Source organism: Cyprinodon variegatus, unplaced genomic scaffold (genome assembly GCF_000732505.1).
Source record: "Cyprinodon variegatus isolate N-32 unplaced genomic scaffold, C_variegatus-1.0 Scaffold1062, whole genome shotgun sequence".
Classification (NCBI taxonomy): Eukaryota; Metazoa; Chordata; class Actinopteri; order Cyprinodontiformes; family Cyprinodontidae; genus Cyprinodon; species Cyprinodon variegatus.
In genome coordinates, this window is record NW_015151515.1 from 1 (window position 1) to 63,415 (window position 63,415).

General features: G+C 36.1%; 2 protein-coding genes across 6 annotated transcripts; one reads left to right on the top strand and one right to left on the bottom strand.

The window, feature by feature from the left end:
• Positions 1–7,614: 7,614 nt before the first annotated feature.
• Positions 7,615–28,243, top strand: LOC107101169 (proline-rich transmembrane protein 4-like). The gene is made up of 3 exons (XM_015399964.1): positions 7,615–9,270; positions 15,343–15,480; positions 23,432–28,243. The coding sequence occupies exons 1-3, from the start codon at positions 7,698–7,700 to the stop codon at positions 25,456–25,458; spliced, it is 3,738 nt and encodes a 1,245-aa protein (XP_015255450.1). The 5' UTR covers positions 7,615–7,697; the 3' UTR covers positions 25,459–28,243.
• A 4,036-nt stretch (positions 28,244–32,279) lies between these two features.
• LOC107101173 (inosine-5'-monophosphate dehydrogenase 1b) lies at positions 32,280–51,017 on the bottom strand. Of its 5 annotated transcripts, none has more exons than XM_015399969.1 (16): positions 50,550–51,017; positions 45,254–45,352; positions 45,005–45,082; positions 41,736–41,784; positions 37,557–37,658; positions 37,378–37,452; positions 36,441–36,647; positions 36,273–36,360; positions 35,998–36,197; positions 35,076–35,166; positions 34,872–34,967; positions 34,624–34,767; positions 34,363–34,507; positions 34,141–34,284; positions 33,981–34,064; positions 32,280–33,898 (listed from the first exon to the last, which is right to left on the bottom strand). In XM_015399969.1, exons 1-16 carry the CDS (start codon positions 50,762–50,764, stop codon positions 33,877–33,879), a joined length of 1,839 nt encoding a protein of 612 aa, XP_015255455.1. In that variant the 5' UTR covers positions 50,765–51,017; the 3' UTR covers positions 32,280–33,876. The 5 variants fall into 5 exon arrangements, with proteins under 5 accessions (XP_015255455.1, XP_015255454.1, XP_015255458.1 ...); XM_015399968.1 differs by having other exon boundaries at positions 45,005–45,085; XM_015399972.1 differs by lacking the exon at positions 50,550–51,017 and adding an exon at positions 47,165–47,337.
• Positions 51,018–63,415: the final 12,398 nt, after the last annotated feature.

Below are 63,415 nucleotides of genomic sequence, written 5' to 3' on the forward strand. Positions count from 1 at the left end.
GGTCCAGTTCAGTTGGGTTCCATTTTCCCTATCTCAGTTACTGTCCTGGGACTGTTCTTGGCATGGTCTGAAAAGGCTAGTTAAAAAGGGGTATTAGCCTGCCAATCTTCATTTAGCCTGAATCCAGTTTAGCAGGTGCTAAAGCTTCTCTTTCTGCCTCTTCCTGTGGTAATAAGAGTCAGATTCTGTTTGAATAGCTGACCAGTGCATTTGTTGTAGGTCAATGTGTGGTCAAATTCTGTTTCAAGAAACCATGAAGGCATTTGTTTTAATCAAGTTGTTTTAACATGGATTTCACTTTTGGTTTAAGACCCTAGCTTCAGCCTCATGACCAGATTATCTGTATTTGTACTGAATATAATCTCAAAGTGAGTTATCTACTATGTTAAGACATTATGAGCTTTTGTGGTTGTGCTTAAAATATAAAAACTGACAATTATCATTTGATAGGTTTTAACCAACAGTTATAGTGTGCATTAAGTGTGTTATTTTGTATCCAGTTATACAACTAAAGGCTAAAAGCAATCTAATCAATGTCTACTGAAAGAAAATGTAGGTATTCTGCCAGCCAACATGTGCAGGGCCCCTTAAGGATTTTGCTTGTGCTATAGATTAGGTAGGTTACAATTTGCCTACAGCCAACATCCTATATAAGAAGCTTTTTAACCAGGCTACAGGAGATATTTGCTAGAATAGTGTAGTTTCATTGTAGAGCTTATCCGGGTCATAAATGGGTGTTAACAAAATCAGTTGATATTAAGGAACATGTCTTAATTGGGCCATCCTTTGTCACTCAAAGTTGCCCTATACATGAAATAAACATACAGCCCCTTCAAGATAGTTTTTCTGGAAATTCTACCTCAGCATTGTTCCCATATGTTGACATTCGCAGGAATGAAACCTTAATAAACAATATCTACCAGGTTGCTCAACATAATGTTTTGTTTGATCTAGGCCCAAAAAACATAAATTAATTAATTACAGATACAATTTAATCTGTAGAACATACTGAACTAAGACTAATAAAAGAACAATGGAGTAATGCACAAGGGTCTACATACTTGGGTACAATACGCTGGTAGGAAGGGACATAATGGCAATACTTTGGAATAAAATGGGATTACAAATCATTATGAAATAAGAGATTTTTATATTTTTAAGCAGGACTGCTTAAAATGAATCAAGAATGAGGATTCAGATTTTATTGGAATGATTGAAATCATATGATATAGGAAAGTTTGACACAGCTGAAATTATATTTTCCTCCATATAAAGGGGTTGTGGCCAGAAGTTTGCAGCAAAGTCTTGTCTAACTGGCTTGTCAATAAAACCCCTGCCATGATTGTCTATGCTGCCATGCCAACAAAAGTAGAAAATTATTAAGCTTTTTTTGTGTGATGTAGAAAGCTGGTGTGTGAATGTCTATTCGTACGAGCTGGAAATTTCTCATACAAGAACTTTGCTGGTCACTTGGCTGGAAAGAGAAGCAAATTTTACCACTTTGCAGGATAAAAACTAACCTTTTGTAAATGGTGGCTAAGTACATCTAAATGTTCTTCTAAACGAATGCTTTACTCAGTGGGAAGCAAAATGGTTCATTCTAAACTACACAGCTTATATGTGGTGTCACATCTAATCAATGCTTATGGAAATGTCTGAGTAATGAATAGGGCATTGTGTTGTTCTGTTTACAGTAACCTTAACCAACAAGTTTACAATCAAGTAGTGCAAGGTCATATATGTATTTTTCAAGATAAGTTGGGTAAAGTAATTCAGAAAATGTTCGGGTTGTATATTTTACTTAAAGGCTTTTTAAACCATTTATGTCACAAACAATTATTTAACACTCAAATAAAACTCTTCCGTTATACCACTGAACCTAAAATACCTCCCTGTTGGTTAAAGAGGCATCGACATCAAACAATTGCAAAGGTGGCGTCTGGAAAAGGCCAACATATGAAAGACGAAGTTAAAGAGCTTTCCTTAAGAATATAGAAGACCATGAGAGAAAAAACACATGTGGTCACATGCAAGAGCACTTACATATAGCAGTGGAAATAATACTAGAGGGAAAAGTCCTGCTTGTAAATATGCACACCCACACAAGCAGGGAAAAAAGGACAACTATCACCCACAGCATGTAGCCATTTGCAGGAAGGTGAAAAACTCCATTATGACAAACTGAACTGAAACTGAGACCAGACTATGCTTATTGCAGGTTATTAAAAAGTAATGACATTGGCAACTGTCGGTTTATCTCAATTTGTGGCTCTCCTCAATGTTGACTGTATCCTTTTAGCAAATCAGCAAAGAAAAACAGCTCTAATTTAAACAACGTTTCTCCATTTCTCCTCATGTTCTAAAACATTTTTAACCAAATTCTTTAATATATTTTTTTACCCTTTTAAATATGTTCAACAACAATAGTGTAATCCAAGAAAAGCTTGCAGAGGTCAAACCTAATGTCGCATCAGAACAAAAGGAAATTTCCATGGAGAGGTAGGCTACAGTTTGTTGAAGGGAGATTGAGATCAAGATGGCTGCTTGTGCCCAGAAAGTGAATCAAGTGAGGGCTTCTTGTAAACACACAAAGACATTTTGGAAATATAAGCATGACGGAGACAGCTGCAGAGTTTCTCTCCTGCACTGATAAGGCCACAGTAGAATGATAACATGGTGGATTTGGGCTTTTGCTTCTCCCCTGCTGCCCCTAATTGTTTGTTCTGTGCACCTCTGCTTCACTGGATGCTGCACAGTATGAGATCCAGCTTTCCATCTAAGGCGATATCTCAAAAATGATTACAAAATAACAGAAAGCAGCTGTTAATTTCCTGACACTTATTATATTTTTTCTTAATTAACTCTGCTGCCTGTCAGCCTGTGACTTAACAAGCCATGAGTCAGATCTGGTGAGTGATTACTGAAAAAAAAAAGAAAAAGCGGTTAGAAAGTAGCTAATATGGAAGCTAAATTGACTTGCTTTTTCACTACTCATGAAATTATCGATGAAGCATCTATGTGATCGTTTTTTGACAGCTAATACCGCAGTTTTTTATCATTAGGTTACACTGCAATTCTTCGTTTACCCAAAACCATTATCGTTGTGGCTTAATTACAGTGTAATGAATTCTTGCATGACCTTTCATTTGATTTCTTGTAAAGTTTAGGAGCAGTTTATAGGCACACTGCTATACTTTAGCACAGCATCCATGCTTCTCTGGTATATTCAGTCCTTCTATAACCAAACATAAATGTATATCATATCTAAAAGAAAATGATTGATACCAGTGTAAGCAGGACCCTGCCAGTGCTGCTTCTTGTCATTGTCATTGACAATGTCATTGTCTCAGCCTCGATTATTGCAGATGTTGTTTTCAGTATATTTAAGCCACTACTTTCCCCATGCAATGGAATGGATCGAAGCAGAGTCTGCTACAGGAAAGAGTCAGTTACTCAAAGTGTGAATCTTGTTTTCAACCAGAAAAAGGTAGATTGCACCTTACAGATTGGGAGTCAGTCTCTGGTTAAATAGGAGTAAACAGCTGAGTGTAAAGCATTTCAGGTGTCATGGTGTCTTGTTCATGGGGGATGGTGGGTCGGAAAGGAATATATGTAGAAAGATGCTTCAGTCAGCTGTGGGAAAGAAACAGCAAAGCCATGAGTAAAGCTTTGGTTTCACCAGTCCGTCTAATTTTAGACTGACACCTGGTAATGAGATACAGATCATGACTAAAAGAAGGAGATCCTGGATATAAGTGACTGAAAGTAGCTTATCTCCATAGGAAGGCAGAGCTTAGTCTAAGAGAAGGCGAGAAGCTCAATAATCTGAATGAAACTTGTAAATGAGCCAGAGAAAGCAGTTAACCACCAAGAAGCTCCAAGGGTATCTTCCATTGGAGGTGTTATTGGCCTGTCTTTGTTGTTATTGGAAGGAGAACCTAGAGCAGACCAAGGAGGAGTTTGAGGACAAATTAATCCCATCTTGTCTATGAAGGCTTTGGAAACGATCAGAATGATGGTTTTCTTGTTGAGGGATTTCACGTAACCAATCCTTCAACAAGAAAGAGATCAGAAAAATGTATTTTTTGTCTTTTTAAGCAGAGCTTTTATTTCATATTCTTGCACTCTCTTATATTTTTTTATAAAAAAAACTTAAATATAGGACAATTCACCCAGGTAAACAGCCTATCAGCCACAAAGGAACTGTGACTGATAGGCTGTTGATGTACAACATTTATTATATCAAAATAAAGTGTTAAAATACCTTTCACCTTCAAACAAGTGTGTGCATGAATAATTACTTTCTTTACTAAATTATTTGACTCCACAAAACTTTTTAAAGGCTTTGTGTTTAAGTAAAAATTAAGCCACTATACACTCCTCTACAATATATGTGGACATCTTTGGAATCTGGCATATATTTAATAATTGTGTACTTTTATTTACCATAAATGCAACAACTACAAATAAATTCAATGTGGATATGACAAAACATAAACCTGGATTGTCAAAACTAAGGAATACACAAGGCCCAAAGTAAACAATTGGCAAAATGCTCCTAAAATTAAAGCTATGAGGAAATGCGCTATGTAGAGTAATTCAGAAGAATGATACATCAACAGCAAAAGATCAGGTACATGTATGCAGGAAGATGAACATCTCACTATGGTAAAAGGGTTGGTGCTAAGGATATCAGCTTAGGTAAACTAACAAAGTAAAATATATGTATGTTAATTGAATAAGTGCTTCTGCTCCTTTTTCTGAGACAACTTTAAGCTTTAGTATCAAATACTCATCCAGAGTTACTATGAGTTATGAATGTGAAAAAAAAAAAAAAACTTTACAAGACAATAAGAACAAAAACACTAATAATCACACCTAAGCGGATGGGATGGTGATGAAATTGGTCTTTTGCATCTTGTATTTCTAAAACAAATGATTAGGACCTGTTTAATCTGTTGAAATAGCGCTGTACAGTTTATAAAAGAAAACAGTAACAGTTTATTGCTTCAAAAAATAAACTAGTTTTGCTTTTTGTTGTCTCAATTTTCACGAGGATGTTGAAATATAAAGTAATCTCAAAGCTAAACTGGAAACACCACTTACCCAACACACTGTAATTAAATAAAACTTAATCTCAGTTGTGAAGCAATTATATTTTTCTACTGTCCATTCTTTCTTTGCCTTTAGATGATGAAGGAAAGTGATACTGCAGTGAAATGTGAGTACGTTAGTCTAGCTAAATTATACATAGCCTCTGCTGTTTTAATAATGAATATTATTAGGGTCAAAACAAAACAGAGAACCTACGGATAAAACAGAATTTATTTTAATACTCTATTACTTTTTGTTGTCATGCATATTTCCAATAGAAACTGTTTGCAAAATCTCTCCAAGACACCAGAAGGAAGAGCATGTGTGGGTGTTTGCAACTTCTACATAACACTACATGTGGGCAAAGAAGTACATGGTGTGTTAACATTGAGAAAAAAAAGTCAGAGTTCAGACATGCAGAGATATGACTACAGATATATTCTATGCAGGTTCTTCACTGCAAGCTTGAATGGAGTGCTACCAAAAATAAGCATTGCCCCTATGGAAACTGGTTTTAATGCTGCACAATCAATGTGACAAAAATAGTGTGTGTAGGAGGCTCTATGTTTAACCCTTTGTTAGCCAAACCTTAGACTTTTAAGAGTGTGTGTGCTTCATATCAGGGTCTATATACAGAAGAGGGAATGACTGGTTAAACATGGACACTTCTGACCACTTAGACTTTTATAAGTTGTGGCTGAAATAATAAATATACAATTAAGACAGTTGGAAAACAAGAAATAAATGAGGAAAAAAATTGCTGTAAACCAAAAAGTGTCAAGGTTGCTGGAACCTAAAGGATTTAGAAAATGGAGTGGGAGAATTAAAGAAAAAAAAAGGGAGAGCTTCAGTATACTAGCAAGTTTCTGTGAATATTGATGTTTTTTTTACTCCCACATATCTTTGTCTGCTTGAAAGTACAAATAAATCTGAGATTTAAAGACAACAAGGCCAAAGCCTGGGGATGTTCATCAGAGGAAGTTAAGTACTGCTGAAGCACACAGGTTGTTGTTTTCAAAGGGGAAATTCCTTTGGTGCTCCAATCTTTTCACTGAGGCAACAGGCTGGTGACTTTGAACCATCTAACACTTTACAAAAGAATAGGAGGTCCCCCGATTCCTAAACTGAAAGCCGGACTCCAATTATTCACTGCCCTCCTCCCAGCCAAACTCACAGAAAAAAATCTAGATGACTGCTTCTTGGAAACATATGAAGATATAAAGTTCAATCCTTGTATAAAACTGAATGAAATTGCTAATCACAACATATAATTGGACAGATTACAGAAAACTGGTTGTGATTTTTCTGGGACTGTGCTAAATTACTTGAACTCTTACTACTTACTGTTACTTGTTTAATATAAGTCTTGGCCTAAGAAGACCACATGTGAGGTTCCTCCAGGCTACATTCTATGTACCTTTTTTTTTTCTCCAGTAAATATATATATTGCCTGTGGCTGAGATTATGGAATATTATAACATCTTTTTTTAAAACACAACTTTATATAGCTATCAGTAAGTAGCCACTTTAACTTACAGTTACCTTAATATGAAGGAGTGTATGGTTCTAAACTTTCACCAGCTTTACAATGCAAAGACTGCTTGTATTATACACTACTTATACTGAAATCCTTGTATTTAATTTTAAAATGTTGCTTTATTTTTCCCACCCTTAGTTAATCCCATAGAGACTAAAAAAAGGAATGAAAATCAAGCATCTTTAAAAAGCCAGACCTTGAATTTTGAATAAAAACCATCTAAAGCCTATTAAAGTCTGCTCACAACTGTCCTAACATTGTTGAATAGAGTGTTTCCTGGTAAACCAAGACATAAAACCACTGCATTATTTGAATTTCAACAAGTAACATTATTGTAAAATGGCTATATCTAAGATATCAGAGAAAATAAATCTAAGAAAATCAATTTGGGTATAAGCAATCCACAATGCCACTGCCAGAGTCCTGATCAACACCGGAAAATTCAGTAATTTCATGTCAGTCCTTAGATCTCAGGCAGTGATTGACTTTACAATACCATGGTCGCTGAAGAACTGACGGGTCTTGATTTGTAATTTGTTCCTTTCAATTCACAACATTATTTCCTCCAACAATTCTTTAAGCTTGAAGGATTGTTTAATTGGTTTATATTAATCACTACTTACTTTAAAATTAGCCATGCTTAGAATATGCCTTTACTTTTGTTATTTTATTTGCAAAGAACTTTGAATAATCTTATGAATAAAATATATGCTTATAGGCCAAAATAAAAACAAACTTGCAACATCAGTGAATCTTTTTGTTAAAAAATTATCTAACTACCCTCTTCATCTTGTGGTTGTAATAAATTGTATTATTTCTACACTTGTTTTTTTTCTTAAGTAGGTTACTAAGTAAAGCTCCTTTGTAAGTATGTTCATTGAAAAGATAGATGAACAGTTGCCTCTTTCAGCTCAAGCCAACCCAAATGCAGCAGAAGAAAAGTGTGTCACCAAGTGTCCTGTGTGTTCTTGTCTTCTAGGCCATTGGTAGAAGCCAGCCCTATCTGCCTCAGGGGTCAGAAGAATAGAGAACAACATGTGACAATCAGTGCTCCACAGTCGACAGGATGCTTCGATTTCCTCAGACCTTGGCTCTCTTCTTTTGGTATTATTTGTTACTTCACAATCGAGCTCTGGCTGATGAAGAGGCCACTGGAGAGGAGAAATCTGGCATTTACTCGTGGTTTCCATCCATACCCAAGCTCCCATCCATACCCAAGCTCCCATCCCTACCCAAGCTCCCATCCCTACCCTCATTTGGCCTTTTCGGAAGCTCAAATGGCATAAATGAAGATGCTGTCTCAACAACAACTGCCAAAGGGATGAGGGAACTAACAAGTCCTTTTCAAGACCAAGCTGCATCGGGAGAAGAGAGCAATTTTGAGCAATCCCAAGAAATCACAACATTGACTCAAAGCCTCTTTATGAGTGTGACAGAGATAAGAACTGAACCACTTCCCACTAGGACATCAGATTTGCCACACAGAGGCACAGCTCAGAGAATAAGTGAAGCTATTGTTTCTCCCACCAGCAGTTTTATCATAAACACATTGTTCACCAAGAGTCCACACAGAACTAACCCTTCAGTACAGAACAAAACACATAATCTAACATCATGGAGATCTACCACAATTGGAAATCCTAGTAAAGATGACCCCGAAAATCCACTTTCAGATGACGTAAAAGTAGATCAGGAAGTTTACTTTACAAAAAGCATTCCTTCAACAGTCCCTCCAGAAACTACAGTTCCTACAGCCCTGACGTGGAACACAGTCCAAACAACAACACCCAACCCCGGACTAGTGGAGACTGCTCAGACCAGCACACACCCTCAGGGGCATATTACACTTCCCACCATTTCAAGAATGAATGTTGTTGCAAAAAAAGAAGATTTAGCTGTTAGTGTCGCCGTATACTCATTAGAAGGAACATCTGAAATTTACCCCACAAAGGGTCACTCAAACATAGGCATTTCTGAGAGGAGTCTGGTCAATACTGAGCAGCAGCCAGTGGTCTTTTCTTCCATGCCAAGGATGGATCCGGCTGTGGCAGAAGTCACAACAGAAATTCACCCCACTCAAAACTCTTTAGAAATGGATTTCTCAGGCACCAGTATGGTGACTGCTGGACAAATGTCAGAAGTATTCCCTGCTGCTCTCAGGACTGATCATAACTTAGTAGTTCAGGACACAACATCAGAAATGTATCCAACAAAAGGCCTTTTAGAATTGGAATTTTCTGATAACATTATCCAGAGTTCCCAACAACAGCCAAGAGTATTGCCTACCATATCAAGGATTGATCATAACTTGGAAAAGGATGAGAAAACACCAGGCATATACTACACACAACGCCATTTAGACTTGGACTTCTCCGAGACCAGTACAGTAAATGCTAAACAAGGTCCAGGACTCTTTTCTTCCACCGTTAGGAGGAATCCTAATTTAGACGTGGAGAGCACAACACAGGAAATCCAGACTACCCAGAGCCATTTCGACTTGGGCTCTTCTGAGAGGACAACAATGAATGCTGTACAACCTGGAATATTCTCTACTACCCTCTTGATTGATCAGAATTTTGCTGTGGAGTCGATACCAAGCACAACTCAAAGCCATGGGACTAACATTCCAATTCCAGAGGGTAAGCAGACTTCAGCAAATCTATGGAGGAAATTGAGTAAATGAATGTAATCAATCATGTGCATGCAGATCTTTAGGGTTCAATTTGGTCAATATCATCTCTGTCATTAGTCCTGAGAGTTACAAAAAAACTAAATTCTTTGAAATTGCTGCTGGTAAAAGCATAGCTTAAAAGAAATGTAAAGAACAAATAGAAAAACAGTAAGTAAAACCTAGCCAACACAAGCAAATCTGCTTCTTGATCAGGCTTGGCAATGTAAGGGTCAATATTTTAAGTGCTGCTGAGGGTTTCTCACTCACTTCATCCCTCTCTGACTCTTAAGCATTAGCTTTTAATGGTTGCTATATCACAGTTTGCTACAATCTGCTTGTCTTAATATTAAATCAAGGTTAAGTAAAATTATACAAAAATAGCCTGTTTACCTTTTTATAGATATACTTTTCCAAAACACTAGATATAAACTGATAAAGTATATCCAAATCTAATTTGTGAAGATAACATTGCATTATTAAGGGAGTTATACCCATTAGTACCCGTAAGAAAATGCTGGATATAATATACATATATACACACAAAAATACATACAAATATACATACATACACACACAAGTAAAATTAGAAATAGCATTTCTGATAAATTAGCATTTTAAATTTAAATAGTAATATTTAATAAAAGTACAGGTACAAAAGAAACACACATTTTGTGATAAAGCATAATTTTAGTTGAATTATTATTTTTTTTTTTATTTAATTACATTTTTATTTTTATTCATTAAACTAAATATGTAGCAACAAAAATTAAGACTTGAGCCTGGGTTTACTTTCTAGTTTGATCTTTGATCACCCAGTGTACTAAATAAACATTATTCAAGTGTCAATAAAATAATAAATGTGAAATTCAAATTATAATGTCCATTAAATGTGTTATTTGTCATTTGGGTCATTTGAATAAGTTCTCACCTTGGAAACGGAGATTATTCCGGTCAAGAATTATTTTATGTTACGAAAAACACTGAAAAAAGCTTTTAGATAATGACCTATCATATACACTGCATGTTTTAAACAAAAAAAAATAATATATCTATCTTTATCTCACTCTATCATATGTGTATATATATATATATATATATATATATATATATATATATATATATATATATATAAATGGCTCAATTTAAAGTCATGAAGACACTCTCCAAGTGTCTTTTAATCTCATAATGAAATATCTGCAAAGATCAAATTTCTAAATTATGATGTCACTGCAAAAGTAAAAGTCTGGAATCAATTTTTAAATGATACACAGAGGAGTGTCTTAAAAGGACATTTAGTAGTTTTTAACATGAAATGGTGTAATTCAATGGTCAAACTGCCAAATGAGTCAAGTGTTGACTTGTAAAGAGAAAACCGCCAGCAACATGAGAGCTCTTGGAAATATGAGCTGCTTTAGAAACACAAAAAAATAATACAGGGTTATTAAATTTCCAATGCATACATCAAGAACAAAGCCATGGAATCCATTGGGCAATATGTTGTGACTCAAAATACCCTTTGAATGATGTGTTGCTTACTTGTCATCTATCCAAAGCTCTGTGTTAATTTTCCTTCTCACTGTTACTTTCAAATGTAACGCTTCTCTTTTGTGTTTAAAAGTCCTCCAAATCTGATACTACAAGTTTAACCCTTTAGAAGGAGCTTTTTAAAAGCAATACCACTTCAGTTCTGTATGAATTGCAATGTAAAGAAAGAGAAGATAGTCTAAAGAGCCAACATAAAAGGAAAAAAGGTGTCTCTCAGGGATCCCTTGTTTGACATTGAAGCACTACATTTTTTCCTTCCCATCCCCCATAACTGGTGCAAGTTGGGTGTATGTATGCTTAATGTGAATTCAGAAGATCTTCCTGCAAGTGCACACACATTCATCATGTTGGGTCAAAGGTTGAACAAGAAAATGATGAGTCGATTATTCTAAGTGAGGGAGGCTTTGGTATGCGATTGATGAAATCATGATTGATGACTTTCCATCGTCTAATGTTGCATCCCAGCTCATGTCTTTTAATGTATCCTTTTGATACAGCATAACATTTTAATTAACTTCAAAGTGCAATTTATTACATTTTATTTTATGAAAAATATAAATCTTTCTATTTGATCCTCAAAGGGTTCTTAGTCTGCATAGTTTCCCCCTCAACTTCATTAGTGCATTGCTGCGGTTTAGTTTTAAGCATAGGTTTAAGTATTGGGTTATAAGGACACTTTAAAACTTATCAATGTTATAAAGATAAATGGCTTATTCTGTATGCCTTATTAAAACACAACATATGGTACAAAGTCAGACTTTCTTAAAATGTGTTGGAATGCAGCAATCACAGGTTTTGATCTTGCACCGTTTGCTGAACCTGCTGGATGTTTTGTCTGCGGCGGTTGTTGTGTCTGCAGTTGTTTTCAGTACAGTGGCAGATAGCAAAGAGAGGGGGTTTCAGCTGGGTATAGAGGGCTTCTGTGTTCACGTATCAGTATTCCGAATGCAGACTCAGCGAAACCGCCATTTCTCCTGTGGGACCGTCTGCTTGCCAGTTGCTATTAGGATGGCGAACAGGCTTCTTACCATTTAGACCCGTCCCTTTCTCCCAACCCCCCCAACAATGTAAGGAATCGTTTTATCTTTGTTCAAACACAAATCCCTCTTGCTTTCCTCCATGGACATAGGGTTTGACTTTATGGCCACTGATGCTTTGAAAGGATTAGATAAAAAGGGTGAGAGATATATAAATACGTAGACATGTACAAAAGGTACATTTAAATCAGACATCAAAATATTAATCTCCCAGATTTTGCAGAGTATTAGTAATTTAATCTCGAAAGATACTAAGCATCTTCTCCACAAAAGCGGGTAGCCTTGTATGCATCAAGAGTGCATTTGCTCTGCTCAATGGCCTTGCCCTTGAGAAGGCTGTCAGGGATGAAAAGAAACAGCAATGTTGTGCATCTGTGTCAGATAATCTATTGAGGGACCATTAAACATGAGGAAACAAGGGCAATTATGAAAGGACAGAAATAGAGGCTGGGGACTAAGTTTTCAAGAGCCAGAAGCATTAAATCATTGAATTACATACTATCCTCCTACCACCATTTCTATGCTAAATCAATAATAAGAAATCTTTGGCAAACAACATCTGTCCTTTAAGGATATTCCACCTTTATGCACCTTTAAAAAACAGGTCTTGTTTTATTGTAGTGCTTAAAATTCTACATTTTTTCTACATTTTGATGATGTTTCTACAGTCTACCAAAAAAAAAAAAAACATAATTCAGACCTTTATAAATAATTAACTTTTTCAATCTTTCTAATACAAAAAAAATCCAAACATCCTAAATTCAGTCGGACTGTTAAGAATCTCCCAAAGAATAAAATAAATCAATCTTGTATGGTGAATGGGTAAATGGAAAATTGAATTTGCCATAAAAATATTTTTTTTTGTTATATATCTATATGTATATATAAATAAATTGACAGAGTTTGTTTTATAAAACATCTAAAAAAAAATATGGTAATGAGAACTACAACAATTAAATCTTGGTTACACTTAAAAGACAAAAATCATTCGTTAAATTAAACTATACAATATATAATACAATACAATATAAACTATACAATATACAATATATATAAAATATCTATGTGGTCACTTTAACAACAGCAAATTTGATTAATCACATAAACCCATTGACAAAACAATTAAGGCTTTGGGGATTTCATGACATTTATATAAATATAAAAAAAAAATCTAACATAGTTGTGCTATCTATTGAACCTAATTTTAGTGGGATATTGCCTAAAGAACTGATCCAAGCAGATATGGTCTTTTGACCCCCTACAGAAATTAAAATAAGAAATAACACAAAAGAAACACACACAAGAGTAAAGCAGAGGAATTACGAAAAGCTAAACTTTTTACTTCTTTTTACTGCTACCCATCATCAACTACCTTATTAAGCTGCTGCATCGCCTTCATTTTTAGCTCAGATTATTTCTAAGAAACCCATAGGAGCTTTCTTTCATAGAACTTATCCAGGTTTACAATGATAATGATGAAATTGTGAGAAACATTATCTTCCTGTTGAAGCTGTAAAACATTACATGAAACATGCCTTGCCAAAAATAGTCTCAGAATTCAGTGCGTTCTACCAATTACACTAGTAGAAATTGCTGCTAGTTATGACTATTATGATAAAAAAAAATACAAAAACACAGAGATTTACTTAGATTAGCTCATTATTATAAATTTGAATTACTATAAAACGTTTTAAAACTAATTCTTGTCACTGAGATATGTATAAACAGTTAATTGTAGGAGTTTAAAATCATATGGCATAAGAACTTTAGAAAAATAGATACACTAAAAAGTTCAAATAGGTGAATAAAGCTCCAAAACGCATTATGCTAACTCACTTATATTATATATATTCTGTGATAGTAAATGATAATTTGGCACCAACATGGAATATGGATCTTTTCAGCAACTAAACCAGAAACGTAGCTTCATCAGTGTCTGTGACTGTTGACTGAGTGAGTTTGTGAACATGTTTACCTTCATTAAATCATTTGTAGCAGATTTTATAATAGATAATTCAATCTCCCGTCACATGCTCCTGTGATGCTGCCTCTAAGCATATTTAAGAATGTCCTCTGAGCTGATTGTATTGTAGACATAAAGGACAAACCAGCTTTCCAATTTCTGAAAGCTTTTCTTTATAAATTATGTTAGTAAACCTACAAGCAATCTATTTCTTTTCCATTATGTTTATCGAAAAAGTATGATCCTTTAAAATGCTCAACAGCAGCACATCTAATTAAAGTTTGTAAATTCAATAGTTTAATTTGATAAAACCCCAGTGAAATATTTGTCTTCACTAAACAAAAACATGTCTAAAGTTACAACTTGACTAGCAATAGAGCAGAAATTTGGCGAGAAATCCTGTTTTGAATTAATATTTGCAGACAAATGTGCAGTAATACATAATACTTAAAAAATGAAATATGAACTAAAAAAGCAGTTCATGGGTGTGGATTCAAATATTTCAATTAATCTACTGTGGTAATGAAGAATATTTCCATGTTTTATTTAATTTTTTTTGTACTTTAAAATGTTGTCATAAGTACTTTTTAATGTAAAACTTTCAGACCCCTCATAACTGTCTAACTCACTCACTGTTATTGGGTTAAATATCATTAAGTCTTACCAAAAAAAAAGAACAATTCTCCTGCTAAACCAGATTACCTTACTAGTATAAGATACACAAAAAGAAGGTAAAGTAATGTAACTTGTCATTTTTAGATGAAAAATATCCAGCTAAAACAATTTTGGAAGCTTTATCATGGCAACAAGTGTGTGCATCTATATATAAATATATATAAACATACCGAATATCATGGAAATTAAACATAGCACTTATGTTGATCCATTCATTCTTCTGACCGGAGCTATAGCGCTGACTGATATATTATTTAGTGACTTAATCATCCTCTATTTAATAATTTCATTTTGGGAGTGTTACTTATTTGGGGTTTCAAAATATGTTCTTGATTTGTATCTGATATGATTGTCATCCAACACTGAAAAAATAAAAAGTCCAAATATACAGTACATGATCAAAGGACATTTGATTGTGTTTGGCTGTTAAAGTCATTTAAAAACATCCACTTTCCCCTGGTTACAGTAGAAGAGTCTGAATTAGCAGTGAGCCAGGATGTACACACCCATCCACATAAGCATGTCAATGTAATTAGACCACAGAGGCCTAGTCTACAGTACTATGAATGGCTGCCTGTAACTAAGCGGTTGATAGGCCAATTCCTGACAGAACTGGGTTAAGAAAAGTAATCGTTCCATTTTCCAGAGTAAAGTGTCAGATATGCTGTGTGCAGAGCAAGGAAATGGTTAAACCGTTGTCTGGAAAGCTTTAGGTTAACTCCTCTATTTGCTTCTTCACAGGCACAGTGCTTTTTTTTTTTTTACATTAAATTAATTTTAGATCACCATCAGTGATGACTAACTACTTGTGTCTTCCTAGACCTCCCAGGCAAAGAGACTAAGCAGGAAGATGAAGGTGTGATTACTTCAGCTACGGACAGAGATACCCCCATAAATTTGACAGACCGTTCCACATCATCTGCTCAACAGCCAACAACATCCACATCACAGAACACAGGTGAGTAAACACTCCTGCAAAGGAAATCAAACTCCTTTTTAATTATGCATTTACAACAAAAACTGTTTGCTGCCTTCTTCCTAATCTAACCTGCATGCTGCGACACCTGTAAATGTTTGAATTTACTAAGATACAATTACCGTGCATCCCCCATCTTGATACTTCTAATTGCTTCCAGTGTGAGAGGAAAACTGCTCACACAAACTAGCAGCTTTGAAGAACACAAGAGAGAAAAAGGGAAAGGGATCAATGCCCACCTAGTAAACAAACATGCCCCACTACATTCTGTTAGATTTAGAGAAAGAAATAGGTTTAAAGATAAGCAACTAGCATAATCAATCATCTGAAAAAAAATGTTTTTTTATTAACCAACTGCATGACATTACAGCAGTCTTTACATGTAATTTGTTTTATTCTTTTTTCTAAAATTTGATGTGGCTCAAGTCTCACAGCTGTTAAGGATTCAGTTATCCCAGATTTTGCAGGTACTAAAATTAAAATATCCTCAAAAAGTTAGTTTATCTTTTTATTCATCTTCCTAGCTCATAACACAGATTCCAATTTAATTAAATGCAAATAATGTTAAAATTAACAGAAGAAAATGATCAAAATAGAGCAATGTTTATTATATCTACATGACTAATAAATGTTTTATTTTATCTAATTTAATGACTGAAATAGCAATGATGATAATTTTATCTAATGAGATGTGTCTGTACATAAGGAAAAAAAGAAACATTTGCTTGGGTTTCTGTGCAAGAAGACGATAAAATTTGTTTCCAGGAACTGTTGGACAAAACCTTTATGATAATCAAAATTCTTACATTTTGATTAACATAAATCTGTAACATTTTGCTGCCACTTTAACATGTGAGTCCTGCGACCCCAGCTTTCATTGTTGGATGACCTTATACCAGCATCCTGAGCAATACAAACCTGCAGTACCTAGTTCTGCTGTATTGCCAGCAAAAATTACATAAACAGATACAAAAAAAGCTCATTTTTGCTTTCGGTTCTGACCCTGCATTTTGGTTTGTCTGAAATGTAATGCTGTAATTTTAAAACTCTTTATACCATGTTTAAAGAAAAATTCAGATTTACCTATCACATTTCATGCTAACATACATCTAAAGCCAACTTGGCAGCTTCCATTTCTTTTAACAAAAATATTTCATATACTTCCGGCCCAGCTCCTCCTTTTCAACCTGCATCCATTTTTAATAAGGCTTTTTTTTTTTTTTTGGTTGTTCACATATGAAGGGTGGAGACTGGCCAAAATAAATCAAAATAGAGATTATTATATTGCAAACACAAATAGAGCAATTTCTGTAACAAACTGAATCTGACTGAGTTGTAAATAAAACTGCTAAATAACACATTCTATCCAAGTTGCATTGAAGCATGAGTTATAAAAAGAAAAAGAAGATTTTCTACCTTTTTTTACGACCCCCTTGTGGTTCAGGTAATACATCCAATATTTCAGTTTGCATCTGCAGAGGCTTCATAGTATTGCAGTGGAGAGCTCAAACAGTATATTTCCACAGTGTCTGAAAATTAAGCAGATTTTATAAAACGTTGATTACAAACTATTATTTACACAGATAAGAAAAGATTAAAACAATCTCTAAGTACTAAAATAAATGTTGTTTTTCACTCTTGCTATGATTTTCTATATTTTCATTTCCTTTAGGGGCCATAGTAGCTTCAATGGCATGCATAGTTATTGTTTTGTAAGAGAGGTCATTGTCATCCATATGATGTCTGCTAGCAGAGTATAAAAGGTGAGGTAAAAGTGCTGACATACTCTAAAAACATATATAAATATGTTAATATTCAGATAAAGCCTGTATAATTTGCAGATGAATTTGGAAATATTCATAATCATGAAGCTTATTCCCATTCTGTTATGTTTTTGAATGAATCCACATTTGGCCCAGTTCACAGCAGCAGATGTAACCTACATTACCTTACCTAAAATAGCAGATGATGTAAAGTCATTTTCAAAAATAGAACTGTCAAACTTTCAATGGGTAAATGATGGAAGGTCATGTACTATTTAATTTGCTACGGGAAAAGTGAGAGAAATAAAAAAAAAACAGTTGTTGTAATTGAGTCCATTTATTAATTTCTGGATAAACCAAAAGAGACTGATGAAACAAATTTGCAGTTCCTTTTTGCTTTATAAACAGCCCAAAAAGCTGTTTTGCAATTCCCCTCATGTAAACTTGTCCTTCTCATAAAGTTTAAAACACCTTCCCTCAGAGCTTTGTCTTAATTGCCTTTTCACAAGTGGATGTGATGAAAAAAGACAACAAGCACCTCCCGGCTTAGAGCCTTTAATTTTATGATGCATAATCAGCTTGCAGCCTATTTGAAATTGTTCTGGGTTTTGTAGTCCTTTGACAATAAAGAGCGTTAGGCCTTTATTAGTTTACAGGTTAGGTTCCTCAAGTGAGACGTTGCAGTCTTTAGAAGGGAGGAATGAAAGACATTAAAACAAACCCTGTGCACCACTGTGGATTTCTTTTGGCATATTATGCTGTTAGCCTTCATTACTTCTGCCAAGGAGGTTATGTTTTTAGGAGGGTTTGTGTTTCTCTGTCTCTCTGTCTAGCTGTGTACAGGATAACTTGAAAAGTTATGAACGGATCTTAATGAGGTTTTTACTAGCGCTGCACCTCATGCCAAGAGACAATCTATTAAAGGGGTCATAGAATGATTCTATAGGGTGTTTGCTGCTCGTTCTTAAGGTCTCTGAATAGGGTGTGTAACATTGATTAGGCTGAAAACTGGCATGTTTGCTGATCTATGAGCCCTAATGCAAGCCTGGTTAAAAGCCCTAGAATGAAACGACAGGTTATCTTGCTTTTATGGTATGCTGATGAATATTTAGATGAGCTGTGCTCTGATTGGTTGGTTTACAACGAGCGAAGCTGCTGAGCAAAGAGGGATCATAGCAACAAGCACTCACTCACTGAAAGATCAAATTGTTGATATGGTAGGGTGATCAGACGTCCTCTTTTTCCCAGACATGTCCTACTTTTCATCTGTATATCAATTTCGGGGCGTGACAAAAGTACAGGCCAGAACCAAATAAAGCAAATCCTTTGGATTCACCCGTTTTATGGTGGAAGTTTAGAATTGTGAGATTTGCAGAGAAAGGAGATGTCGATGGGGTTTGAACTTCTCTGTACGTCCATGTACCCCAATTCCAGTGGGTGACACTGAACTATTGTTATTCCTGTATGACAAAGTAAACCTGTTTTGCATTCTACGACCCCTTTAAATTTTGGTGATAATCCAGACCATAATCCAGATACAGGACTTTTTTAAGGATTCTTAAATTCCCCCTAAACCAGACGCTGGCAGCAGTGACTATTTGCTGCCTCAGCACTGGACTCCAAAAGTCATGATCCAGACATGCAAGTTTAAGCTATACTGTAGGTGTAAAGGCAAAATATGAGGCAAAATTTGCTGCTTGGCAGAGGTTTTTCTTGTTAATAATGGCTTAATTCAAAATACACCTTCTGAATCTACTGCAGAAATCAGATAAAGTGATAAAGGCCCTCATTAACACTTAACTCTCAAAATTATTTGCAGTAAATAGGGAAATACTACTATCTTTTCGCTACTTAGTTTAATATTCATCCTAAATGCATTATTATAAAATATTTTTTTCATAATATTAAAATAATATTTTAAACTTTGCATAACTCCAAATGCGAAAAGATTATGAAACATCTGTAAGCGTAGCAAGACAAGGCTGCCTGTTCACTCAAACATACAAGTAGAGCATGAAAAGCACTATCCAGGGAAGAGGTCAAGACATTAATAACTCTAGAGGGGATCCACAGTTCAAGAGGGAATATCTTTTGGTGGCATAACTAATATTCCAGTTATTGGAAAAACTTGTTAAAATGAAAAGAAAAAGGACATAGCAGACAAGTGTAATAAAATTAAACCTTTTGTTTAATATGCTGAAAATAATCTGAAAATATATATTTTTTTTTTGGTAGGTAAACTGAAGCCAGTTAAAGAAAAGATCCATGAAAGTTTAGGTCGACAGAATTTGCAGTTGTCTTGAGAATGGGGTGTATGTTCAGCTTTTAGCAGGACAGCAACCCAAATTCCACTAACACCACCCCTAAATTGGTATTAACAGAAAATCTATATCTAATCTGATTCAGCATAATAATTATTTAAATGTTAAAGGCCAGTAGAGGCAGACCCCCAAAATCTGCAGCTGTAACTAGACTTTGAACTCTGAACATACAAACATTACACAGTTTTCAGATTTCAGTCTATTTAAAAGGGTATTTTATTAATCTTTTTCCCCATTTTTAATAGTTTATGCATTGTGTTGTTTTATAACATGCATTCTAATTGGAGTTGTAGTCATTATACAACAGAATATGAAAGGTTTAAGGTGTAGTAGTTTATGGCACATGTACAATTTGTGTTGGGAAGATGCAATTCGGGGGATAAACAATAGCTCACATTTAAGCATCTTTTTAGTTTTATTCTTTTGGTATTCATTCTGGTTCTTTTTTTCTGTCTCCTTCTGATGTGCCAACTTAGCTTAACCCAAGAGACTTGTTAAGTCAGGAATGTGTCGGATAACCAAGCAGCATGAAGTGGAAAGTCATGCTCTTATCTGTCAGTGTACCATAGGCACCCTCACAGCAAGCACACAAATTACATGTGACATCAACTGACAAGAGCAAAAGAAAAACATGGGCCTAATTTCAACACCCATCACTGTTTCCAGTTGGTCTGACTCACTGGCTTCTAAGCCATTTCCCTGAAAAGTAAACAACTGGCCAGACAAATCACTGATGTCACACTGTCATGGACCCCACCTACTTTATCTGCTCTCCCTTCATTTGAAATATCTGCAGCTCCATGTTTTATTTAACACTTTGGACAAATTTCCTATACAGCTACAGCTACTGCATAGCAACATTTCCAGGACGTACGTGTTTGTACTGTTGAAGTAAAACATGTGATGTAGTGCCAAGTTATGAATGTAATTCATTCAGATACTCTGCTAAGTGCTTACAGATCTCGGTTCTCTTTGCCATTTTAAGACGATGTTTTGCAGAAAAGATGATTATGGAAACATGCACACAAAAAGTCCTTATGACAGCATTTTGTTAGAAAACTTATTAGACAGTATTAAACAACACCTAACGGTTTATGCTCCTCTTAGGGATATGATGAGGCCTAAAACATTACAGGGCACTCTGAAGTAAAGCTGCTGAATCACGCTGCCATACGCACTTGTAGCACTCCGTGGGGTCATTTTTCTTCAAGCTTGACATTCTCATCCAAGCCTGGCACCTGTATGCAACTCTAAGGTCACAAAAAAATTGTACAGACATCTGGAAAACAGAAGAAAGAGAGGAGTGCAAGTGTTTTTAAAAAGTGTTAAATCATTTTGGTGAAGATTATTTTCCCTTACTGCTGTTACATGAAGGTTGCCGAGAGGTTTTTAACCTCTCAGCAATAATAAAGGTATATTAAAAGATCCCTCTCATCTTTTCTTTCTAGCCCTGCAGCTCAAGACATGTTGACATAACAGAACAAACAAGGCAGCAAAGCAGATTTTATGAAAAACCTGAAACAACTTGGAAACTTATGGCCTATAAAATAGAATAGTTTAATTTGCTGAAAAAAGGTTTAGAAATACTAGACCCACACATGGGTGTTTCCTTTTTAATGCAGGCATTTTTAAGGGACAATAACCAACAGTAGGAAATTAGGGCAACATAAGAATATAAGAAACAAAGTATATATCTTATAAAACTAAATGCCTGAAATAATAATTAAAAACTAGAGAATTTTTTTTTCCCTTTGAGAAACATCAATTTATATAGAGACTTTCTGCATTCTCTAGGTTTTTTCAAGAGCAAATTTACAAATTGTTTCTATATTTCATATAAACTCATGTAGCTACATATACAAATAAGAAACAAAATATTGAAATGGAACAATAAATAGCAAAATGCTAATATTCTATCATTTACTCTGATTTAAGCATGTGTAAAGAACTTTCAGTTTTGGTCAATTTTGACTCCCCCAGTGGACAAAACTTGTATTGTTTTGCCTCAGGGAAGATAGCATTTCCCATGAGGTGCCGCGCAGTGCATGGTAATTCTAATCTCCTAGTCGCCTGCAGCTGGATTTAACTACGTACATTTTTGTTTCCAGTGGCTGTGTGAAAGATGAATAGTGATGAGGTAATGAATCAAAGTGTGCCGAAACAAATACATAAGACGCTGTTGAAAATACAAGACATTTAACTTTGCTTTTGTACCATAATACTGCACCAGGCTTGCCAGTGGATTCAAACAAGTCCAGCCTTCTCTGCCCTCCACCGCCCCTCACTCAGCAGTACACTGTGTTGCCTACCAAATATGACAGCTGACACACAAAAAAGGCAAAGAAAGATGCCAAACTACTACTTACTACTGTTCTGTGTGCTAATAACATTGTGGAGGAGCTTCAGCTGCAATACCGTTGTTGAAGATATCATATTTTGGCATCTGTGCTTAAATGTCAGCCAAATCCATTTGCACAGGTACAGATAAAACCTTTTAATAAACCAATCATTACCTGCCACATATGACTCACTAACCATTTAAAAACAATTATTTTCATTATTTTTTTATGGAACTATTCACATATTTGTATTACATTAAAACGCACATACATTAGTTAACATGGTTCATTGCAATTTCCTTTTTTTCCTGAGTACAGCAGCCGGCTCACAAGGCCCGTCCTTCAAAACTGGCAAAAAGAAGGCTGCATTTGTCATCCGCATAATGAGTCTTCCAATCTGAACAGGCCGAAAAGGCTATGAAGACGCCACTGCCAGATCCGAACACACCAAAAGTCACTCAGGGAAATTTAGTCGCATGATCTTCCATCTTTGTCACAAATGGGGAAAGGGGGAAAGTGACGTATGCCATAAAACAATCTGCACATTTGTAGTTGTTTTGAGTGGTAGGGTCGATACCAACCTCCTTAAAGTTGCAGTGAAAGTGATACAAATCCCCTCAGGCCATGACAGAGGTGTCATTCAACTAGTTGTACGACGACGTATAATCACAAAAGTTAAATTGAAAAGTTAGTGTCGGTTTAACTGAACTAACAGTTTAAACTGTCTATTTGTCACTGGTGTTTATAATGGTGCCATGCTGTTCATGAAGGTGTTTTTGCCTCTGATGATCCAGAAGCCTAATGACTAAAGTGTGTGTGTACACCCGAGAGGCTGGTCCTCCTTGTGTTGCACTAGCATTAAAAGCTAGCATGCACTTAACAATGATTATAATGAACAAGACAGGCACACATTGTGGAGCTCAGTATTTTTGAACTAGGAAACAGACACGCTTTCCATGTGAACTAACTGGTTTACATCCAGTAATGCAACCACATAAACAAATACAATAAAGATCCGCTATGCATGCCTCTCTGCAAATTTCATAGAAACAATTATAGACATGGTTACTCCCTAATCCTCAAAGCTAAATTACTTCCTTTGTAGTTCCAAAACATGACTAACACAATCATAAGTTACATGGAAAGTCCAGATGGCTTATGTAATGCAGGAAAAAGTAGCTCTGTGGTTGTGTGAAGGCACACACAAAAACACACACTTGTCCAGGCTTAGCTCTATTTGAAGTTGTCTACTCCCAAGCTTTTCCACAGGATCAGCACATTAAGGGCTTATTATTTTTGTATTGTGGATGTAAGCAGATTTGTTGATTATTCAAGATATATTTTCATGTTTTCATTCTCATAAGTTTCTAAATGTTGCTGAAGATAACTTCTACTGTTGTAAAGGATGCCTGTTCGTGTCTTGTCTTCTTAATTTATGACTGTCAAAGTCATGTGATTTCTATCAGATATGCAAAGTAAATTAGATTATATGATTCTTTCTTTGTTGCAGGTATTTCCTCTGAATCTCCATCTATACGTCTGTATGACGAAGAGTGGATATCTGACATACCAAGCAGTGACAGCACCTTACTTCCTGACTGCAATAAAGAAGGCTCTGGTATCTGCAACCTCTCCTACACCTGGGATGCCACTACTACCATGAGCATGAAGCCAACACAAAATATTACTGCCACAAATCACTCAACCAACCCTTTTTTAATCCCACCTGCACCAATGCTAGTGCCCTTGTACACAGACTGGAACAGTGCCATTGCGACCTGGGGCTTGGCATGGGAGGCACATGTCTACGGTGCAGGTGGAATCTTTGCAGTGTTAACGCTTGCCTCTGCACTAAATCTGCTTTGTTTGCCGCTGAGATGTCCATCAGGGTGCGGCTACTTTGCTTTGGTTAGCCTGTTCCTTCTAGCTGCTGGATGCACAAGATCATTTTCTCTGCTGTATGACGCCTATGGTCACCATGATCGCATATCCTCCACAGAGGCCTCGCTCATGCTGTACGAAGCACCTTTTCCCTGCCTTACTGCAGCTTTCGGTTTGGTTTTTCTTCTCCTCTCAATGCGTTCAAGAATGCAGCTCTCCTATTCAGCCTTCCAGAGACCCTGTTTCCTAGCCTGCCTGGTCGTCTTGCACTTTGCTGCTGCATTTGGTCCAGTGACTTTCTTAAAGTTCTACCAGCAAAAGCCTCCTTTGTGCCTCTTTCTGTCATTGATCTCTCGTGGAGCCTTTGTGGCACTCGCAACATTTCTATCTGCTGCCTATTTTGTTTTCTATGTCTATGTCCGGGCTGACTCAAAGCACATATATCATTTAAACAACACATCTCCAACACCTGCTGAACGCTACAACCGCTGCCCATTTGCAGAGAGCAAAGACTGGAATCGCGCAGCTGTAACAGTTTGCTTGTCAGCATTGTTTTCTTTGGCATGTGCAGGACTACAGTTATATGCAATGCTTAATGCTATAGGTGTTATAGGTGGAGAGGAAGTCTTTTATCCTTGGCCCTGGTGGGCTTTTCAGTTTAGCTGTAGAATATGCGAGCTTGGCGTTTGTCTCACATTAGCTTTGGTGGTTGCCCAACCAGTTTTTTGTTCCGATCAGCTTCCAGCAGCTGGAAGTTGTTGGACTGAACTACTAGCAACCAAATCCCCAATCCTGCCTGGGACCTACCAGTGGACGCTCAGCCAGCAGGAGAAGCTTGCTATCGTTGACACAGTTGGGCTTGGTGAGACAGAGAACCTTCCACTGTACACTTTGATGGATGAGAGGCTTGGTAGCAGCCTGAACGGCTTGGACCTACTCTACCATAGCAACCGGGCTTTAGCCTATCGAGACCTCGACTTGGATTTAGGGTTACTGGGTTCCAAAAAACCTGAGGATGTGGAAGGCAGAGAACCTTCAGGTGGATCGTCATTTACAAGCGACTCCACTGCAGACCTGCGGCCCCCTTCACCAATCAACTTGCGGCGTAGCATAGATGAGGCACTCTTCAGCGAGGCATTGTTTCCCATGAGCCTCTTCAGCCCTGCTAAACCCATTTGCTCCAGTGACACATCTGTAAAAGACCATTGGGCACTCTCCGGCAGTGGCCCATGTGGTTCTCTCTTTACTGAATCCAGTCTTTATCGAACCTCATCTTGCTTAGAAATGACCTCTGACCCACAGTTCCCTTCCAACCAGTGTCAAGGTGTAGCCACAGGGGGTATTCCAGTATCTCCCTCCATGGTCTCATCCTCCAGTGGTTCATCCCCTGAACATTGGAAGGGTAGTTCCTCTTTTGCTGGCTCCTCCCTGGTTCTTTGCCCAAATACTGAGAGACATACACGGCAGCTTCCGCAGGAAGGAGGCTCAGATATGGCATCCCATAACCCACAGAAAAAATACCAAGCCCTGGGAGCTGCCTCACAGGAAAGCCTAAACCTGTCAACTGAGACAGATCGATCTGTGCAGCAAGAATTCATCACAGTTTGCAGACAAATGGATTCTTTAAGCATCTGCAGTGAGACTATAGATTTATAAAAACAGACTGCTTTTTACAGCAAACCAACTGAAATTTTAAATGGTATTTAATAATGCATGTCAGCTTTACATACATTTAAAAAACTTTATATGCTAAAGTGTTTCAGGAGGCTTAATGATACTTTTTAAATATTGAGTGAATGTTCCTGATAGTCTAAGTGCCAAGACTGTCAAAAGCCAAGAGAATATTTGTACATTTTACATGTCTGATAAAAGCAGATGCTGTGTGTTATAATAAGGGTTAGTTTTACTAAGTGGAAATACAACAAGAAGTTATTTGTACAAATGTTTTTATGGCATTCCAACATTCCAGTAAGTTGTACTGTGACAGATATAGACTCTTAACTGCTACTGTTGTAATAAGCTACATAGGTCTCCAGTTATTATAGCTAATCCTTAGTCTGGATGTTTAAGTTTGTTAAGTTTTTTGTTTTTTTTCAAAACATAAGCACCTCATAACTACATATTTCTTAAAGTCATAGCAGATCGGTGCCCTCTGCTGGTAAAGTGCAGTATATCAAGCATTTGTTTCAATTCATTGCTGTGAATATTGTGTGCCTAATTACAGACCAGTTTTGTTTTTTGCTTTTTTTCCCCACACAGTTTTTTATATAAATAAACAACTTTGAATATATGAAAATATTAAAACAGATCATTGAAAAAAGGAGTTTATTAATCAAGGAATACAGACTTTTCAAAACCAAAACAGCCCTTTGTGTGATTGAAAAGAAAACCATATAACTGACCATTCCTGGGGGAAACAGCTGCAGTCAAGCTTTTTCCCCCCCTTTTTTGAGCCTCTTAGGTGTGAAATTGCTTGCTTGTTTCTGATCACTGTTCTGATATACCTAATGGATCTTGAACCTAAGGCGATAACCAAGTGGCTGGACTTTCACTTTTACAATTTTCTGTTAGAGGGCCAAATCCCCCTGTTCCACTAATTATGGCAAGCTGTAAAGTAGCAAGGCAAGCCCAGATCAGCCTACTACCACCCAAATGTTTGACTCGTGAAATTATGCACTATATAGTAGGTAAAATAAGTGCTGAACACACCATTTTTCTAAGGAAATATATTTCTAGAGGTACTATTGACATATTTTCATCAGATGTTGGTAACAATCCATGCAATGCACACATACAAAGAAATCAAACCATAGATGTCCAGAATGCAAGTTATGTGTAATAAAGGGAAATTACACAGGGGAAATGTATTGAACTCACTTACTGAAATTTATTTAATACTTTGCACAAAAGTCTTTGTTGGCAATGTTAGCTTTAAGACTCCTGCATTATGGAGAAATTTGTCGCACGCATTGCTCAGGTGTGGTTATGGCCCATTCCTCCACACAAACAGTCTTCAAATCTTGACGTTTTCATGGGTCTCCTCTATGAACTCTGATCTTTAGGTCTTTTCATAGATTTCCTATTGCCAGGTGATTGGCTGCGCTATTCTAGCAACCTTATTTTCTCTCTCTGAAACCAACAGAGTTTCCTTGGCTGTGTTTGAAGTCATCCTGTAGCTGAAATGTACACCCACGTTTCATCTTCATCATCCGGGTAGATGGCAGCAGATTTTTATTTAGAATGTCTCTGTACATTTTTCCATTCATCCCTCCTTCACTTATTTGAAGTTTGCCAGTACTACATGCTGAAAAACAGGGCCAAACCATAATGTTCCCACCTACAAAACTACACTGTTGGTATGGTGTATTGTGGCATTCAAAGAGATAAATTTAGGTCTCATCTGACCAGACTATATCCTCCCAGTATTTCACACGCTTGTCTAAATGTTGTGCAGCAAACTTTGGCTCTTGGAAAACTCTTCTGATAAAATTCTTCCACTCCTCTGTCAGAAATCTTGTGAGAAGCACCTGTTCAAGGTCGGTTTATGGTGAAATTATGTTCTTTCCACTTTTGGATTATGGTCCCAAACGTGCTCACTGAAACATTCAGAAGTTTAGAAATCCTTCTGTAACCAATGCCATCATTATGATTTGTAACAATAGGGTTGCCAAGGTCTTAGAAAAAGCTCTTCACTTTTACTCATCATGAAATGTTTCCTGTATGATATAAGAGACACATTTTTATAGGCCATCATTTGGGACTTAACAACCTAATTTTACTTTGCACTGACAAGGGACAGGATTGCTTTTTAATTACTGAGAGATTTCGGCTGGTGTCTTTGCTTTCCATGCTTTTTGCAACTCCCTTTCTTCATGTTTTCAATACTTTTCCCTGTGGCATTCCACATTAATACACACAACTAAATCACCGGACATCTATGGTTTGATTTCTTTGTATGTGTGGATTGCATGGATTGTTACCAACATCTGGTGAAAATGTCATATCAACAGCTCCTCTAGAAACATGTTTACAGAGATAAATGGTAGCATGTACATACTTATTTTACCCGTTGTATGTCAGATGCAACATGACCCACTTAAATTGATCATAGTCTATTTGGGCACTGGGCAAAATTCTGCATGTGGGTCAGTTCAAATTTAAGTGAAATAGTTGAGAACTTACATATATCCATATAATCAGTTGAAGACCTTTACTTTATTGGTGTTCTTTCTTGGTTTAGGAGGCAGGAAATACAATATCCATCGTTTTCCATTTCAACTGCCCCCTGGAGGTTGAAGTACTTTGAAACATAAAAACATGGTGTGTTAAAAAAAAAAGCTATTATAACATGTGCTGCAATCAATTAACAATGGCAATAGGGAAATTGGAGAAAGCATCCAGTCTTACAATCCTTGGGCAAGAAACTTAAATAAGAATCCTTAAAAGGTTAATAAAATATATTTTGCATACACAAATAAGACCTTTGTCTTTATGCTGTCATCTTACAATCCTTGGTAATATATCCATCAGCCTTACTGCACCAATATAACTAATAAAAATGTATGAAGATGTATAAATAGAGATTCCTTTATTATTAAGTATTATTCAACATGATTCCAGTAGGCTACAAAGGACTGCACCCAAGGACAGATTATCCAATGGACGTTATTGGCTGAGGCCCAGGGGGCCAAAGTCCACAAAGGGCCTATGCGGTCTTATACATATATAGTAGCCAATAACCAATAACACACTCGCTGTTGCTGATACTTAAATATAAAAAAAACAAAAGCTGAATAGAAGTGTATGATTCGTCAGCCACAATCATGGTAACCAGGGTAACCCGCCTGAGGGTTACCCCATCTGCTCGGACTGGGAATGATTTTTGGCCCTGGCATTTTTTCATCTACACCAGCCCATTTATGTCATAAATAGGATTTTACAGTTTGAAGAAATAGAAAATTACACCATATGCCAACCGTAACAAAGATGTGCATAGCAAGGAAGGGCTATATATACTGCATGCACCATTTAGGTAGCTAACATTGTATTCCTTCTTGAGCTTCTTGAGTTATTTACTGTCACAGGTAGGAGCTTCGGCCAGGAGAGTAAGTGTTGGGGCCGGTATGATTTAAGGAGGGCCGGCCCTCACACGCTGAAATTAGGACCAGCACACCGGGCTAATGCCCGGTATCACAGATTACCAGGCCGAGCCTGCACCTGTGAGAGTAATAGTAGGCTACCGGGAATAAATGAGAGAGAATAAAAGAAGGGGTTGTTTCAAATGGAAGTGAGAAAGATAAAGAGAGAAGGAAGTGTATTTAATAAGTAGTCTGTCATCAATTTACGCTTTCTTGGTTATTGTTTGTCATTTGGACACTTAGCCATAAAAAGTGAAAAAAAAAAAAAAAAAGCGTTAAGATATGGATTTAGATATCTGAATAAGGGATTTTCTTTCCTGTCTGCGCTGACTGGACCAAACCTGACTGATCGGAGCAAAAACAAATCTTTGCACTATGCTGTGAACAGGTGCAGCTTGAGCTGTGTGTATGTTGGATAGCAGGGCTGCTACAAACCGGTGAGTTTCATTGTTCTGGAAGCCTAGACTGATACATAATTTTTAAAGACCCATGGTTTAATTAATCCATATGCACTCTTAGATTTACAAATGTTTTTATTCTAAACTAACTTGATAGTGATTTTTTTTAATGGGTTTAGAGAGTAGCTTAGTTCTTATGTCAGAGCAGCTTATTTAGTCTATTTAATAAAGCCTGCTTGCATATGCAGCATTTAGCAGGCTGAGATGCCTTGAGAACCCAAAAAGAAATAAAAATAAAATGAATGTATTCATTTTAAAAATAATTTTTTTATATAGTCTTTTAATTTGATATTTCTATGAAATATATAAAAAAAGTTCTAAATGTAAGATAAATATACTGAAGAGAAAAACAATCACACTGATAGCAAAAACCGATGTTATTTAAGACTGAAGAAAAAATATTGAGAGAAAATGAGTTGTCATTTAATAAATGAAAGATACATTGACATTTGAAAAATTGCATTTAAGGGAAAAATTTTTCTCAAAAGTATACTTTTAACTCTCAATGTTTTTTTTTTAATTATTATTATTTTATTTTATTTTTTTGCAACCAGACTGAAAATATTTTGTCTGAAAAAAGGATTTCAAAACCAAAGTCTTTGCTCTGGATTCAGTAATTCTCTCCCAGAGTGAAAAATGTGTCATGGGCGACCCTGTATTTCTATTGGCCAGCCTTAACAGAACTGACAGCTGAGTGGTGATAACAGAATGTGGATGTATGAAAACTAGAAAAGTTTATAAACCATAAAGTCTAAAAGGAAACCTACAAGATCCAACTGGCTAGGATCCGGACTCATGTTTGTAAACACTATAGTAATAATATAGCTTCATCCGAGGAGTCTGCAAACACAGTCAATGACAGCAACATTAACTCTCATTTAGTAGATAATGACTGCAATCCTTCTCGTGATTAACTAGGATTTGATTTTATTGCTGTTTTGACTGAAATCTCAATGTACTAGGAAAAGGAATTCAGTTTGTTCTCTTTAATCCATTTATTGTACTTTCAAAATTATTTTCCACTTTTTCTATTTAATTTTTCAATTTAATACAAATCCAAAAATAACTCCAGTTTCCTCATGATTAAAGACAGAGGCAGAACAACCTTCTCACCTAATATCACCAATCAGCTGTCAATGTTCTTGAAACTGGCCAATAGGAAAACAGGCCCGCCCATGACACATTTTTCACATAGAAAATTCAGAGAAAATGTTTGCACACAAAAAAATAAATCAATATTTGAGAGTAAAATATAGAGCCATTTTACCTTAAAATATTTTCCAAATGCAACTTTCCTATGACAAAATATTTTCTCTCAAAACTTTTTCTTCACTCTAAAATAAAAAAAATTTCCATTAGTGTGAACCATTTTGTTCTTTCATATATATATATATATATATATATATATTAATTTTTTATTTAATAAAAATGCAAAAATAACTCCATAGTATCATGTGGTGAAGCCTACATCACTACAGTTTAACAAGAACTACAGAATATATGCTTAATTCTATAATGTAGAATAAAATGCAGAGCAAACTTCCACAGTAAAATTTCTTCCACATTAAAGAAGCATCGTAACGTTGAGCGTTCAAATCTAATTAGCTCACATTCTTGCTTTTCTTTTTTAAGCCCCTTTTAAGGCTACTTACCAGTGTCAAAACATCCAGATTATTTCAGCCGCTTTTCTATACTGTATTACGGTAAGGAGCCACACCTGCGTCAGTTAATTAGTGTAGGAAAGTTGTGGCCCCTTTAAGGGATTCTGCACAGGTCGACCGCTGTCGTTGAAAATTGCTCTTATTTTTGGCGATTTGTTGGCAAGGTTGGTCGACCCTCTGGAGCCCCCTTCAAGCCTGGTTACCAAGCATCAGCCTGGAAAGCAGCGCCAATTAAAGGGATATTTCCCCTTAACATCAGGATGGGTTTTTTTTTCTTCAGATTTTAGATGGGCCCCCGTGTTTTTTGCGCTTGACTTTTAAAACCAATGCATCGACGCTAATATTTACTGAGGAAGGTGCAGCTTGCAGTGCTTTAGAAAATTTTTATAAGGGTGAGGGGTGGCCAAAAGTGGATAGGCTCCAGATCCTCAAGATCAATCTACACAGTTCCAACAGGAACAAGCACAATATCCACATTTCTAAATAAAGACAAACCATATTTTCCTACAGCCCTATGCTAACAAATAGATGCATATATTTAAACATCAATATCAATATACATAAATTGATAATTTAATAGGTTTTTATTAAAATAGTTTACAGTATCTATGATTTCACTGAAGACTCTTAAGATGTCTTGCAGACACATCATTTTCTCTTTATCGCATATGACACAAAATCTATTTCTGAAAGAGCATGAATTCTGTACTAATCATCTCTAATGTTGGTACATTGAGGTGCATAATTAACCACAGTCTTTTTGTCAAGTAATTGTTAATATATAAAATAAATTCTCACATGGTTTATTATTGCTTTAGATAAATGTGGGGCCTCTTCATATTATCCAATTAACTGATTTCTTCATTTTAGAGACCCATCATAGATCTGACCTATGTATGGGTATAAAAGTGTAAATCAAGAATTGGGTTAATTTTTTAAATCATAATACATAGAGAGGTGTAGGTAGTTGTTTTTTTTTAATCAAATACACCTATAAATTGCCTGGTTGTGGTTGTCTGTCAGATATTTTTAGAAAAGCAAAAACAAATTGTTGGAAAAAAATAAGTAAATAAATCTGTACTTTTTTTCCCACCATTGCACAATACAGTCTCCTCCTTTCATTAATTTATCTTGACTTTTATGTTCCTTTCATGTTATTAAAGTTTAACATTCATCTCATACAATACAACACACACAAAAAAAACAGGAGCTCATGCACAGTATTATGTATTTATTTGACATATTAAACAGCAAAAACAACTTTCCTCTTTTGGGTGTTTTACTGTAAACATATCCTTCAAAAATCCCTGACGGATCAACTAAGTCTTTCCCCATCAGTTTAAAAGAATTTTTTTTTTTTTTTTTAGGGTATTTGGTTTTTTTGATTGCAAAAAGTACCACATTGTTGTAGCAACTGTTGACAGATTAAAACGTATACAAAGGAGAAACATTGATAAAACATTAGCTGTGCTTTCTGGATGGACTGACAAGACCCAGTACTTGATCATTAGATATTGTATAAATAACCGGTCTTAAATGTGGAAACTGAAAACAAGTTGTTGTTTTTTTTAACCTTCATCAACTGAAAAAATTTAAATATAAAAAATGTGTTAGGTTTGCTTTATGCACTGAGTCATCATGAGTCCATCTGTTTCAAGGCATACCTCTGGTGAACAAAGGGAAAAAAATGCATCATTTATGCCTGACCAGGAAGAAACAAACAAGATAAGCAAATTGCTGCACCAGTTTTGCTTTTTAAGGTTTAAAACAGAAGTGTAAATCCACTTGGCAGTATGTTTATAATCTTAGCAGAATATAATTACAGCCAAACGTGGCTAAGTGAAAAAAAAAAAACATGCATTATCAAAAAACCCCTTCAGATCAATTCAAAGTCGCCAGGACTAAGCACTTTTATTAGAAAGTTTTTCTGTGAAAAATATTCTGATTACAAACACGGAAATAATCACTTTGCCTAAAGGTTTACGGCTGACCCATTAAACATATCCTAAACCTAAACATAACTGATACTCATTAGCTTTTGGTCCCTTCCATGTAAAATATACCAACAACACTGAGATGGGGCACTGGTTATTTGGCTCAGCATCAATCTCCAAAGTGGGACAAACATTGCAGATCTGTCCACTATTCTGATTTGATTAACAATGATGACAAACGTCTCAACTGTAAGAATGCACAATACACCAAGTAAACAACATGTGCTGGAATATAAGCAGCATACATCTGTTATGACCTAAAGATAGTATTTGGAAAATAACTGCAGTTAGACTTTCACAGGGTACAAAGAGAGATGTGTTGTCTTGTATTCTGCAAACATCGGTGTCTTGTTGAAATGGGATGAGTTAACTTTCCGACTATGTTTGCTGGTGTGCATGGAAAGCCAAACGAGTGCGAAAGATGCGGCCGATCTGCACCACGGCTGGTTCTGATGGGACGAATACAACACAGTGCACCTTCACTCTGTCCCTACTACACTGTAATCACACTGCTGTCTCTTTCACAACTGTCAGCCCATGCACACTAACCTGGTTTAGGGCTGCATACTTTTGATACAAAAAAGAAAAAAAAAAATCTAACCCTGATGCGCCACTTATTAAGAGCAAAGTCCGAGGGGAATCAGTGTGGGTTTGAAGATTCTCCGTTTGCTACGATGCAGCCCTCCTCTCCAAATCAGCTGTTTGTGATCAGTGAGGAAATGTGCACAACGCAGAGGAAGCAGAGGGTGTAACACAAATTTTGGCAGAGGTCTTTCAACTTTTGGTCACTGTCATATTGGAACTAGTTCAGACTTCGGTCCATTTAGTAGAGTCGTTTCTCATATCTGTGAAAGCAAAGGAAATCAAAAGGCAGCGTTTAGTTTGCAGTTATCATAAATATTCAGTTCTAATCTTTTAGCAACTCACGAGTGTAGTCCATGAACCCCTCCCTCCACCTGTGCAGACATGGTTCGCTTCTCAAACTTCAGCTCCCCAGAATACATCATGGATCTGAGAACAAACAAAATTCTTTCATATGGTGAACAAAAATCTTACAAAAATAAACCACATAAAACAGGAAACCCACCGAAGGACAGACAGGCTCTTTGCTCCGATGTCCTGGCAGCCATGCTGGATTCCAGCTATGAGGTATGGTACAAACTTGTGGATGGATCCTTTGTCCTGGACTGAGCCTGACACGCCTTGAGCTACCTTCACCTTGTCCCCCTCACTGCAGAGACAATATCAGCTACTTAATATCCAGGTAACTTAAATGTGATGTTCGTACTCCTGACTTTTAAGCACTCACCTAAAGTACCGCTTCTGGCTGCTGGTACTTTTCTCCATGGCATCCAGAGAGCCCATACCCCGATATTTCTTCAGCCGCACACCGTCTGAGAAGAAGTACTCTCCAGGAGCCTCAGTGGTCGCAGCTAGCAGGGAGCCCATCATAACTGTTGCAGACAGTCAAAAGTTTCACACAAGCTATAAAAACAGTTATTTAAAAATGCAGCACTCCATTAACTAACATCACTGCACATAACTATCCATCTAAACTTTTTGGTCTTACCGGTTGATGCTCCTAAAGACAAAGCCTTCACCACGTGGCCCACGGTCTGAATACCACCGTCTGCAATCACTGGTACTCCAAAACGCCTTGCGTACTCAGCTACTTTGTACACAGAGGTTCCCTGAGGTCGTCCACAGGCCATCACTACAAAAAAAAAGGAGAAAATGGTTTAGGGAAGAATATAACGCCATATTGGACTGCAGTTCTATTGTTTTAGCAAACATCTCACTGCTGCACTGCCATCTTACCTTCCTGCGTGATGCAAATGGAGCCACAACCCATCCCAACCCTCAGAGCATCCACACCAGCATCAATCAGATTCTTGGCCTGGGCTGCTGTAACCACTGCAGTAAAACAGTAAACATGTCTACCTTTGCCAAGAACATCTTCATTAAAACCATCTTTTTACATGTTATGAAGGACTCGGCTCTTTTTAATAACATCAAACTCACCATTTCCTCCAACAACCTGTACTTCAGGATACTTCTGTTTAATGTAGTTAATCATGTCAATCTGATACACAGAGTTGCCTTGTGAAGAGTCCTATAAATGCACAAGAAAATGGTAGGTTAATAATCAAACAACACTTCCCAAAAGATACTTAAAACGGATTATAATATCCTGTTTTCTCTTTTATAGAATAGAATATAGAAAATAGTTCAAGCATTTTAATTTATTTACAAAACAAAAAGCACCAGTGTATCTATAATAATAATAATAATAATAATAATAAGACATGCATTTCATCATCAGAATTTGTCCCTAAAGAAGTTACATGCATGTCATCAATGCAAACAAGTGCAGCCTATTTGTCATGGTACAATCAATCTTTTTAACAATGTGATATTGATTTCTATAGAAGGCATTATTGTTTTAACCATAAGATTGTTAGTGGAGAATAAAGCACAAAGAGTCGACTTTAAAGATCCTGCAATTATTTTTAATGAGTCTCAATTCAGAGTTAAGAACATTTTCAAAGAGTTACAGGGACTGGATGTGAAAAAAGCAAAATAGGTTAGGCTTAGAAATGTTTAAGATGTTTTAATTAATTATAAACTATTGTTTTCAAAGAACCTGCTCTGCTTTCTGCAATATTTTGATGCCTTAATTCTTAAAGGTAGAAAATAAATACTGTGTAGTCACTCAATGACCAACAACGGCCACCAGGAGGTGCTGTGTGGTTTAGCTCAGTGTGGGGATGACAAAAACAAACTCTCCCTGCAGCAAGTCAAGTCCCTACTTGAACAAACTGCTGCAGGTCATGCTAATCACTCTTCCACAACAGTCCTTTTTTCTCCATCTTGGTTGTGAAATATAACATTTTTTTCATTAAAAAATAATGTCAATTATATGCAATAGAAAAATAAAACCTACCAGAACAATGACATCTACCCCAGCTTGCACCAGTAGGTCCAGTCTGTATTTATCATCGTCCCGGGTGCCGATGGCAGCACCACAGAGGAGCTGTTTGCGTGAGTCTTTTGATGCGAGGGGGTAGTCTCTGTTCTTCTTCAGATCAGTCCTGGCAATAATGGCCACCAGCTCATCATTGTCATTCACAATTGGAAGCTTGCCTGAAATATTAGATCAAAATTTAGGAAACAACAAGCAGGACTTTTAAAAAGCGTTTAAAACAAACTAGTATTCACCTTTTTTGCTTCTCTGCAAAATATCATTGGCTTCCTTCAACGTAACACCTGCTGGAGCCACCACTAAATCCTCTCTTTTTGTCATAGCCTGAAAGAAAAAAAGCATGATTATTGTATTGAATTAAAATATTATTTAGAAAAAACTCCCAGAACTTTAAGGTTACTTACCTCCTCTAGAGTTTTGCCATGGTCTTTCTCAGAGAGGAAGTCAATATCTCTAGAGGTTACTATGCCAACCAGCTTGCTGCCCATTTTACCCGTCTCTGTGATAGGAATCCCAGAGAAACCGTGCCTTACTTTAGCTTCAAACACATCTCCGACAGTTTGACGTGGGCTCATTACAACTGGGTCAGTAATAAAGCCCTGTTCAAACCTCTGGAAAACAAAAACAAGAAGTAAACAAGATCATTAATTATCCTGTAATGAGTGATATTTTCTTTGTGAGTAAAGCAGCAAAAGCAGCAGAAAAGCTTCACTTAATAAACAGAAACACTCAAAAAGGAAAAAAAACACACTGCAACAACAAACACATGCAAACACACAAGAAGAGAAATTTACCATATGCTATATAAAAAAAGATAAGACAAAAAAATAGGTTAAGGCAAAAGTGAGGCTTAAATTTTTTTCCTTTGATGAAATTAATGAAACAAAAACAGTAGAAGCTAAACAATCTCTGCAGTTACAAATATTTATATATTAGCACTGCAACTAACGATTATTTTGCAAATCGATTAATATTTTAATTATTTTTTCAATAAATCAATTAATAATCGCATAGCAAAAGGTTTCTTAAAGAAGACGTATTAAATTAAACCAGCTGCAGTAAAATCTTTTCCACTTCTGGATAGAGCACATTGACAGATGAAGATGTTTGTGGTTTTTTTTTGTTTGCCTTGTTTAATCTTAAATGCAAAATGTTTATGTGTTTTTTTACTACAATTTTGGTATAATTGTCAGCTAAAGGCTATACTCCAGTCATAGATTAATCGATTACTAAATTAGTTGCCGACCATTTCAATAATCGATTAATCACGATTAACCTGATTAGCTGTTTCAGACCTAATAAAAACAGGGACCATGACAGAAACAGAAAATATCCTTTTACCTTGACTTTCCGGACTTCATTTGCTTGGAATTCCGGTGTGCAGTTGTGATGGATAAACCCCATCCCTCCCATTAGCTACAGAGGGAAAACAAAACATTTTACTTTAAAAAAAAAAAAAAAAAAAGTTGTCATTTTAAATAAATAACAACCAAAAAAGAAACAATTTTTTTGCATCTTACGGCCATTGCAATTGCCATGGCTGACTCTGTGACGGTGTCCATAGGGGAGGAGATGAGCGGGGTTTTAAGGGTGATTTTCTTTGTTAGTGCTGATGTAAGGTCCTGAAAGAGAACATCAAGAGTTTGATCATCCATTTCACACTTCAACCAGCAGAGGGCATAATATACTAAATAGTTCAGAGTACTCCTTATTAAGAAAAGTCTTCTAGTTTGGCATTACTGTGATTTAAGAAGGCTGAAAATCAATTTAAACATCAGCATTTATCTTCACTTATCATCCACTCCCAGGAAAACCTGTTATATTTCCACATGTGAGAGAAAGAAAAAAAGTACAGCAGCAGCATTCCTCGGGTGGGAAACCAGCAAATTAGTCCGGCTCTTTATCTGACACAGACGTAAACTACAGAAGGGAGTCACTGTGTTTCTCAGGAGTTCATGGTAAAGTCAAAAAATGTTTCTGCTTTCAATCAAAGGAAAGTTCTAAGACAAATTACAGCTTGAAAACTGTTGTTAAATGTTACGAAACTTCATAAATGACAGTACAACCCAGTAGTTCCTTTGTGGTTCAAAGCTTGTAATTATCATAGCAGTGTCTCAAACACATCACGGATTTGAAAAATGTTGCACAAAAGCATGAAACTTCATGTATTGCAAGCAGAGGCTTTGCACCAGTCATGAAACATTTCCTTTTAAAACAACCACACGATATTGTTTACCCACTTGGTTCACTCCAGTCATTAAAAGGCCTCATAATCTCTCTAGCACCTTCGGGGACATTCAGGTCACTTTGATAGCATCCCAAAAATAAAGATTCACTTTATGCTAATGACTTTCCTGTCGATACACATCTAGTTTTTCCCCCACTATATTCACAAATTAAAATGAGCTAATCGTTTAAACTTATTTTTCCCTATTTATACCAGAGAAAATGCAGCTAATTAATTAGTCTATCAATAAACTTGAAATCAATTAATCAAATCAATAACTTGCATCTTTACTTCTGAATAAGAAGTTTAAAACACTCGGAACAGAAATATTTTGAAGCAGTTTCGAACCCTTAATTTCTTGTTTAGCATGATACCTGCCTGTTGCAACACTGTACCTATAAATACACAGATTACACCAAAAATCTAAAATAGAAAACTTGTACTCTTAAGCACATTCGGGGCATTTGGAGACCAGACACTAAGCATAGAATGACATTCAATGAGTGTCAATAAATAATAATAACTTAAATTTATTGATCTCACATCGGAGAAATTTACCTCAGCATTTTACCCATCTGCTTGGGGAGCAGTGGGCTTATTTTATTTTATTTTAAAGCTGGTTCTCTGCTTTCAAGGCTGTAGTTTGTTTTTAACTCTAACCCCTGGGTGAGCCAATGACAGTCTTAATGCAATGGGGTTTACTTTTTCATAAAGCTTCCCTCATGCATGTGTCCAAATAAGGAGGTGAATGTGTTTAAAAGCAGTTTTCCAAGGCTGTTACACTCACTATGCCGACAAATCCTCTCTATTATCATAAATGTTTCAGCATCTGTCCTGAAATGAGCTAGAAAGGAAACCCAAGTGATTCAAAGGGTTGCTATGCTCATAAAAAACAGAGCATATCAGCCTGGTTGAGTATAACAGTGACTAGTTTGACTGTAATGCTAAAACCTTAACACTGATTGTAGGATTACACTAAAAACAAAAAGCTAAAGCACAGTTGGCGTCAACTTCTGACAGCATGTCAGAATGACATACCTATCCTTTAACGATAGTTTTACAAAGCTATACAACATAAATGCAGAAATGACAAGCATTTTAAGTATTTTAAGAATCTTCTTTAACCCAATAGGTTCCTGCTTTGAAGTATCTTACAAGTTTAACAATGTGTAATGCATATATCTTTTTTTAAAGTCAACATTTAAAACAGTTGGCAGAATAAATTATAAAACTTTATAGATGTACCATTTTTTTAAATCAGCATATTATGTAAAAAAAGAGAAAAAAAAAAAGCTTTTTAGCTCTAATTATTATAGAAAGATCCTATTAAAGTCGTAGGGAAGCGGCTATTCCAACGGTTGCAGTCACGAATGCTCCTGAGCTAGCATTCGGAAGTGGGCAGGATTGTTCTGGCGGAAGGTTCACAAGCAAGTTTGATTGTGGCCGGTGTCTCGGAAGCATCTTGCTAACCAGTTAGCAATTTAGTGCTAGTAGGTTCCCAATGGGACATGACATTGGGACCAAGTAGCACTAAATTGATGACTTAGAAACGACACTGTCACGGAACGCCATGGACAGTGGAAACATGCAAGAGGAGAGGTTTGTGTCGGAGGTCGTGGATGAGTCTCCTCCGTCATCAATTTTTTTTTTAGAGGAGGAAAGCGGGGACAAAGTTGTTGAAGAGGACGCCAGGGCGGCAGAAGCTTAGTTTGGTGTAGAAGGCTTACAGCCGTACATGTTTGAGCCCTTGCCTCACAACGCTGCCAGTTCTGTTAGCTATATGCCTGCCGAAGACACAGACGTCCATCCCCGTGAACACTGGGATAGAAGTCAATGATAAAGTTAATTATTCTTATTTCAGCCGTTGCTTATATTAGCTGCAACATATGAATCAAGATGCTATGACCGAAAAAAGTTGATTGACAGATGACCGTTGATATATGATTGGCCAAATTCAGGTGTACAAGCTGACGTCTAACTAACTGGGCTACATAAGATTAAAAAAATTTAATACATGATTTTTTTTTATTTTTTTTTTTTATAGACATTTTCTAAATTTTGGGACAATATAGTCTGATAGAGCAAATGTGTATACATGTTTAAGCCAGAATGATTTAATATTAAATATGACTTCCCTACAACTTTAACAACAAAGAAAATTCAGAATAAAAAAAAAAAAATTGGCCGTATATAGATACGATCAAAATGGCATCCGTGGTTAGAATCCAGGATTTCTTCTTTAAGAGAACAGAGCTTAACAACCATAACTTATTGGGGTTCAAGATATTTTCATTTATTACCATAATTGGCCACTAGATGTCACTTTCCTTGAAGAAAACATAGGAACTTTAGCTGTTTAGATTTTTTCAGAAATATCAGAAAAGATAAAATTATGCGAAAGTTAGCTGGTTATTAGTGCAACTTTCCTGTTGTACCAGTCTTTTTATGAAACAGATGCTGTTTTGATCTCCCTCTTTGTAGCATGAAATCTTAAAAAAAGAACAAAGAGGTTTAAATTTTATTCTAAAGCGTAAATCCATGATTTTTGTGGGCAAAAATAGGTCTGGTTTATAATAGGCCAGAACTTTTAAAGATGCCTCAACGCTCTTTGCCAGCATATTTAAAGAAATGTTAACTTTTGATTCAACTGTCAAACCACCTCTTTAAAAAAATGCCTTTTATTAAAATAATGTCAAACTGAGCCTGTCCCACTGGTCTCCTTTTCAACACTGCTTTGACTGAAAAAATTAACGCTCTTTATCGCTGCACATGTCATAAAGAGATTATAGACCACTTTAACTGAGTCCCTCAGAGATGGATGGGACAGAAGAGGGAGATTTCATTAAATTTAAATCCAGGAGATTAACTCATCTGAGGGAAGAGACGGATGAGCCACTGACCAGACATGGATGTAAACATAAAGGGTGTTGGTGCAGCGAGTGGTTAACCACACCGGGCAAAAATAGCAAGTAAAAAAAAAAAGAAAGTCAGCAGAGATGATGTAGGTTAGAAATGGAAAGCAAAAAGCTGGAGTTAGGAAAGAAGGCTGCGGTGTGAGGTGTAAGATTTTCTGTGTAGCTTTTCTTTTTTTGCCATCTTTTTTTTCCTCAAACACTCTGTTCACTTTAGTATGAGACGAGTCAAGCAAGTTTAAGAAACGCAAAGCTTTCATAGAAGATCTTTGGACAAAAACTCTTGTTAAAGGGGTCATAGAATGCAAAACCGAGTTTACATCGTCATGGATGAATAACGATAGTTCAGTGGGTGAAATGGAAATACAGAGAGGTTCAAAGCCCATCAACACCTCCTTTCTCTCCAAACCTCATAATTCCATCTTCCACCATAAAACGGGCGAATCCAAACAAAGCCCCAAGTTGAGAGATTTAGGGACCAGCACCAAATACCCTATATAATGATTCTATACCCCCTTTAAAGGTGAATAGAACATGTAGGTCTGTGAGTGTGCACTCACCACTTCATCTGAGGTAAAGTCAATGAAGCCAGGTAAAATCAGGAAGTCACTGAAAGACAAAAAAGGAAATCAGATGGTCAAGGGAAAATATCAAGGACTTGTGCACAATGAACAACGTCTAAAAACATCATTGAGCGAAATTAGACGCTCACAGAGGAACAAATTAGCTGCGATAATAACATTAGGAGAAACTTGGAAAACAACATTTGAACATTTTAAGCTAAATTAAAAAGTTGAAGCACTGCATTTTATGTTATCGTTAGGACTCCCTTAGGGTGTCTAAATGGTTCTCAAAAAATAGCTACGCAAAGGCAACAGGCACAGTCAGGTACCTGATGAACCTGTTGAAAAAGATACCTTTGACCTTTTTGAGCTCCTGGCTAATTTAAAAACAAGAGGAACTTGAATGAGATAATTTAAGAAAAATCCACATAGGAATGATGTTTTTCTACCTTCAGGCTGTCTGTGTGTATATAGTGGTTTTTGCAGATGGGTGTGAGACGACGCAGTGGAGAAACGGAAAAGGCACAGGGCTATAGGAAACTGTATTTTTAGAAAAGGTCAGATCAGAGGTATGTAGTAGAAATGATTCAAAACCAGGAAAAGATGAGCCCTATTGGTGGCGAGAGAGTTAAAGGAAGAATGAAAGCAGACTATTTTGCTCCAGCGTGGGTGGAGACAAGGAGAGACTAAAATAGATTTGCTGAATGGGACACTAAAAGTCAGGAGTCCCACCACAAACAGTAAGCATTCACATCTGTTAACATTTAGCTGGTGCCTCAAACCTCAGCCTGAACTGACAGTCACAGCCAAACAGGCTCTGAACCCTGATGAAAACTAAAGCTCGGCTGTGGCCTTATTATGGTTTAAATTTGAATGTTAAATGTAGACAAATGCATGATGCTCAGAGGGAGTGTTTCAAGGTGCAAAACAAGGACCAATACTGCTCTACATGGTTGTTTTCAGTCTTTGGCTGACAAAGAGAAATCTGACAGCTTTGCACAAAAAAAATAATCAAAGCAGAAAATAGTAACTCAAAGTATTGTTTTGCACATTTAAAAATATATATATATACACAAAACCGGTTCATATTACTGTACTGTAATGGAATATGGGAAACTTTGATTTTGCATGGTCCTTTGTTTGCAAAACATATTCATACTCTTCCCCCTTTTCCACTCATGCTCACATAAATGCCTCTGATTTACATTTCCTTCATTGGGATTTTATATTTCAGACCAATACAATGAAGCTCAGCCTGTGAAAAGGGAGGGAGATTTTCGTCTAATGTGTTTTCTTCCATCTCTGGTTGCATGTTTAGCATCCACGTAGTAATGGAAGGTGAACGTTTTCCCTCGTTTCAAGTTTGCAAACTAACCAGTTTACAGTTAGGAAGACAATTTTTCACTAATTAAACTCTGAATAGTACTGACTTTAATTTTAGCCTGTAATATTGATGAAATGTGACTTTAAAGACTGAAGAATTTTAGTAAAAATGTAGGTGCACCAATTATTCCAAAGCATAGACTGAAAACTAAAAAGCAATCTCTACATCTGGTGTTTAGCTCTGACAAAAAACGTGTGTTTTGGTTGTCTTTCTGTTACATTTTGTCTAATAAAAAAAATAAATAAAAAATTATACATACAAGTTGAGTATCACACACACAAAAATTAAATAAACACTGAATTTTAATTACAGCTAGATAGAATCCAATCATCTTTCGTTTTTGTGGAAAAAAAAAAAAAAAGAGTGAGAACAGCAAAAGGAAGCATAAACTGAGTGAAATGATCCCCATTCAGTCAGTTTTAGTAAAACCTTTAACAAGAGTAGGAGCGCAACCTTAAGCTGAAGCAAAGGAGACGGGAAGAGGGAAGCCAGGAGTTTAGGGATTTTAGCTAAGAACTCTTTTGGGTAAAGGGATTTTCAGCATCGATCAGAGATGGTTAACAATTTAGGAAAAGAATGTGTCTATTCAATTCATTGTTAAAATAACTTCCACTAATAAATGGCTTTGCGTTATTAACTCTAAAGGTATACTTACAATGTCTAAAATTAACATTACTTTTCCTCCCTTCTAAAATTACAATATTTAATCACACCAAACTTTGTTATTTGCTAAATTCCAGGAAAAAGAATACTCCTTTTTTTTGATTCTCTAAATAACAGATCATATCTAGTCTACTTAAAAGAACTCAGAACTCCAAATAGGGTGTGAACTATTTGCAGTAACTGGTCCACATTAGGTTCCTACTGAACTTCTAGAGCAGTTTGAAAATGGTGCGAATGTAATCAGACCTCCATCTGTCACAGCTCTGTGGTTTATTCTACTATTAACAACAACAACAAAAAAAGCATAGTAGTCTTAAATCAAAGGTGCATAACTTTTGCCTTAACAATTACAGCAAATTGAAATATACTAAAGGATTATTCAGGTGAATATATAGCACACATCTCATCAATTCTCCAGATGAGTCGCCTTTCTTAAAAGCTAAACTATATAACTTTACAGAGGTGGACCAAGACTGAATGTCATGTGACCAAGAGCGCCGCTTTACGGCAGTCTGACCTTTCCTTAAGACCCAGAACTAACCAAGTTAAACATTGTTGTTAGGCAACAAAACAGATATAAAACAAGCAATTAACCTGTGGCCAAAAAAAAAAAAGAAATCCAGTGTTTTAAGTGCATGTTAAATGCACACTTTAAAGAGAGAAAAAATTTATTTTTCTTTTTTTGGTGATTCCAAAAGTCCTAAACCTTTTGATATAATGTCATATGTTAAGAATAAAAGGTTGTGTGTTTTTATACAGCATATGTAAACCTCAGGCTGCAACTTTAGATATGGTTCACAGTTGGATGGTTAGCTGACCCATTAGGCATGTGTCACCAGTATGCGAAGAGTGAAGCAAAAAAAGGTTGATGAATAAGCACTAAGGTTTCCAAAGAAATCAAAGACCGAAGCATGAGTCAGAAAGAACATTAGGTGTTAGGCATGCATCCCATGTAGATAAGAAGTCAAGTACATTGCTGATCTGTTTATGAAATCTATAATTAACAATGTTATGAACACTGGAAGCAAATTTCATCCCCATAACCAGGACAAGTTAAGCGTTCAGGCAAATTTAAGCACTTTAAACCATGACAACCATCTTAAAATTTGTGATAAAGGTGAAAGTTTTAAGGGTAATAATTTGCTTCCCCCTTAAAATGTACGATTTTGGATAGACAGAGGGTTTTCTTTAATAGTTTGAAGATGATTGGTTTACTCACTTGTAAGTCAACCCATCTCCTTTAGAGCAAAGCTCTTCAGCCGTATGGCCATCCGAGACAACACACTGTTGGTCACATCTGCTGGTTCAAAATGCGTCGACTATTACAAAGCACTGGTGTGCACACTTAACCCACCATTAAGTGAAAATAGGTCTTAAAATCTTACGGCTTTTGGAGTCGGTTTGACTATTTTACACAGATGTGTGGAAGAAAAATAAAATTAGAATTTTGTGATGCAGGGATACCTACTTGTATGTAAGGCCGTCACCAACTGAAAAGAGCTGCTGCGCTGAGAGTCCATCATCTGGGATGTAGCCTGTACCACCACTGATTAAATAATCCGCCATGCTGCAAAAAAAATACAAAGAGAGGCAACTTCAATCAGAGGCTCTGTGTGAAAAATAATACATATGCACATGTTGAAAGGCTTTTAATAGTGTGCTGGAGCAGACGTACTGTAAAATAACTCATCAAATGTTAGATAGAATGGAAAGCAAAGCAAAGTAACTGTTTTAAAATAATGCATAACAAAATGAAAACAACATAGCAGTGCGATAGACCTCACACTATTCTACGAGAAGCAAAAATCTGAATATTGACCTGAACACAAAAACAACATTTTGAGTTCAAAAACAGATACCTTAAAAATAGTTAACAATCATGCTGGATAAGACAAAACACATCTCAACTCTAGCTTTAGTGGCCTGGTGACCTAGATTAGATTATCAGCTGCTAGCAAACATTAGCTGCTAGCACTCCACACCCCTAGATAACAAAAATATGGTGCTTCAGATCATTCTTTCTTGTTTACATAGAGGTGCATATAGGGAGCGTCTCTAATAATAGCCTTTCGTATCCATTGCAGGTGCAGCTTTAAATTTTGGTAATAAAAAGTAACCCACCATATGGTAACTTCCTAATCTTGTTAATCTGTTAACAGGCTTTAACATGAACATAGTGGCAGTATCAGGAAATCTACCTAGTTTTGATTATGCAAAATGAAATATAAGGTGCACATACATTATTTACACTGCAAAGGTTTATGTCTTGAGATGATCTTGGTGGAGCCTGAAATGGATCTTGGGATTGGATTTAAAAGATTACAGCTTTATTCATCCCATTAATGCAAAAGAAACAACATAATAATCAATCCCTGCAGCTATTACAAACATTAAATGTAATCAGTGATTTATTGAGGGAGTAGTAGTACATAGATGTACAAAATAAACACGATAAAAAGTCGCATTTGTGTATTTTAATAATGCCGAATTCGAAAAGATGTGCGAATATTTTAATCATACTTAAAATACTGCTAAAAGTAGTATTGTAAATATTTAAAGGGAAGACTTATTTTAATTTGATTGATTTCTAAAGCAAGTTCAGTGTTAGATTCAGGGGTACGGATTCCTTACCACCTGCATGCAAAGAACAAAAAGCAAAACTAAACTTTACAGTACATAATCACTAATTATTTTATGGGAGAAAAAGATGCATCAACAGATGTTTACAACACAGCTCATATGTTGTATTTAGGTTAGCTAGTCAATGATTAACATCATTAGCTTTGAGCAATAATGTCAAATTATATCGGCTACTTAAAAAAAGCATAACTAGCACACCTTTCTCACCAACAGCTTGTAACTCCGACTACAACAATAAAAAAGTTAAAGTCTACCCTTGGGGCAATATTTTATAACCTAACATATCCTAAAGCTTTTGAACGCGTTTACTCCATTAAAATAAAAAATAAAAATCGCAAAAGTCTTATTAAACCCGCTATTATGATGATATGTTACTTTATTAAAAAACGGTGATGAATTGTAGATAACATGAGCAACATCCACACTTCAGTTTGCAGACATGTGGAGGAAAACGTTAGCATTTAGCATTAGCAGCTTTGTTATCCAGTCTTAACGTCCAAATAACGGCTTGCAAGACTTTTACGTCAACGACTCTTATTTACGACGTTTAACAGTGCAGGAAATGGCTCAAACTTTTAAAGTTCCTCCTAATAATAAAGTCGAGCATCTTTCTTCGGGTGGGCTAGCAGCCTCAGTCTCACAGACCAGGTTCCCACGTTGACAAAAGAAACAACTTCCCAGCTGTGAGCGTTTGCTAAACCCTAACAAGGTGACCGTGAACGCATCACTAGCTCGTTACCTTGTAGAGAAATGAACGAGACGAAAAGAAAAGTCCCCCGTGGGTCCAAGGAGTAAATGAGTAGTAGGCTGAGAAGTGGCTGCTTGCTGTCTGCAGACAGACAGTGTTGCTGTTATGTACTGAGAGCAGAGCAGCGTCACATCCCCTCTTCCCCACCTCCATCATGTGGCCACTTTAACCCACTCAATTCTGCTGCTTCAAAGGCGGAACGGACAACTTTTCTTCTCTTTTATGTTTAGTTTAAAGGAATCCTGCTAGACTTGTATTAGTTGCAGCTGCAAGTTCATAGATGGCAGTTAAGATTAAGACAGAGGTGCTGATTTTATGATAAAAAGTGCAAGTAGAGTATGTATGGCGGCCATTTAGGACCAAAATTCCAGTTACTACTGATTATTCGCCAACCACCTCATCAGGACAAGTCAGCTACAGTAGCTATGTTGCTGATGCAGTTATTAGGGATGTTTTCTAAGATATTTCACATATTCACCAGTGGTGTCAAGTAACCAAGTACAAATACTTTGTTACTGTACTTAAGTACACTTTTTAGGTATCTATACTTTACTCCATTACTTATTTTTCTTCCTACTTCTGACTTCTACTTATTCCATTTTTACACAAGTGTCTGTACTTTCTATTCCTTACATTTTTAAAACAGATGTTACTCGTTACTCTTGGCTTCGGTTTAATGTTTATAAATATTTAATTCACGTCATGTGCGCCATCCAATGCAGATCATTGCCGCCATTCACATCTAGAGTCAATTGTTATAGAACAGGACAGACCAGTTCAAATATTGTAGTGATATGTTAAACATGTAAATACATATCCCTTTATTGTCCCACAGTTGGGAAATTCACTCTCTGCATGATATATGTAGTTTCATATTTAACATCTGAAAAGCAGAATGTGTATTTTTGTATTAGACCCTTCTAAACTCAGATAAAATCATGTGAGACCAAAATAGCAGTTTTAGGAGAACATGCTAATTGCTATAGGTGGCAGAAATCATTGTGCAATGATACACAATGCTCAAATTTGTTTAATATACTATACTGTATATACCCACCATGCAACTTTTCCTCCTTTTGGCACCTTTTCCTTCTTTTTTGACTATTGAGGCATTGTAACGAGAACATTTCTGCACTGTGAGATCAATAAAGTCAATCAATCAATTACCTTGAAGTAACTATCCAGAAATAATAAACAAAAAAGGTCGCAGCATAATGATCTGGGATGTATTTTTTCTTTAGGGGAAACAGTAAAGCTTAACAGAAACAATGGGAGCATGACTGAGATTCAAGAAAAAAAAAACTAGACATGTTATGAATGTTATTCGCTTGAACCAACTTGAATGAAGTTTAATATTAGAAAGGAGCTGAAAAATTTGGTAATGAGTTGAGATATAGGCTATCAAATGATATTTGATTAGGTGAGTAGGAGCAGGGGCTTGGTGTTAGATAATTGGGTCTTTAAGGAGAGCAACTGATCAAAATAAATACAATATGCCCTATTTTGTGTTTAGATTACTAAAGTCCCCTAAATTAAAATAATTTTTGTAGTTGTAATATAAAAAAATGCAACCATTCAAAGAGAAACGTATGACTACTTTTTGAAAGCACCATAAGGTCTAATATGCTCTTTAACCGTTTGTGCCCAACTTTTGAACACAGAGAACAAGATTATGAGTTTTTGCAGGTCTGCTAAATAGGTATGCAGAAACCAATAAGTCTCATGACTGCTCTCCAAAATCAAAACCGTCATGCTTGTTTCCTTTTATTAAGTGAAACATCTTGTTGATGTTAGGAAAGGCTGTTTGAAATTTGGTCTCAATCACATGATCCCAATTGGGCTGGATGCATAAAGCAGTAGCCACCGGCCCAGTTTCATTCACATGAAAGCAGTTAGACAAATCTAGTTAAAATTAACAATAAAAGGTAATGTATTATAATTTTTGTCAGAAATGATCAAAATCTGATGTCCAATTAGTCCTTTATATTTAAGTATATTGTCTTTCTTTCTATTGACTGCTTTCTTCTCATATAACAGCTTGTACTTGGCACTTAACTGTAGAGGAAGTGAAAAGGTCATATTAAGAATGATAAAAATAAAAACTGAAACTGAACATGAGTTAGTCTTTATAGCAACAGTTTCAGGTGTAATTCTGAACTCACTGTGCATAAACCTAGCAAGATCTAACTGTTTTCCTCACACACTAATTCCTTCTAATTAACACATTGGCCTAGTCATCAAACAGGTGTGAGTTAAAATTATTAACTGTGGCTTTCTCACCACTAAATAGATCTTTCATCACCTTCCTGCATCTATGAAAGGGGAGGAGATAATGAATAATACCAATCAACGCTTTGTTTTACTTTCCATTGCAAGCAGCAGACGGGGATGCAGTCTGATGATTAATTAAAGCTCCTTTTCTTATTAATTGTTGGGAAGCATTGCTTGAAATCTGTTTAGCTGACTCAGGATGGTCTGTTGCACACTGTGTTTTTCTGCATTTTTGAATGTGGGTCATTACAGATATGGGTCAGTGGTTCTATGGACATGCAGCTATTTCGAGCACTTGATTCAACACTATTTATTCACCCTGCTGGATGCTTTTTGCTCTTTTCTTTACAGTGAGTTCCTCTGTCCATTTGCACAAGAACAGGAGGGTGTCAGGTTCAAAATAATACTTATCAACTCAGGATAAGCTGTTAGTGTTGAATAGATCAACATGAGTTGGACCAGTTAAACCAAGGAATTCTTAAAGTGCATGTATTGTGCTTGATGCAGCCCCTTTGCAGGCAAATATGCAGTGAATACTGTTTGAACAGGTACTAAGATCAGCTGAAACAATTCAGAGACAAGTTCAAGTGATCTTGCATTTCCTGATAGACAACCAAAGACTTGACAAAGCAAAATAGACCGAATCCAGATGAAACGGCTCCTCCGATCATCACTGACTGTAAACATTTCACATTGGTCTTTAACAAACTTGGACGTCTCCTCCCTCTTTTTAGGCTTCTGGATCTCCCCAATAATATATTGAGCAAAAGTGAAGTGCTTTTTTCAGCTCAATTTTCCACTAATATGTTTGGATTTGGAAAAACAGCTTATTTTTTCAGTACATTTGTGAAAAAAACCTACCTGTGAATTGTGTTATACTTTTCCATTTTATTCAGATGTGCTTAATGAAAGCCTGAACCAACACTTTAAAAAATCAGATATTGGGGGGATGCACCATATTTGAATTATGGCCTAAATCCAATACGATAATATTTCACAGCTTAAGTGGTTTTTCACCAATACCGATATTTTTATTTAAATATTCTGAGCTCTATAGGAATTTTTTTTTGTGTAAGATTTTTCCAATCTTATAATAAATACTTACTTTTCTGGAGAAAAACCTGCTTGAATCCGTGTGGCCATGTATCGCTGTGCTGCCGATTGATGTCCATGGACATTGTGGATGTGCCAGATGTAATGATCCCCTTCCCTAGATTGGCCACTCAAATACGAAGACTGTGTGTCGCCTAAACCCTTTCGATTGTCAATCTGGCTCTCTCTCACTTCATCAAAAAAGTAATTGGCTTCAAATCTTTCCATTCTCGGCCCTGAGGTCTGACCCTGAAACTTGAGGGGCCCCTCAGCCTTGTTGTGGAGCAACTTATGTCAGCAGAATTTTGAACATAAGCAAATCATCCAACAGCCACTTAAAATGCTAAATCCATAGGGAAATTATACCCAAATGAAGCAAAATAAGAAAAAAAGGTTTATAAATGCAAATACATAAATGCAAGTTTTCCAGTATAAATCCTGGATTGTGCTCAGACCCCTCTGCTGTTGGTTATCAACAAAGTCTGAGTCTGAAAAAAGAGAAGCTTTCCTCAGACTGCTCCGTCTTCTGGTGCACAGGATGCACCTGCCTGCTGCAAGATACCAGCCACCTCTAGGCGTGTCAGTGGAGGGCGTCACCTAGGAGATTATTCCATTGAGAGGGCGTCACCGTGGTAATGATGCCTGCCACAGAGCATTGTTGTTGTTGATGTTAGTACCAATGTCTCTGAAATCTTGCAGGAGGAAAGCCTTTTTTTTATCTACTGTCCTTGTGAGTATGGGAAAAAGAATCCATTCCCCCAAAGCTCTGAAATAACATGAATGGTCTGAATGGTGTCCTGATAAGTGCTCCATGAAGCTCTCTAATGTCCTGCTCTTTCTATGTATGGGTTAATCCTGCTTTCTATTGGTGGCACTGCGTCATGTTCAAAGAGGATTTCAGTATTAGAGGGAACACAGTCTAGAAAAGGAGCAACGCGTTTTCAGACCTAGTTCCACAACATTCATTTCACAAAGGTGTGTTATTTTCTCAGTGTACATTAAGCCTAAACCAACCTGTTGTGCCTAAAGGCCATTAATGACACATTCCTGAAAAATAGGTTGCACAATGTAACAAAAGCCCTCTAAATGGTTTAAAAAAAAATCCTCCTGTTCTCAAAAACAAACCATAGATTCCCACAAGGCTGCAAATTTGTATAGTTTATTATGGAGAATGACAAACTAGTTCTTAAACCTTCCCATGCTGTAAATTAAAAGTAGCTAACAATTGTTAAGTGGGACTATTGAGAAACTGATGTATCTTAAATTCTGTTGCAAATGCTAAAAAAATTCTTGTCCAAATGTCTTTTGAACTCTTTCATTTGATTCATGTCAATAATTGTGCAACCAAGCACCTTTACAAGCTACCAAGTCAGTAAATGAAGCCCATCCCCCACCATGAGGTCAACTAAACTAAGGAGGGGAACAATTATCGTGAGATATGGTCGCCTGTCCGTTTTGGAGGGGCTGCAGAGATCCTCATCTGAGTTGGGAAAACCCGCCAACAACAGAACTATCTGTCTTGCACTTCACAAATCGGACATATTTTGAATAACTGAGCTAAAGGAGATCATTGCAAAGAGGCAGCTATAAGAAGTTCTAGAAAACACTGTCTGGTGGAAAACTAACACGGTGCATTACCTTGTAAAGGTCATGCCCTCACAAAAACAATGGTGGTTCCAGCAATATGCCGTGGACAAAAACGTAATTTTCGAATTGTTCACCTAAATGAGACTTAAATGGAATAAAAAGTGCAAGAAGGATGCTTATCTGTGTATGGGCACAGCTTTTATGCCTTTACAAATGTCAAAGATTCTCCCTCCAGCTGACTAACAGACTTTAACTCACTATGTGACTTTAAGAAGAAAGGATTTCCTCGCATGTTGGGACTACCTTTATAATTCCTATACACCTCCCTATAACAGGATCAGAAAAACAACATTTTTAATTTTAAAGGGCAGATTTCATAACCTCTCTAAGCTCTTTTTGTTAGCCAGGCTGCTGTACAAACTTAATTTTTATCTAACAGTGTCACATGCAGTACAACCCTTCTCTTAATTATACATGTGCAGCTCCTCAGTGGATTACACTTATCATAATGAACATCATGTGCATAGGGTGGACAGCCACTGACCCACAGATACAAATTCAAGTCATAAGCCCAAACAGGCAAGTAGCTATTTGAGTGGAAGAATTTTACTTTTGTATTGAAGGGGGACCGTGGAGGACACAACTCAGATGATCCCAATTGATTTCACATCAGGCATCTTTCAAGGAACAGGGCCATCCTCTCTTATCATATCTCTATTCATCATTTGAAGATCCTGTTAAAATGGAGCGAGTAGAAGTATTATTTTAGTTTCTTTAATTTTTTTTCCATTCTCCTGGTTTCTGCTACTATTGTAATAAATCCGACAGGAAAAAGGGAATCTACTGTGATTCCAGGACTAATTTCTAACTTGGTTCAGAGGTATGAATTAGGAATTCCCCATCAGGTTTTATATAAAAATGTTCATGCGTGCTTAAAAGATTAAGAGCTAAGAAGCTGATCTCTAAAAGGATAAATGCAATAAACTAATCTGATTGTATAATATGAACAAAAAAGGGGGAAAAAAGACCTTCATAAGAAAAACAATAAAGCAACATTTTTTTTTTTGTTGGAAGCACTCATATTTTATATTCCCTTACAGGAGTCATTTTCGATTTGAGAAAAATTAGCTAAATGATTCTCCAAGCCTGCGCCATAAAACTTAAGCTTGACAGGGAAATAAAGCAGCCTTTCTTCTAACTTTAATGTTGCAGCCACAATAAATAGATCAAAATCTTATGGAAACATTAATTCTATTTTGCTAACTCAATTTACTAAATGAAACACATTATTCATTCATTTATTACATCTCTCGGCTCATTGCTAATGGGAATAGGACATTTGAGATGGAAATATTATTTTATGCACAAAAAAACCCCAAAGTGTTTTATTTAATGGAGAAGTAAAGTTACTTTGAGTCTGAACCAAAAAAGCATCATTGGGATGTATTTCATAATTAGATAAATGTAACTCTATTTTTGCTCTTCCATCTTTTTTTATTCTTATAGTATACACTGTTATACAGCTTTTCTAATATCAAACTAAATTATTTATATATTTCCTGGTTCAAAAATCTAAATGTAAGCTTCTTGTTGTAAAGGGAAAATGGGATTTTATGCAGGATAATTAATACAAAAAAGTTTGTGCTTATGCTGTAATTTCAAATAGTCAACTGCTGCCACCTAGTGAATACTTTATGTCATTGCATTAAACGCCATTAATTATCTGAGATTTCAACATCTGTATAGTTCTAGTTATTTTAAAAAAATGAACCCTTCATCTGATAAAAACTAACACAGGTTATTATTATCTCCAGAGTCTAGTAAATGATCATAGCCATGTCATATTTTTATTAATCTCAGTGGAATAAAGTTTGTCTAATATAGTACAAAATAATTTGTGTTGTTGTTTTGTTTTTGTTTGTTTTTTAAATAGAAATTGTAATTCATCCCTTACTTTTCTCCACCCCCTCTAAAACCCAAAGAACCAACTGAACATCACATTAATTGTGAACAGATTTCACTTGTGTGCAATTTAATCTCAGTTTATATTGTGCCTTCAGGGCCTTTGAGGTTTTCTTTAGAGAATTTGAATGAACAAACATAATCATGAAACCAAGAAACATAATAGCAAACAGCGGAAGAAAGATGATTCATCTAATTAATCAGCAGAGAAAGGAGAGTATTAAACAGAGTAGCAGCCAAGAGGTAAAGTGCCTTAAGACAGTATTTTCGCCCCCCTTGAACTTTTCAACATTTTCCCACATTTCAGGATTTAAACATAAAAAATCTAAAATTGTATTTTTTGTGAAGGATCAACACACAATCATGGAACAACATTTATTGGATATTTTAAACTTTGAATCTTTATGTTTGAATGCTAAAAAGTGACAAAAGGTTGAAAAAGTTCAAGGGGGCCAAATCCTCTCACAAGGCACTGTATTTAGTACTCCACAAGACAGCTATTTGAAATAGATTTTACACAAGTTTCCTTTATAGAAGAGGAGAAAGAAAGAAAATATCCAAAGCAAGCCGCAAAAGTCCCATTTAAAGTTCACAGTGTGGAAAGGAGCACAGCTAAGGTAAGAAGAATGGGCTGTAGTTAGTTAGAAATTAAATATTTTAGCTTCCATGTAAAAAAAAAACTAAACTAAAAGTGTACACCCCCCTGAAGACATTCCACAGAAGTAGATGATGTTGGCAGCGTTATACTGTGAGAATGATCTCCCACACATGATACAATGACGAACAGAGCAATACAGGAAAACCCTGGAAGAAAACCTATTAAAAGCTCTTCAGATTGTTTTTTTTCTTCATTACTTTTAATAGCACTACTGTTTATAGGTTATCACATAGAAACCTAATAAACACATTCATGTTTTGGCTGTATTATGAGTAAATCTGAAAATAAATAAATATATTTGTAAGGCCCTGAACCGCTGAATGAATATTCAATGATTTTCTTTTTCTTGTCTTGTTTAATTTTACAGCTATTTTACAGTCAAAAGTCATGTTTTTATGACAGAATCTTGAGCAACGGATAATTCTGTCTTCCAGAGAACACATTCATTTTGGACTAGACATGGTAATGAAAGCCAGAGAGAATCATTTAACATCTGTGTGTAATCTGTGTTGTTGGCTGCAGTGCAGTGGCTCTTGACTGGCTCTGCACAACCCCCCATGCAGAGTCAAATAAGTGTTTTATCAAATGACTCCTTATTAATCATAATAAATTTACACTAGCCGTTTACCGAAAGCACTTTTTCCTTCATGTATTCCTTTCAAAAGCCTTTTCAAAACTGTTCTGGGTCTTTAAACCTGACACCTGAGGTTAAGAGTAAACTGAGTGTGCTTTACGGTTTACACTGACATATCACACCATTAGTATTGAGAAAGTTTTCACTGTCAAGTTGGAGCGTGTTTTGTGTTTAACTGACAGCTCCTATCGGGAAATACTTTAATTTGCTCAGATGTGAACCAAGTTTTCTACAAAAGAAGTTTTCCCTCATTTCATTGTAACTTTTACATGAAAGTGCCGATAGAAATGTACAACAGAAAGCACCTTTTAACAAAATCAACTGCAGCAGTTCATCTGTTTTGATTTAGGAGGATTCAAAAAGGTTGCATTTTATTTAGTGGTTTTCAGTGCAAAGCTATTGCGCAACTCTGGGTTTTCGTTCACAGGAAATCATGAGAGTTCAATCTGAAACAGTACAGCTCTGTCACAGTTTACTTTGCTCAACTTGAAAAGAAATCTTCAAGTAGAGGTTATAACTGTGTTACAATAGATGACTGAAAAGTGAATTAAAATGATGTCTGACTGATCACATTGTGCTCTGACTTTAGAGAGGGTAGATATAATTATAAAGAGTAATTTTGAATCAACAGCAGTTGTTGAACAGTGGGTCAATAGGTCTCTGCTTAAGATTCATTCTTTGGCTATAAGTAAGAGTAAACTGCACCTTTTCTTACCAACATTTATTTCTCCTTTGTCTTTAAGTACAAGGAAGTGAAACCACAGTTTTTTTTAAAATGAGTCACCCTAACTGGCCATTGGTACTAGACCAATGAAGCAGTCCTAAATCAAAAAAAGTTACTTTGTGCCGCTGGGGCCGATGGTTGGATTGTCCACCTCTAAAATATTTACAAAGTGATTTGCAAAAATGTTCATTCCAAATATTATGATGATACTGTTTAGTTTTAATCCTGCACTTAGAACAATCACATGTTCACTCCATTACAAAATCTCCTGATGTGTTGCGCAGACTGTCACAACACTGTCAGGCCTAAATTTAAGAATATTTTTAAAACATTTCTTTTGTTAATTAAAGCTTACCGTCAGTGACAAAGGTGATCCTGAGAAACCTCTTTATTTATGCTGCTATACTCTTAGGCTGCTGCAAAACATACAAACCACTTGTTCCTTTACTTTCTCCTTTTTTTCCTCCCCTTCAATGTAAACATGCATCACTCTCTATTACTGCTGCTATCATGTGATTTCTCTTCGTTTAGGTTTGTTATGTTTACAGAAGCTAGACCTGTGTGTTTCAGTGGTTAGCTGTGTGTCTTCCATGGAAGTGAGTCCTACTGACGCACTGCAGCATTTGACTGAATGTCCTACTCAGTTTTGCCCTCCCCCCCTGCTCAGAGTATCAGTTTTCTTTTGAAAGTGTTTCTTGAAGGGTGTTCTGTGTTTTTTTGTTTTTATTTTCTCTCTCTTTTCTCCAACCCCCAGTTAGTTGTGCAGAATGAGGCTAACACTCAGCTATCTACTGGAGGGTTCTTTCTCTTAAAAAGGCAGTCATTCCTGTCCACTGTGCCTACATACTTGCTCAATATGAGAGACTCCAGTGAAGTGAGCAACTCATTGTAACTATTAGTCTACTATTATTAAAGCATACACAGGAGAGATTTCTGCAACAACTCGATGCCAATGCTTCCTTTTACATGCGTAACCATAACATGTATCATAAAAAATAGTGTTTTAAATGTATAAGTTAAATTATTATACATTGCATTAGGATCAATCAGGATGTCTGAATCTATTTTTTTTTTTTTGCAGCTGGAATAGATTTGCATTATTTTGATTTCTTATACTTGCTCTGCACACAGGTCTGGAAATGCATTTCTTTGTAAAGTGCTTTGTGACATGTTTTGTGAGCAGATGTCATTATAATAAACTGGAGTTAAAATCAACTGAAGAATGCTAGAACAAATGGATGGTGGGTACACATTGTCATGAGATTTAGTGCGATTGATAATAAGCTTAAGAACGTATGCAACTTGAGCCTGTATAATAAAAACACTTTTTATTATTTTATTATTTATACTACACTGGAAAAGGTTTCCACTTAAACTGTGACAAACCTCCCCTCCGTTTTTGTGGTGGAGTTTAGTTCAAAGATCTCTTAGGGCTGATACTTAAGTGTTAAAGGCACGTTTCCTTACTTTTTGGAAGCTTCATGTTTATTCTAATGTTTCCATATAGCTGTGTAGGTTGTGACATTCTCATATTTGGCCTCTAACCCATTCTCTTGTGAGAAGAAATGGCCAATCTTCTTATGATAGTGAATAATTTAATCAACAATCTTGTGACAAAGTTTTAATCTAATACTTAAATCAGACTCCAAATTTGTGACAATACCTTTCTTCATAATTACATATAACACTTACTTTAGTGGGTATTTTTGTTGGTTGAGCCTTTTTATTAACCTGAACAAAAAATATTTACAAGAATACAATTTTAATCGTTGAAAAGGCTAAGAGCCTATTACAGTAGACAACACTTAGGAAACATTTTGCCATATATATCAGCATTTTGTTTTTTTGTCATACCAGGAAAAATGTAATACCAGAGAACATTACCTAGGTAAATCTGAAAAGCTTTCAAATATTAATTTTATTTCCAAACCTACGAACTAGAAATGCAATCTTACTTCCCTTGGCAGCTTCCAATACATGTTTACGATAACTGTGAGTTATGTAAAGAGAGTGCCCGTCTTTTAATCGCTGCAGAGGAATTTGGACACGCTTGTCGCAAACAAATTAGTTCTCTATACAGTCATTATTATCCAGGGTGTTGTTTGTTTCATCCCCCAAAAAGAGGAACAAGTCCAGACAGCAACAACGATTTAGATCTGCAGAGAGCATAACCTTCCCGACCACACCTCCATCCATTTGGACAAAACTGGGTCGAGAATTTCCCAACTTATATCTCTACAGATCCTACTGTTAAGACTCTGACATTCAGGTCAAGTCAAGTCAGCTTTTATTGTCACTTCCTTCATATGTACAAGACATACAAGGGAAATGAAATTATGTTTTCTCTCTAGAAAATACAAGAAATATACAAGACTGACATTTACAGACTGACATAAAGAGCGGGACATGACGGTTAACAGTGATAGACTGGTAACAATAAGTGGTCAATAATAAATATAGTACAAAGAACATATTACATTTAACGTTAACATTCAATATTTACCATTGAACATGTAAAAGAAGATAAGGTAATATAAAGTATAGACATTACAATAAAAGCAATAAAAACAGCAGCAATAGTATATTCCAGGCTGAGGTAGTGCAGGTAAAGTGCAGTTTCTAGTACAGTGTATGTGTGTGTGTGTGCGTGTGTGAGAGGTGTGTGGGTGTGTGGCTACAAAGCGCAGCTTACATAAACCAGCCATGCTTTAAGTCCATAAAAAATATAAAGCAACTTACAGCCTAATGTTTTTTATTTTTATTTTCATTAATTAATTTTGGTTGGCAGGTCACTGCTGCTCAGTGTTTTCTCCATTTCATAGGCAATACCTCAGGCTGTGTTGTGAAGTGTTATTAAAGTCTATTAGATCAGGCTATGACTTGTTGCTTTTTGGGATCTTTTAGCCTGGTTCACATTATCAAACAGGTTCTTTTAAGGAATTATTTGAATTCAAATGTGAGCAGTGATCCAGCCTGGATTTGACTATCGAAATGAAATCAGATTAAAATGATGACACCCCTAGTTTATGAAACACCTGTGCAGATTTCATCAAATGATGAAACATCTGCAAAGTAATATGCAAAGACAAGAGGGGCCTTAGGCTATACCACCCAGCAACGCTGTCAGTGAACATTTACTGGATGTCTCTTTCATGTTTTTTTTTTTTTACTATATTTAATATAAATAGATTTCATAACTCAAGCTTTATTTTATTGGAACCAGCAAATGAACAATGAACAGATGTACCTCTGTTACTCTGATGAAAATATCAAGCACTAGCATTTCAATTACTACTAAAAACATGCTATGAGCTGCACCATCAATCTTCTGAGTCTGATCTGAAGAAGTAGGAGAACATTTAAGTCCTCATAACATACATACTGTATATATTTATAAATTGTTTGGATTTTCATTAAGCGTTTAAAGGATGTAGAAAAAGAAGCTTCCGCTGCCAAAATAATCTGTTTGGAATTTCTGTTTGTGTTGAATATAAACAATAATTACTATACAAGAAAATAGGACTGGGTTTCTTTTGGATGTACCAAAAATTAGGATGAATATCATACTGTAGATTAATCCAATCGGATTTATTTATAAAGTGTATGTATACAAAATTTCTGTAAATATCATTAACAGAAATAATTCAACAAAATACAACATAAAAACAAGGTACACAGCTGACTCATGGGGCAAAATCAAAAAAGCTGTATTAAGCTATTTCTTCCTATGATTCAAAGATCTTAGCGAAACATTTTCAGTAGTGATGGCATCAAAGACTCTACAGGACATTTGGTGGACACATAGAAAAACACCTAACACTATGATGTCTAAAAATAGGTGTTCAGTATGTTCTAGATCTACTCCAGTAGCACTGAAGCATCTAACACTTGCAGGCTTGTGGACCAGAGTTGAATAGCCATAACTTCAAATAAGTGAATCTTTCGCTTATTTTTCCGCTCAGTAGACTTAGATTGAAAGTAATCTTTTTTATTTTACGAATATTTTTCTTCTGGGTCCTAATACAAATGGGTCGTCCAGCCAAAGTTAATCTCTGAACGAGACAGAATCTGTAAAGGAAACTAAAGATTAAGGTTTTGGTAAGAAGGCCTTCTAAGTCCAAACATCAACATCAAACACAAGATAAGAAACAGCTATTCACTAACTTACTTACTGCAAAGCCAACATTTTTGAGAGAAGTATGAATTGAACACAAAGGAAAGTGAAACCCTGATTATTTTCCCTGATAAAGAAGAATTTAGGGGCTTTTAGCGTATTTTGTTAAGCCTTATCTACAGAACCTTGGTGTTATTTTTTTTTGACTCACTTTCAGAGTCTCACTAATAGGAGAGAAAAAAAACAAAGCATTATCTTCCATCTGTGTAACATTTCAAAACAGAAAGGCATGTATAACTTGTAGATTATCTATGCCTTTTATATATATATATATATATATATATTTACTGCTGGATATTTATAACAATATTTTGATAAAGGCAAAAATAAATAGGAGAACGGACCCTTTTAGATGCTTGCATTAGAAATCAACGACAAAGCTTTCTATAGCCTGGTTGCCCTTAATTCACATTTAGGAGGAAAAAAAATTACACATCTTATATTTCAATTTTTTTATTAAGGCTCCTTCCCAACCAGCTGTCAACATTTGCCCCCTGCTGTGGCATCTTCTCATCTTTGCTCTGATCCTGGTAGAAAAAGCTACGTTTTGGGGACAGTTAAAGTTGCTTGCTTTGATCAGGGGCGGAGCTATATGGGGGGGCAGGGGTAGCCATGGCCACCCTTAGCCAACGATTGGCCACCCCTATCTTTTTCCCCCCTCTAACACAGATGGTGGCAGCAGTAACACTCTCAAGTGGAATATTACTTAACAACAAAAACACTGTGGTTAATTATACACATCAATATACTGACATTAAAGATGATAAATACAGAATTATTGCTCTTTTCAGAACTAGATTTTGTGTTATATGGGGTAAGGAGAAAATTATGTGTCTCTGCAAGTTATTTAAGAGTTTTCAGTGAAATTATAGATAAATAACTATTTTAATAAAAAAACATATTAAATAATCAATTTATGTAGATATTAGTACTTGTAAATTATAATTTTATGCAGAATGATTATTGATAAAAGTAGGTAAGTAAAGACAATGGAAAAGATGTTCACCCTAGAACTCAAATCTCAAGGAATTCTATCCACTATACTAGGGTCGGCAACCCAAACTGCTCAAGGAGCCATTTTGGACCAAAAAAACAAAAAATAAATCTGTCTGGAGCCGCAAAAATGTAAAAGTCAACCTGGGCTCTAAGTGTATTAGACCACTATAGAAAATGACTATGTGGGCTTAAATATAAGATAATCATTCACAATTAAATGTTTATCCTGAAGCAAATGTCACATAGTAGCATGAGGTGAGGGAGGAGCAGTGAACACTCCCATCGCCCTACACTTCACCATGCGCTGCTTAACCGACGTTCACCACGCCTTTTAAGTTTTGTTGCATTGATGAAATAATAGAAACACAATAAAGGAATCTTTCTACAGTGGACATGCTTCTGTTGGGAGGAGTTGATTGAGTCATGAGGAACCAAACAGGAACTGACATACAGTACATTAGAGCAGAGCTCACTGACCCTGGAATCCCACATCATCAACAGCGTTCTTTGGTGTGATTTATTTTTTTAGGATTTGAGGAAAAAATGGAAGAAAGTTCACATACCTGTTTCAGAGCGCTACCTGTTTGATCTGTGCAAGGTTTTCCATCCTTGCAACAAAACTAGCAGCAGTAGTGGAGTTTAGAGATGCAATCCACCTCATAAATCTATCTTTGAGCTCCTCTAATTTATCCAGAAATTCTGCAATCGCACTTTTTCTCTCTCTCAACTTGGTGGTCGGCTGTATATTTAGCCTTCCCTGGAAATGCTTTTCCAAATTTAATTTTTTATTTTTTGACAACCTCTCATTACAAAGCAAAAATGCAGACAATCCTTCCACATCGATAACGAAAGCAAATGATTCTGTCTATTTGAATCCTCTTTTCTCATCAGCTATCTTCCTTTTTTTCCCTCTAGAATCCATGGTCTGAGACACACCTGCAGCTTTGTTTGCCTTGGACTGCGCCACGCTGGTTGCAAGTTATGACCACTGATCTCTATTGCTATGATGCAAATTATTGTTTTAATTGATTTATTATACAAATGTTTACAGCATTGCAAAACATAATTAATTTTTGTTTGATTTCCTGCACACCATATTAAAACAAAGAAGCTGCAAGGGGGGGTGCTAATGAGCCGCGGGTTGCTGACCCCGCACCATATCTTTTATCCAGAAAGCACAGGTGTTTAAATATATCCATCTATTTGTGGCAAAGGCTGTAGGAAAGGATAGTTTATTTCGAACATTTGGATGTTATGCTCATTAATTTTCCTGTTTAAACAGTGCTGCTTGACCCTGAGGTTCTGGCGCCTATCCACTTCTGGCCACCCCTCAGTGTATATTGATTATTGCCTGGCCACCCTTAAAAAAACCTTTCTGGCTACGCCTCTGTGATAATCTAGGGAAAACACATTTTCTTTAAAACAATCTTGCAGTATTAGTCTACAGAGGCATAAATCAGGTCATCAGTGTTGAATGACTCATTAATGCAAGGGCATTAATTAGGTATAAAAAAAACATTGAAAAAATTCCCGTGGAAAAAACCCAAGATCTTGCAGGGAGGAGGTTCAGGAAGTGACAAGCTGCCTCCTGAGCAGCGGCAGCAGCAGCTGCAGCAGCTGCAGAGAGGAGCGCTCAGTCGGAGCGCAGATCTGGCCGCAAACAGACGGAACTCTTTAAAGCTCTTCTGGCTTCTGTTGGATTCTCACAAAGCTGCACAGAAGATCGAAAGCTTTTATTTAACATTGGTATGTAAGTTTACATACATTTCTGCTGGATGTATTCGCTGATATAAGCAGCTTTCTGTTCTTCCGTTTATAGAAATGGTTTGGTTTTGTCTCCTTTCGTTTATATCAGCCTTTGCAGTCGGGTTAGTTTTAGATTAATACCATCTGGAAGCAGCATTTCGCTTTTATAGCGATATTTCTATTTCACAAAGTTCGTTTCAGATGTTTTTTTTTACGCATTTACATATTTTCTTACGTTACAACCACTAAGTTTAATGTATTGTGTTGTGATAATGTTTAAAAATACGCGTAATTGTGGATTAGAGTAAACCCCCATTGTTTTAATTTGTAGATTTATAAAAAAAAAAAATGTGAGTTGTGTGGATTTGTAGACAATAAGTTAAACAGCGTACAGCTCT

Bases quoted from the DNA above. Each gene is read 5' to 3' on its own strand.
- LOC107101169 (XM_015399964.1), top strand. From the start codon at position 7,698: ATGCTTCGATTTCCTCAGACCTTGGCTCTCTTCTTTTGGTATTATTTG. The intron at 9,271-15,342 runs GTAAGCAGACTT...GTGTCTTCCTAG, and splicing joins TAACATTCCAATTCCAGAGG to ACCTCCCAGGCAAAGAGACT. The intron at 15,481-23,431 runs GTGAGTAAACAC...TCTTTGTTGCAG, and splicing joins ATCCACATCACAGAACACAG to GTATTTCCTCTGAATCTCCA.
- LOC107101173 (XM_015399968.1), bottom strand. From the start codon at position 50,764: ATGGAAAGATTTGAAGCCAATTACTTTTTTGATGAAGTGAGAGAGAGC. The intron at 37,659-41,735 runs GTGAGTGCACAC...GTTCTCTTTCAG, and splicing joins ACTTTACCTCAGATGAAGTG to GACCTTACATCAGCACTAAC. The intron at 34,768-34,871 runs GTAAGATGGCAG...TTTTTTTTGTAG, and splicing joins CATTTGCATCACGCAGGAAG to TGATGGCCTGTGGACGACCT.